Source organism: Aegilops tauschii, chromosome 3 (assembly GCF_002575655.3).
Source record: "Aegilops tauschii subsp. strangulata cultivar AL8/78 chromosome 3, Aet v6.0, whole genome shotgun sequence".
NCBI lineage: Eukaryota > Viridiplantae > Streptophyta > Magnoliopsida > Poales > Poaceae > Aegilops > Aegilops tauschii.
Window position 1 is genome coordinate 106,173,612 of NC_053037.3, and position 72,089 is coordinate 106,245,700.

Below are 72,089 nucleotides of genomic sequence, written 5' to 3' on the forward strand. Positions count from 1 at the left end.
AGAATTTAGTACAGCTTTTCACCCACAGACAGATGGACAGACCGAGAGAGTCAACCAGATTTTGGAGGACATGTTGAGAGCTTGTGCACTAGATTATGGCTCCAGTTGGGACGACAATTTGCCATATACGGAAGATGGCCCCTTTCGAAGCCTTGTACGGAAGGAGGTTTAGAACACCGTTGTTATGGGACGAAGTTGGAGACCGTCAGCTGTTTGGACCAATTTGATTAAGGAGTCTGAACAGAAAGTGAGGTTGATTCGCGATAGGCTCAAGGTAGCCCAGTCCAGGCAGAAGAGTTATGCTGATTCTAAACGAAAAGAGACAGTTCACGAAGTCGGAGACAGAGTGTATCTTCGAGTATCACCACTTCGAGGAGTGAAGCGCTTTGGAGTTAAGGGAAAGTTAGCGCCCCGTTTTATCGGACCATACAGAGTGTTGGAACGTATGGGAGAGGTTGCTTACAAGCTGGAATTGCCCGAAGGATTGTCTGGAGTACATGATGTATTTCATGTTTCTCAGTTGAAGAAGTGCCACGCAGAGATGGCTGAGATACCGCTGAGAGATACTGTGCCACTGGAAGCGATTCAGCTGGAAAGTGATTTGACCTATGAGGAGAAACCAGTTAAGATTCTTGAGTATGCCAGCCGAGTTACCCGCAGCATGGTTATCAAGTTTTGCAAAGTCCAGTGGAGTCACCACACGGAAGATGAAGCCACCTGGGAGCGAGAGGAAGATCTACGGAAGGACCACTCCCACCTGTTTTCTAGCCAACCCGAATCTCGAGGGCGAGATTCATCTTAAGGGGGGTAGGTTTGTAACATCCCAAATTTTCAATTTGGTATGTTATACATAGATCATCATTGCATATCATGTTTTATTGCATTTTGACAAATCCTCGATAAATCCTAAGCAACTCAAGGACCCTCGAAGAGAGTTGGGGATTTTCTCAAATTTTCATATTTGATTTTCATCAAATTATAAAACGAGGATTTTGGTTTAATTATTTTCTCTCCGGAAAAATATTTCATTTTAAAAATAAACGAGAGGAGAAAATATGACTTCTCCAAAACAATTGAAATACTGGAGGAAAAATATTAAAATCATTTATTGGAATTTATTTGGATTTTATTTGCAATTTTTATTGCATTAAAAATATTGCATGTTTTCAAAAATTTATTTTGTGTTAAAAAAATGTTCACCCTATTCTAGATTTCCTAACTAGACGGGGAAAATTTATTTTATATTTTTCTGACTTTCATTTATTTTTCTGTGAATTATTTTCCGCGAAACGTATTTAAAAAAAAACTGCGCGACGCCCGACCGGGCCGAAGCCCAGCCGAGCGCCGGCCCACCCCGTCGCCCTCTCCTTCCCCAGCACGGGAGCGCCGCCGCGCCGAGTCCCGCCGCCGCACGCCTCCCCGGCCGCCCCCTCCTCCAAGCCGAGCTCTCCCCCCCTTTATATACCCCGCACCCCCCCTCTCCTCTCACCTCGCCCGCCGCCGCCCGCACCCGCCTCGTCCGCCGCCGCCGGAGCCGAGCCCGCCGCCGCCGCCGTTCGTCGCCGGAGCCGCCCCCTCCCCGAGCCTCGCACCCCCCGAGCCCCGCACCCCCGCCGCACCCCGCGCCCCGCCGGAGCCCCGCCGGATCTCTGCCCCGACGAGGTACTGCCTCGCCTCGTTCGTCGCCGGTTTTGTTTTAAAAAAACCGTTAGTTTAAAAAAAAAACCTAGATCGATTTTTCTACGGTTTTGTTATTTTACGAGCGTTCACCGAACCGTTCGTTTCAACGAACGCGTTCGTCGGTTTTTCTCTGTTAACGAACGTCCGTTCTTTAACCGTTCGTCCGTTTTTCTTTTTCGTCGGATTTTTCTGCGATTATCTCAGATTCGATTTCTGATCAAATTTTCGTTTCTGTTTAACTTCTCGCTCGTTTATCGGAATCAGGCGATTCAAGCGCCTAGAGTTTCGTCTCGAAATTCTCTTTCCGTTTAACCTACTCAAACAAGTTTTTGCTACAGTAAAATTTGACCTAGATCCAGATTAGTCAACGAAGCTTGTTTCTTCCGCCGTTTGACTTTCGTTGCTTCTTTCGAGTTGATTCTTTTTGCAAACCGGAGTTCTTAAGTTGAACTTTCTGGTTGGATCTTTCATTCGAGTTTTACCTGTGCATTAGATGAGTACTGATTGTATGCTTGTTTGTTTGCGATAGAGTACCCGGAGTGTGCCGCTTGTTACTTCGAATCGCTAGGTTTTGCGGATCATCAGTAAGGCAAGTAACACTTTGATCATACTTTCCATACCCAGTTTTATTGCATTAGATCTATTCCTCAACCAATTGCATGATTAGGATCTGATTAAATTGTGGGAACTGGGAAGTAGTTGAGGTAGTACCTATTACCTGTTTTCTATTCAAACCCTTGGGAGTTACTTCTACGTTGCTATTATTATTGCCATGCTATGCTCGTAGACGTGGTTTTGGGTTTGAGAGATATTCATGACAGATGTGAGATGTTTATTAATGGTTCAACTTAAGGTGGCAACTAAAACTCACATCTGGGTGGATTGAGGCACCTGGAGAACCCAGTGTTGTCTGATTTTATAAGGTCCGCCACCCAGGCTCAAAGGGATCATAAGATTGTTCATGCTAGAAACTTCCGTGTGCAGCCACAAGCTATTATGGGCTCTAGCATAGTTGAGTAGGTTACAAGATCTCTTGAAGAGGTGGGCTAGCAGATGTAGGGGAAAGTAGGTGTACCGGTCCATCCAGAGTAAAGAGTGATTGTTTCTGAAAGACTGTGTCTCGGTCATCCGTTTCTCAAACACCATGCAGTGCGAGAAATAAAACGGAGGCGATCAAGTCTTGTGGGGAAAAGTGCGCAAACCTCTGCAGAGTGTACAAACTAATCATGGTTAGCCGTGTTCCCGGTTATGGACAACTTGAGTATCTAGTACCTGGATTATCATTTGAATCTCATCACCATGTTACTTTTAATTAATTTTGTTGGGTTAATGATGACACTTAATTGGGATTGAGTTGGAGGTACCTTCTCAATGTTTAACAACCACCATGATAGTTAAATAAAATTTATTCCTTTGTAGTAGGGAAAAATTGGCTTTTCGCATAAACTTTAACCATAGAGCTTTCCACCAGCCATATATGCATGTAGTATAGCATTATTGCTCATTACTCTCTATGTGTTACATTGCTAGCATATTCTATGTGCTGACCCGTTTTCGGGCTGCAACGTTTCATGTTGCAGACTTTTCAGACGACGAGTAAGGTGCCTTAGGTCGTGGTCTTATACTAAGTGATGCCGCTGGAGTTGATGGACTCACTTATCTTCCAAGTCTTCCGCTGTTATCGTAATAGATGGCCTTAAGCCATATTTATCATACTTAAACTCTTTGGAGATATTCGATGTAATAAGTGTGTGATTGCTACTCTGTTATAAATCCTCCATTTGTACTGTGCGTGTCAGCATTACTGATCCAGGGATGACACTGGTGCACAGCAGCACAGACCATTTGAGGTCTGGTCGCTACAAGGTGTTTGTTGGGTTGGCATAGATCGAGATTAGGATTTGCCACTCCGAGTATCAGAGAGGTATCTCTGGGCCCTCTCGGTAATGCACATCATGATAAGCCTTGCAAGCAATGTGACTAATGAGTTAGTTACGGGATGATGCATTACGGAACGTGTAAAGAGACTTGCCGGTGACGAGATTGAACTATGTATGAGGATACCAACGATCGAATCTTGGGCAAGTAACATACCGATGACAAAGGGAATAATGTATGTTGTCATTGCAGTTTGACCGATAAAGATCTTCGTAGAATTTGTAGGAACCAATATGAGCATCCAGGTTCCGCTATTGGTTATTGATCGGAGATATGTCTCGGTCATGTCTACATAGTTCTCGAACCGTTAGGGTCCGCACGCTTAATGTTCGATGACGATTTGTATTATGAGTTATGTGTTTTGGTGACCGAAGATTGTTCGGAGTCCCGGATGAGATCACGGACATGATGAGGAGTCTCGAAATAGTCGACAGGTAAAGATTGATATACTGGACGATGGTATTCGGACACCGGAATGGTTTTGGAGTGGTTCGGGTATTCTTCGGAGTACCGAGGGGTTACCGGAACCCCTCGGGGAAGTAATGGCCTACATGGGCCATACGGGAGAGAGAGGAGAGCCCGCAAGGGGTGCCCCCTGGGTTGTCTGAATTGGACAAGGGGAAGGTGGCGTGGACCCCCTTTCCTTCTCCCTCTCCCTCTCCTTCCCTTTTCCCTCTCCGAAAGAAAGGAAGGGGGCCGAATAGGACTTGGAGTCCTAGTCGGTTCCCCCCCCCCATGGCGCGCCCCTTGTGGCCGGCCTCTTCCCCTCCTCCTTTATATACGGGGGCAGGGGCACCCCATAGCACATCAATTGTTCTCTTAGCCGTGTGCGGTGCCCCCCTCCACAATTTGCTCCTCCGGTCATAGCGTCATAGTGCTTAGGCGAAGCCCTGCGCGGATCACATCACCATCACCGTCACCACGCCGTCGTGATGATGAAACTCTCCCTCGACACTTTGCTGGGTCAAGAGTTCGAGGGACATCATCGAGCTGAACGTGTGCTAAGCTCGGAGGTGCCGTACGTTTGGTACTTGATCGGTTGGATCGCGAAGACGTTTGACTACATCAACCACGTTAAACTAACGCTTCCGCTTTCGGTCTACGAGGGTACGTGGACACACTCTTCCCCTCTCGTTGCTATGCATCTCCTAGATAGATCTTGCGTGATCGTAGGAAAATTTTGAAATTGCATGCTACGTTCTCCAACAACTTCTACACTGACATTGTCTGTGTATTCAACTTTTTGGTAAGATTAAATATAGATATGATATTTTTTTAGTAAATGGTGGGCGAGCAAGATAAGATGCAGAGTAATGCTACACAATGAACCAATCCCTCCTTCCCATAATATAAGAGTGTTTTGTACACTAGTGTACTGTACAAAACGCCCTTATATTAGGGGACGAGGGAGTAACTGTTAATGTAAGTACAGTGATAGAAGACGTTTAGTCCTTACAAGAGGGATGCTGAGCTAAACCTCTTCAATAGCATTGGGCTGATTCTAAATTTATGTAAGAGTCAGTATGGATCTTATAATGACCACCAAATGGAGGATAAGGAGGCTAACATGTATAGTGATGCTACATAATCAACTAGCTATGAAAGTAAGTATGGTCATACAAGGCAAGAGGTACTCACAAGAGCAATGGAGTGTGCAGTATGCTTGCGAGATTTTATGGTCCCTTGAGAATGAATATTCTTCTGCAAACAGTTTTCGTACAAGTGAGACGGTAAGGCACATGCAAAAATGTAGTTCAAATTGTGATGTGATATCATAGACAGTACCTTACGCTGCAGACGAGACCAATGTGTAACAAGATTATTCCAGTCACTGTCTAATAAATGTAGCACCAGAGACTTTACAGAAATTTCATTTAGAGGCTTGCCGTCGAAGTGCGCTTGCCTTAGGTAGGAACGATACTTCATTAATGAGTGCTTGAAAAGGGCAACCAACCCTGGCTCGTCTTGAGTATCCAGTTTGGTCCTCGCCTATTTAAAATAATGAAATCTTGTGTCTTCTGTCAGCAGAAACATATGCACTACTTACCCTGAATAATATTAGTACATTACTTACACGTAACTTGCGGAGGAAGATTGGAAATTGTTCTTTGTCTGTGGTATAATCTTTCCATAAAGGAAAGATGCGCATAAAGTTCCTGACAACAATATAAGCTTCGTATTCTAAACTAGAAAGAAGTGGAACAGGGGTCCTGTTTGCTGTAATTGGGGCTCTCTCTCATTCGAAAAGGGATTTGGCAACTGGATTTGGTGTACTCTTTGCTGGAATGGGGGTTTTGCGTCTGTCGGCATTCTGGGAACCAGGGTACCTAGACTTGCTTGCCTGCGGCCCACGGCGTGGCTCCTTCGAGGGCCTGGTACGACCCACCTTCAAGACCATTGAGACCAGACCCCCGCGAGGGGCCAAGCCTCACGAGGCGGACGACACCAAGACCTCCCTTGGGAGCAGCCTCCTCAGGTGGCCTCCCGAGGAGCGGGGATTTCTATGCAGGTGCCCAGCCTCATGAGGCCTCGATGACGCAAGCCATGATGACCAAGGCAGGCGGGCACCAGCGGGCACAGAAGATGCAGTTTCCTCTTTGGTGCTAAGGAGGCAAGGACAAACGTGGGTTCCCGAGGAATCTGGCAAAGGTTTCCATTCCAGTGCAACGAGACCAAGACCGTCAACACGGCAGGACGGATGTCATCGTCGAGCCCACCGCTGTGTCATGGCTAGAAGCTTTGCAGGCGAAGACCACCTTTCGTCAGGATAAGATATACTACTTGTCCCCTTTCAAATTGGCCACTGTGGGATCCCTTCCCGCCTACAATTCGGGGGAAGAGGACCGAGGCCACTATAAGTATAGGTTAGCCACCACCATAGAAGGGATCGGCTGATTGCCACCCTGATCGACTAACTCTCTCCCTCGAGCCCTCGCGAGGCATCTCAAACATTGTACTAGTTCATCTTCCAACCTCCTCGTGAGGCCAATCCACCACAAAGCAGGAGTAGGGTATTACACCGCAAGGTGGCCCGAACCTAGGTAAACTACGGTGTTCCTTATTCCTTGCTCACGCGAATCAGGCTAGGCTATGGGGCGATGGGCTGGTAGGCTCCATAGGTTGAGTTCTTCGCACACGCCCCAGAGTTCGAACCTTCTTGGGTCTGCGGAGCCCTAAATCCAACATTTGGCGCACCAGGTAGGGGCATGTCGAAGCCCCGCCTCATCATCAACCATGCTCCATCCTCACCCTGCCATGACAAGAGCTAGCCGAGCCACGTCGCGCGGTGGGCCGTGCGCTCCGATCGGGAGGCGCCCCTGCTGCGACATTCCCGTCGTGCCCCGCCACCTTCGGCGCACCACCGCCGGAAGCAGAGCTTATCGCCGCCACCTCCCATGCTGCGCGGTGGGCAGGCCATAGCGCGCGCGGCCAGCACTGCCATAGCGCCGTCCCTCCATGCCAGTCGGGGGCTGACGGGCGCGCGAGTTGCTGCGCTACCGGCCGGCCAGTGACGATTATGACGCTTGGTTTGGTTGGATGGCCGAGCTCCTCGACGCCGCCTGCGGGGGCGTGGAGCCTCTCCGCGCCCCACAGGTGTCGTGGCGCTTACACAAGGCTTGCTTGTGCGCATGCCGCATCTGCTTGTCCTTCCAGAGGAGCCCTAGCCGCCGGCCCTCTAGGGAAGGAAAGGGGGCGCCTAAGGCAGGGAGCCCCCCCTCCTGGCATCTCCTCCACCCTCCTAGGAAGGAAAGGGGGCGCCTAGGGAAGGCGCCCTAGGGCTGGCCGCTGGCCCCCTTGGGGCGCCCTAGGCTGCCTCCCCTCCCCCTCCTCCTATATATATATGTGAGGAGGGAGAGAGGCAACACACACCATGATCCCCAAGCCGTGTGCGGCGCCCCCTCTCCCTCTAGTTCTAGTTCTTCCTCCATCCACGTCCGTTGTTCTTGGTGAAGCCCTGCGGATAGTTTCACCACCACCATCACCACACTGTCGTGCTGCAGGAACTCATTTACTACTTCGGCTCTCTTGCTGGATCGAGAAGGCAACAACGTCATCGAGCTGAATGTGTGCTGAACGCGGAGGTGCCGTGCAATCGGTGCTTGATCAGAACGGGTCGTGAAGGTGTACGACTACATCAACCGCATTGATAAACGCTTCCGCTTAGCGATCTACAAGGGTATGTAGATGATATCCCCCTCTCATAGCTATGCATCTCCATGGATAGATCTTGTGTGTCCGTAGAATTCTTTTGTTTTCCATGCAACATTCCCCAACAGGGCACAGCAACTCGGTGAGACCGATCGCAATCTCGGTGAGACCGAAATTCTAGGGTTTGGCTCTAGCAGTGTATATGATCAACTCGGTGGGTCCGGGATAGATGTTTTCGGTGGGACCGAGATAAAAGTTTAAGGTTTGGACATATATGAAGTGGAGAAGATGTTTGAGGATTTTTGGAGCAACATCACTAAGCACTTGAGCAATTGAGTCATGATCAAAACCTCATCCCCTTTTAATAGTATTGGATTTCCCACGGACTCAATGTGATCCTGGATCACTTAACCAAAAATGTAGAGTCTTGAAGCTTTGCCAATCCATGTCCTTTGCATATTGAGGGGTCCACATTCTCATGTCCTTGCCATGCCAATCATTGATCTTTTCCTAAATCTATTTTCAAAAAGCATTAGATCAATGATATATATGTTATGATTTACCAAAACCATCAGAGAATTAGTTGCACTTTCATCGGTGAACCTAGGTGTTTGCGGCCGATTTGAGGCGCCCGTATGGGTTGGATTTTCTTTACCGGTTGGCCCGCCCAAGCCTATAAGACTTATTTGATGCGCCTGGCTATAGATGCTCTAAAGCCTCACATGCACCCCAGTGTAGGCCACATCATGGCACCGAGAAGGGGATAGAGTCGTAGTCGTAGTACGACTTCTTTTAATACAGTACAGATGCAAGTGCTCATATATACACGCATACACTCACCCATATGAACACACATACGCACACTCCACCTCTATGAGCACCTTCGAGATACTGAGGCGGCATATCATCTTGAGATTTTATGAAGTCACGTAGGTGCCTCGTAGTCGACGGGAACGTCTGAGGGGGTCCTCGACTAAGGGGTCCTCGGGCGTCCGGCCTGTTAGCCATGGGCCGGACTGATGGGTTGTGAAGATACGAAGACCGAAGACTGCACCCGTGTCCGGATAGGACTCTCCTTGGCGTGGAAGGCAAGCTTGGCGACCGAATATGTAGATTCCTTTCTTTGTAACCGACCTTGTGTAACCCTAGATCTCCACGGTGTCTATATAAACCGGAGGACTTAGTCCGGAAAGGAGAGACTCATTACAATAGTCATACAGGCTAGACTTCTAGGGTTTAGCCATTACAATCTAGTGGTAGATCAACTATTGTAATACTCATATTCATCAAGATCAATCAAGCAGGAAGTAGGGTATTACCTCCATAGAGAGGGCCCGAACCTGGGTAAACATCGTGTCCCCTGTCTCCTGTTACCATCGACCTTAGACGCACAGTTCGGGACCCCCTACCCGAGATCCGCCGGTTTTGACACCGACATTGGTGCTTTCATTGAGAGTTCCATTGTGCCGTCCCCAAAAGGTTCGTTGGCCCCTTCAATCGTCGATAATGACATTGTCCAAGGAGAAACCTTCCTCCCCGGACAGATCTTCGTGTTCGGCGACTTCGCGCTGCGGGCCAACTCGTTTGGCCACCTGGAGCAGATCAATAGCTATGCCCCTGGCCATCAGGTCAGATTTGGGAGCTTGAATTACGTTGCGGACATCCTTGGAGATTTGATCTTCGGCGGATTCAAGACCGCGGTGACCGCTCCTAGTCACCTTGATGAACATGACCTAAATCTGTCGTCAGACTGCATCCAGGAGATAGCTCCTCTGACCACTCTGGCCTTAGATCCAGAGCACACTGCGGCATCCAAGGATTGGAGGCTCAACCCCACCACGGAGGCCACAGATTCCCCGGCGTTGGAGCCACACATGGACTTAACCTCACACAATGCTCGTGTCACCGGAACCCCGGACTCTTCTCCGGGTATAAGTTCCGAACCATGTGAGTCCGGGGATGCCGAACTTGATCGCTTATCGATCTTCGAGTTCAGCACCGCCGACATCTTTCAGCACCTGCCCTTGGGCGATGTGCTGAACTCATTAAAGAACTTGTCCTTGGCGGGGGACTCATAGCCGAACTATGTTCGGTACAAACTAGAGGCTGACAATGGAGAATTTTGCTTCCCACCCGCCACCCACTTCATAGCCACGGTTTAGGATTTAACCGACACGCTCGATTATGGCTCCGAAGACATCGACGGTATGGACGACGATGCTGATGAAGAGCAAGACCAAAATCCGCCATATACTGGACGTTGGATGGCCACTTCTTCGCACGAGGTGTACATGGTGGATACACCCAAAACAACCAACAACGATGACAAAGAAAATCCAGTCGAGAATAAACCTCCTGAGACATAGCAAAAATGCGGGCGTCCTCGGCGCCGCTCTAAGTCACGTCGTTCAAAAGACAGCAATGCTGGCACAGGTGAAAATAATACTCCGGATGATGCCGAAATCAATGAAGACCCTACTGAGGTAACATCCGAACAGGAGGAGCAAGAAAACGGGCAAGCTAGCCCCGATGAACAGGCCAGGCCCAATGACTCGGAGGACGGTAGTTACCGTCCGCTCTCCGAGGATGAGGAAAGCCTTGGCAACAAAGATTTCATCGTGCCCGAGGAACCTCTCGAGCAGGAGCGCTTCAAGCGCCAGCAAATAGCCACTGCAAGGAGCCAGAAAAAAGAAACACCAGCAGTTTCAAGTTGACCAAGATCTGCTCGTCGACAGATGGACTGATGTCCTGGCAGCCGAAGAATACGGCCTCAGACGCCCAGCCAAGAGTTACCCAAAGCGAAGGCTGCTACCCTAGTTCGATGAAGAGGCGCCGGAGCCCATACCTCCCTCGCGTAATGCGGCCGATCGACCACTACGTGGTCGGGACAGTGCGGCGGACCGACCACCACGTGGTCGGGGTAGAGCGGCAACTCAGGCCGAACAGCAGCCTGCCCCACCGCCTCGTAAAAATTGAGACGAAATAGCTCGGGGTCATACATAGGACCTCCGGCAGACCCTGGATAGTAGAGCAGGACGTACCCGATCGATTTATGGATCGCGAGGACGTCCCTCGACACGTGATGATGGCTACCTATTCGGACGTGACAAACCTAGTCACACCCGAGCCGATAACCGCAGACGAACTCCATCGGAGCTACGGCACAATGCAGCCAGATACAGAGGCGCCGCACACCCTCTTTGCTTCATTGATGAAGTAATGGATCATGAATTCCCCGAAGGGTTCAAACCCGTGAATATCAAATCATACGACGGGACAACTGACCCCGCGGTATGGATCGAGGATTTTATCCTCCACATCCACATGGCCCGGGGAGATGACCTCGACGCTATCAAGTACCTCCTGCTAAAGCTTAAAGGACCAGCTCGGCACTGGTTAAACAGCCTGCCTGAAAATTCTATTGGCAGCTGGGAGGACTTGGAAGAGGCCTTCCTCGACAACTTCCAAGGTACATATGTCCGGCCACCAGACGCCGACGACTTAAGCCACATAGTTCAACAACCCGGGGAGTCAGCCAGGAAATTCTGGACTAGGTTCCTAACTAAAAAGAACCAGATCGTCGACTGTCCGGATGTAGAAGCCCTAGCGGCCTTTAAACATAGCATCCACGACGAATGGCTCGCCCGCCACCTCGGCCAAGAAAAGCCGAAATCTATGGCAGCCCTCACGGCACTCATGACCCGCTTTTGTGCGGGTGAGGACAGCTGGCTGGCTCGTAGTAAAAATACGGCCAGCAATGCAGGCCCCTCCGAGGCCAAAAACAGCAACAGCAAGCTCCGACGCAGCAGACACAAATGCCGAAGCAATGGCGATAACACTGATGACATTGCTGTAAACGCCGGATTCAGCGGCTCCAAGTCCGGTCAGCGGAAAAAGCCGTATCAAAGAAACAATCAGGGACCATCTAGCATGGACCGCATACTTGACTGTCCAAGCCAAATCCATGGCACCCCACACAAAGCAGCCAATCATACCAACAGAGATTGCTGGGTTTTTAAGCAAGCCGGCAAGTTAAACGCCGAGAATAAGGAAAAGGGATCGCAGAGCAAGGACGATGATGAGGAGCCCCTGCAGCCAACTACAGGGGGACAGAAGAATTTTCTCCCCACGTCACAATGGTGAACATGATATATGCTACACACATCCCCAGGAGGGAGCGCAAGCGCGCACTCAGGGAAGTCTATGCGATAGAGCCAGTCACCCCAAAATTCAATCCATGGACATCGTGCCCGATCACTTTTGACCGTCGGGATCATCCGACCAGTATCCGGCATGGCGGATCAGCCGCACTAGTACTAGACCCAATCATTGATGGATTCCACCTGACGCGAGTCCTCATGGACGGTGGTAGTAGCCTCAATCTGCTCTATCAGGACACAATACGCAAAATGGGCATTAACCCATCACGGATCAAACCCACAAGGACTACTGATAACCCACAAGTATATTGCATCGCAACAGTTTTCGAGGGTAGAGTTTTCAACCCAAATTTATTGATTCGACACAAGGGGAGCCCAAGAATATTCTCAAGTATTAGCAGTTGAGTTGTCAATTCAACCACACCTGGATAACTTAATATCTGCAGCAAAGTTTTTAGTAGAAAAGTAGTGTGGAAGTAACGGTAACGGTAGCAAAAGTAATATTTTTGGGTTTTGTAGTAATTGTAACAGTAGCAATGGAAAAGTAAATAAGCGAAGAACAATATGTGAAAAGCTCGTAGGCATTGGATCGGTGATGGAGAATTATGCCGGATGCGGTTCATCATGTAACAGTCATAACATAGGGTGACAAAGAACTAGCTCCAATTCATCAATGTAATGTAGGCATGTATTCCGAATATAGTCATACGTGCTTATGGAAAAGAACTTGCATGACATCTTTTGTCCTACCCCCCCCCCCCCCCCCCGTGGCAGCGGGGTCCTAGCGGAAACTAACGGATATTAAGGCCTCCTTTTAATAGAGTACCAGACCAAAGCATTAACACATAGTGAATACATGAACTCCTCAAACTACGGTCATCACCGGGAGTGGTCCCGATTATTGTCACTTCGGGGTTGCCGAATCATAACACATAGTAGGTGACTATAGACTTGCAAGATAGGATCAAGAACTCACATATATTCATGAAAACATAATAGGTTCATATCTGAAATCATGGCACTCGGGCCGACAAGCATTAAGCATAGCAAAGTCATAGCAACATCAATCTCAGAACATAGTGGATACTAGGGATCAAACCCTAACAAAACTAACTCGATTACATGATAAATCTCATCCAACCCATCACCGTCCAGCAAGCCTACGATGGAATTACTCACGCACGGCGGTGAGCATCATGAAATTGGTGATGGAGGGTGGTTGATGATGACGATGGCGATGGATTCCCCTCTCCGGAGCCCCGAACGGACTCCAGATCAGCCCTCCCGAGCGAGATTAGGGCTTGGCGGCGGCTCCGTATCGTAAAACGCGATCAATCCTTCTCTCTGGTTTTTTCTCCCCGAACACGAATATATAGAGTTGGAGTTGAGGTCGCTGGAGCACCAGGGGGCCCACGAGGCAGGGGGCGCGCCCTGGGGGGCAGGCGCGCCTCCCACCCTCGTGGACAGGGTGTGGACCCCCTGACCTTGATTCTTTCGCCAATATTTTTTATTATTTCCAAAAATAATCTCCGTGAATTTTCAGGTCATTCCGAGAACTTTTGTTTCTGCACAAAAATAACACCATGGCAATTCTGCTGAAAACAGCGTCAGTCCGGGTTAGTTCCATTCAAATCATGCAAGTTAGAGTCCAAAACAAGGGCAAAAGTGTTTCGAAAAGTAGATAAGACGGAGACGTATCAACTCCCCCAAGCTTAAACCTTTGCTTGTCCTCAAGCAATTCAATTGATAAACTGAAAGTGATAAAGAAAAACTTTTACAAACTCTGCTTGCTCTTGTTGTTGTAAATATGTAAAGCCAACATTCAAGTTTTCAGCAAAGATTATGAACTAACCATATTCACAATAACACTTAGGTCTCATGTTTACTCATATAAATGGCATAATCAACTAGCGAGCAATAATAATAAATCTCGGATGACAACACTTTCTCAAAACAATCATGATATGATATAACAAGATGGTATCTCACTAGCCCTTTCTGAGGCCGCAAAACATAAATGTAGAGCACCTTTAAAGATCAAGGACTGACTAAACATTGTAATTCATGGTAAAAGAGATCTAGTCATACTCAATATAAATTAATAGTAATGGATGCAAATGACAGCGGTGCTCCCTAGCTGGTGCTTTTTAATAAGAGGGTGATGACTCAACATAAAAGTAAATAGATAGGCCCTTCGCAGAGGGAAGCAGGGATTTGTAGAGGTGCCAGAGCTCGGTTTTTGAAATAGAGATAAATAACATTTTGAGCGGCATACTTTCATTGTCAACATAACAACCAAGAGATGGCGATATCTTCCATGCTACACACATTATAGTCGGTTCCCAAACAGAATGGTAAAGTTTATACTCCCCCTCCACCAACAAGCATCAATCCATGGCTTGCTTGAAACAATGAGTGCCTCCAACTAACAAGAGTCCCGGGGGAGTTTTGTTTGCAATTATTTTGATTTGATTTGCATGAAGCATGGGACTGGGCATCCCGGTGACCAGCCATTTTCTCGTGAGTGAGGAGCGGAGTCCACTCCTCTTGAGAATAACCCGCCTAGCATGGAAGATACAGACAGCCCTAGTTGATACATGAGCTATTCGAGCATGCAAAACAGAATTTCATTTGAAGGTTTAGAGTTTGGCACATACAAATTTACTTGGAACGGCAGGTAGATACCGCATATAGGAAGGTATAGTGGACTCATATGGAATAACTTTGGGGTTTAAGGAATTGGATGCACAAGCAGTATTCCCGCTTAGTACAAGTGAAGGCTAGCAAAAGACTGGGAAGCGACCAACTAGAGAGCGACAACAGTCATGAACATGCATTAAAATTAATAAACATTGAGTGCAAGCATGAGTAGGATATATCCACCATGAACATAAATATCGTGAAGGCTATGTTGATTTGTTTCAACTACATGTGTGAACATGTGCCAAGTCAAGTCACTCAAATCATTCAAAGGAGGATACCACCCTATCATAGCACATCACAACCATTTTAATAGCATGTCGGCACGCAAGATAAACCATTATAAACTCCTAGCTAATTAAGCATGGCATAAGCAACTATAATCTCTAATTGTCATTGCAAACATGTTTATTCATAATAGGCTGAATGAGGAACGATGAACTAATCATATTTACAAAAAACAAGAGAGGTCGAGTTCATACCAGCTTCTCTCATCTCAGTCAGTCCATCATATATCGTCATAATTGCCTTTCACTTGCATGACCGAACGATGTGAATAATAATAACAGTGCACGTGCATTGGACTAAGCTGGAATCTGCAAGCATATGATAAACAGGAGAAGACAAGGCAATATGGGCTCTTGGTTAAATCAACAATAATGCATATAAGAGCCACTTCAACATTTTCATTATGGTCTTGTCCTATCGATCCCCAAAGAAAAGAAAAGAAATAAAACTATTTACACGGGAAAGCTCCCAACAAGCAAAAGAAGAACAAGAAATCTTTTTGGGTTTTCTTTTAATTATTATTACTACAATATGAAAAGTAAACTAGCTAATAGCTATAAAAAAATTGGTTTTTTCTTAAGGTTTATCTAACACACAAGAAGAAAGCGAGAAAAATAAAATAAACTAGCATGGATAGTACAATGAAAAAGTATGAGCACCGACAACTAGCAGGAGTGTGTGAACATAAATGTAATGTCGGTGAGAAATACGTACTCCCTCAAGCTTAGGCTTTTGGCCTAAGTTGATCTATTGCCATGGCTGGGCCTGGCGGATATCCGAAGTTGTAACTCGAGTCGTACTGAGATGCAGCGGCTATTGCATCGTGGGCTACAACTTGAAGGCGAGCTGTCTCAGCCCTCCTCTCGTACTCGTCCGCCTCCTCCCTGGTTATAACATGTCTCCCTTTTGCCTGAAAGTCAAAGAAAGTAGGAGCAGGGAGAGCGACGTGATAGGTGCGTCGTCTGTCAAAGATTAGTCGGTACTGGAGGAACTGATCGTTCCTCTCAATAAACTGATGACGCACCATAGCCTCATAATCTAAATAAACAGGAGGCAACTCAATATCATACTCACGTATGGGTATACCAAGAAAATTAGCTAGACGGGTTGCATAAATTCCACCAAAGAAATCTCCATTAATTCTATTATTATGCAACCTACGTGCAACAATGGCTCCCAAATTATAATGTTTATCTCCTAATACAGCACTCCTGAGAACACTAAGGTCAGGGACACACATGTGACATGCTTCATCCTTACCATTGATGCACCTACCAATGAAGAGAGCAAAATAATGTATAGAAGGAAAATGAATGCTCCCCATGGTAGCTTGTGTTATATCTCTAGACTCCCCCACAGTTATACTGGCAAGAAAATGTCTAAATTCAGATTTGCGAGGTTCACTAGGACTACCCCATTGTGGAAGTTTGCAAGCAGTATTAAAATCCTCTAAGTCCATGGTATAAGAATTTTCATAAAGATCGAACAGGACAGTTTGAGAATTGCGTGATGATGAAAATTCAAACCTTCTCACAAAGGAATCAGTAAGATAGTGGTACTGGCGGCACTTATTTGCCTCGAAGCTCTCAAGATCAGCATTATGCACATATGCGTCAAATTCGTCCTTGATTCTTGCCCGATCCATAAAGTCCTCTGAAGGCCATTCACAAGCCCACACTTGAGCTTCCCGCGGTGGTTCATCATCCGCATCGCGTATTGTGGGCCTGGGCCCTTGCTTCCTTGAAGGACCACCTTGGTACATTTTCCTAAACATATTTCTTCCTCTGAAAAATTTCTGAAAATTTTAGTAACTTCAAATAAAAGTGAACCAAACTCAACAAAATTGATAGCAACTACTCCCACAAGTGCCTAGAGACTATATCATGCATTAGAACTACTTGGGACCAAATAAATTTGACATGCAAGCTCAAGAACATGGTCACCTAGGCAGCAAAAATTTGCAATGAATAAAGCACTAGAACAAAAACTGATTGGACCATTGGAGGAGTCACATACCGAAGAAAAATCCCCCAAAGAAGTTTTGTGAGTGGAGCTTTGAGCAAGGAGATCGAAAATCGCAGCAAAATGAGCTAGAACTCATGCTTGAGCTAGTTGGTGAATTTTTGGGGAGGAAGAAGGAGTGTGTGGTGGCTGGAATAAGTGGAGGGGAGCCACCATAGGCCCACGAGGAAGGGGGCGCGCCCTGGACCCTCGTGGCCAGGTGCTTGCTCCCCCTGCTGTGTTCTCGGTGCCAGATATTCTCAAATATTCCAGAAAAAATCATATTTCAATTTCGGGGCATTTGGAGAACTTTTATTTTCGGGGTATTTTTTATTGCACGGATAATTCAGAAAACAGACAGAAAATACTATTTTTGCTTTATTTAATCTAAATAACAGAAAGTAAAAGGAGGGTACAGAAGGTTGTGCTTTCTAACTTCATCCATCTCATGCTCATCAAAAGGAATCCACTAACAAGGTTGATCAAGCCTTGTTAATAAACTCATTCCAAGTCACATGAAACCGGAGAATTTTCGAATAGCACTAGGTTACCTCAACGGGGATATGCACATGCCCAACAATAAGAATATCATTTTTTTTCTTGACAGTAGGTAGAGGAAATTCAAAACCTCCAAAAATAATTGATGGAATTTTTCCAATAGAATTGATACTGTGGACTTGAGGTTGCTTCCTCGGAAAGTGTATCGTATGCTCATTACCATTAACATGAAAAGTGACATTGCCTTTGTTGCAATCAATAACAGCCCCTACAGTGTTCAAAAAGGGTCTTCGAAGAATAATAGACATACTATTGTCCTTGGGAATATCAAGAATAACAAAGTCCGTTAAGATAGTAACATTTGCAACCACAACAGGCACATCCTCACAAATACCGACAGGTATAGCAGTTGATTTATCAGCCATTTGCAAAGATATTTCAGTAGGTGTCAACTTATTCAAATCAAGTCTACGGTATAAAGAGAGAGGCATAACACTAACACCGGCTCCAAGATCACATAAAGCAGTTCTAACATAGTTTATTTTAATGGAGCATGGTATAGTGGGTACTCCTGGATCTCCTAACTTCTTTGGTATTCCACCCTTAAAATTATAATTAGCAAGCATGGTGGAAATTTCAGCTTCCGGTATCTTTCTCTTATTAGTAACAATATCTTTCATATACTTAGCATAAGAATTCATTTTGAGCATATCAGTCAAACGCATACGCAAAAAGATAGGTCTAATCATTTCAGCAAAGCGCTCAAAATCCTCATCGTCCTTTTTCTTGGATGGTTTGGGAGGAAAAGGCATGGGTTTCTAAACCCATGGTTCTCTTTCTTTACCGTGCTTCCTAGCAACAAAGTCTCTCTTATCATAACGTTGATTCTTTGATTGTGGGTTATCAAGATCAACAGCAGGTTCAATCTCTACATCATCATTATTGCTAGGTTGAGCATCAACATGAACATCTTCATTAACATTATCACTAGGTTCATGTTCATTACCAGATTGTGTTTCAGCATCAGAAATAGAAATATCATTGGGATTCTCAGGTGTGTCAACAACAGGTTCACTAGAAGCATGCAAAGTCCTATCATTTTTCTTTTTCTTCTTTTTAGAAGGACTAGGTGTATCAACATTATTTCTTTGAGAATCCTGCTCAATTCTCGTAGGGTGGCCCTGAGGATACAAAGGTTCCTGAGTCACCTTACCCCCTCTAGTTGCAACTCTAACAACAAAGTCATTATTCTTACTATTCAATTCATTGAGCAAATCATTCTAAGCTTTAAGTACTTGTTCTACTTGAGTGGTAACCATAGAAGCATGTTTACTAATGAGTTTAAGTTCACCTTTAACTCTAGACATATAATCACTCAAGTGTTCAATCATATAAGCATTGCATTTTAATTCCCTACCATTTACTAATGAGTTGAAGTTTTCTTGCTTAACCATAAAGTTATCAAACTCATCCAAACATTGGCTAGCAAACTTAGTAGGAGGGATTTCAGCTTTATCAAATCTATAGAGAGAATTTACCTTTACTACCTGTGTCGGGTTATCAAGACCATGTGTTTCTTCAATAGGTGATGAATTAAATCCATGTATTTCTTCAACAGGAGGTAAATTCTTAACATCTTCAGCTTTTATACCTTTTTCTTTCATAGATTTCTTTGCCTCTTGCATATCTTCAGGACTGAGAAATAGAACACCCCTTTTCTTCGGAGTTGGCTTAGGAATTGGTTTAGGAAGTGTCCAATTGTTTTCATTAGTCAACATATTATTCAATAGAATTTCAGCTTTATCTGGTGTTCTTTCCCTGAAAACACAACCAGCACAACTATCCAGGTGGTCTCTGGAAGCATCGGTTAGTCCATTATAAAAGATATCAAGTATTTCATTTTTCTTGAGAGGATGATCAGGCAAAGCATTAAGTAATTGGAGAAGCCTCCCCCAAGCTTGTGGGAGACTCTCTTCTTCAATTTGCACAAAATTATATATATCCCTTAAAGCAGCTTGTTTCTTATGAGCAGGGAAATATTTAGCAAAGAAGTAATAAATCATATCCTGGGGACTACGCACACAACCAGGATCAAGCGAATTAAACTATATCTTAGCATCACCCTTTAATGAGAACGGAAATAATTTAAGGATATAATAGTATCGAGTTTTCTCATCATTAGTGAACAGGGTGGCTATATCATTTAATTTAGTAAGATGTGCCACAATAGTTTCAGATTCATAGCCATAAAAAGGATTAGATTCAACCAAAGTAATTATCTCAGGATCACCAGAGAATTCATAATCCTTATTAGTAACAAAGATAGGTGAAGTAGCATAAGCAGGATCATATTTCATTCTAGCATTCAGAGATTTTTGTTTCAGCTTAGCTAATAATTTCTTAAGATCACTCCTATCATTGCAAGCAAGAAAGTCTCTAGCAGTTTCTTCATCCATAACATAACCCTCAGGCACAACAGACAATTCATATCTAGGGGGAGAATCTTCATCATCACTTTCATCAATATTATCAGTTTCAATAATTTCATTCTCTCTAGCCCTAGCAAGTTGTTCATCAAGAAATTCACCAAGTGGCACAGTAGTATCAAGCATAGAAGTAGTTTCATCATAAGTATCATGCATAGCAGAAGTGGCATCATCAATAACATGCGACATATCAGAATTAATAGCAGAAGCAGGTTTAGGTGTCGCAAGCTTACTCAAAATAGAAGGTGAATCAAGTGCAGAGCTAGATGGCAGTTCCTTACCTCCCCTCGTAGTTGAGGGATAAATTTTGGTTTTCTCGTCTTTCAAGTTCTTCATAGTGACCAGCAGATATAAATCCCAAGTTACTCAAAGAATAGAGCTATGGTCCCCGGCAACGGCGCCAGAAAATAGTCTTGATAACCCACAAGTATAGGGGATCGCAACAGTTTTCGAGGGTAGAGTATTCAACCCAAATTTATTGATTCGACACAAGGGGAGCCAAAGAATATTCTCAAGTATTAGCAGTTGAGTTGTCAATTCAACCACACCTAGATAACTTAATATCTGCAACAAAGTATTTAGTAGCAAAGTAGTATGGAAGTAACGGTAACGGTAGCAAAAGTAATATTTTTGGGTTTTGTAGTAATTGTAACAGTAGCAACGGAAAAGTAAATAAGCGAAGAACAATATGTGAAAAGCTCGTAGGCATTGGATCGGTGATGGAGAATTATGCCGGATGCGGTTCATCATGTAACAGTCATAACATAGGGTGACACAGAACTAGCTCCAATTCATCAATGTAATGTAGGCATGTATTCCGAATATAGTCATACGTGCTTATGGAAAAGAACTTGCATGACATCTTTTGTCCAACCCCCCCCCCCCCCCCCCCGTGGCAGCGGGGTCCTAGCGGAAACTAAGGGATATCAAGGCCTCCTTTTAATAGAGTACCGGACCAAAGCCTTAACACATAGTGAATACATGAACTCCTCAAACTACGGCCATCACCGGGAGTGGTCCCGATTATTGTCACTTCGAGGTTGCCGGATCATAACACATAGTAGGTGAATATAGACTTGCAAGATAGGATCAAGAACTCACATATATTCATGAAAACATAATAGGTTCAGATCTGAAATCATGGCACTCGGGCTCTAGTGACAAGCATTAAGCATAGCAAAGTCATAGCAACATCAATCTCAGAACATAGTGGATACTAGGGATCAAACCCTAACAAAACTAACTCGATTACATGATAAATCTCATCCAACCCATCACAGTCCAGCAAGCCTACGATGGAATTACTCACGCACGGCGGTGAGCATCATGAAATTGGTGATGGAGGATGATTGATGATGACGATGGCGACGGATTCCCCTCTCCGGAGCCCCGAACGGACTCCAGATCAGCCCTCCCGAGAGAGATTAGGGCTTGGCGGCGGCTCCGTATCGTAAAACGCGATCAATCCTTCTCTCTGGTTTTTTCTCCCCGAACACGAATATATAGAGTTGGAGTTGAGGTCGGTGGAGCACCAGGGGGCCCACGAGGCAGGGGTGGTGCGCCCTGGGGGGCAGGCGCGCCTCCCACCCTCGTGGACAGGGTGTGGGCCCCTGGCCTTGATTCTTTCGCCAATATTTTTTATTATTTCCAAAAATAATCTCCGTGAAGTTTCAGGTCATTCCGAGAACTTTTGTTTCTGCATTAAAATAACACCATGGCAATTCTGCTGAGACGTATCAACTACCTTTAAAGGAGTCATAACAGGCGTAGAGGCCCGCTGTACGGGCTCAATCACACTGGAGGTCGTCTTCGGATCTCCGGACAACTTCCGAAGCGAGGAGTTAATCTTCGATATCGTCCCCTTTCGCAGCGGCTATCACGCACTGCTCGGACAAACCGCATTCGCTCGATGTGATGCGGTACCTCACTACGCTTATCTCAAGCTCAAGATGACCATGCCCCGTGGCGTCATAACAATCAATGGAAATACGGAATGCTCCCTCCGTACCGAGGAGCATACCACGGCCTTAGCAGCAGAAATACAGCGCGTCCTTTTCCAGCAGAACCTTAGTTCAGCGGCCAAGCTCCCGGACACCATTAAAAGAGTCTGGACTATTCTGCGGCAAGACAGCACGGCTCGTCAAGAGCTTAATTAGCAATTTGGCCTCCGTCCCAGTCCCGATCAAACAGCGGCATTCGTACCGCGCGTACATAACTACGCACTCAAAATCCCATGGGCATCGACGGAGGCATAGCTAGCTCGTGATCCACAGTGCGGCTCGACCGACCCTGGATTCACACACCTTCACTTTTCCTTTTCATTTCGGGTTTTTCTCTTTTCGAGGCTTCTTCTGATAACCCGATCATCGAACCGATCACGGCACAGACACACCAAGGAGGCAAGGAGCTTTGACGTACAAGGGAATCCCAGGTGGTCTCTACTAACGATTGCTATACCTATTTTACATACCCGCACGCAGCTCGCTCTTGGTCATGGCATGTTAAATAGCCTTATTTGCTTATTGCATTACTTGTACAAGTACGCCTCGACGTATTAATCACATTACAATGGAAAACAAATGGTAGCGTCAGCTTATTACTTGATTTTTCTTTTCCTTACCTTTGTATTTATTACTCATTGCACCCGTACACTCTGGTACATTTTACTTCACCAGGGGCTTTCGCGCCCCGCAGTACGGCAATAAAGTCCGAACACCTTTTTCAGTGCAGTTCGGCACCCCGAACTTATAGCATTATATGCATCGGCTCCGAATCATGTCTTTGGTCAATAGTTGGGTTGCCCGGTTCCTGTGCTTACTACCTTACGTTCCGCTATATCGGCTAGGGTAGTAAAGGGAGAACTACTGCGATTGTGTCCTGGTTCTTCCGGACGAGCGCCTCAGTAGAGAAAGTCAAAAACTGACTGTCATGATGCAGCGAGAGCTGGTCAGCTGTTCGAGAGGTTTCAAATCCTTAGAGATTTTTTCCGCTTTATGTGAGGAATGGGTTTTTATCCGATCAGGTGCGTATAACGCCCCAAGTTCGGCCTTCCGAATACCAGGGGCTTCGCCAAAATTCTCATTGTCAAACTCCTATGGCTAAGTGAGGGCGATAAAGGTTGTATAGTCTGATTGCCTCGTTCGTTGCACTAAACACCTTCTTTAAGGACCAGAATATGGAGTAAAGAGTGTTTAGATTTATCCCGAACACCCCCGTACTATCTACGTGGGGGCAGAAGCCGACGACTGGCCAACCCTCAGATTTCATAAACGGCCGCACAAAAGGTAAAATTTTAAAGTCACAAGCATTATATTACATAACATCATTGTTCCATATTACAGGACATGATAATACGAATGTTTTCATGGGAATATAACATCCTTCGTACATTGCTCCGCCACAAGGCGGGATCCCTCCAGGACACCCAAAATATAACTCGGGTCGGCGGTGCTCCTTGCCCTCAGGTGGCCCCTCGGTCATCAGCTTCTTGGCATCCATCTTCGCCTAGTGCGTCTTGACACGGGCAAAGGCCATCCGTGCACCTTCAATACAGACCGACCGCTTTATGACCTCAAGCCATGGGCAGGCACTAACAAGCCGCTTCACAAGTCCGAAGTAGCTGCTGGGTATCGGCGCGGCAGGCCATATTCGGACTATCAGGTCCTTCATGGCTAGCTCGGCCGCCTTGTGCAGCTCGACCAGCTGTTTCAGCTGGTCGCTGAAGGGCACCGGATGTTTTGGTCCAAGATATTGAGACCAGAACAGCTTCTTCGTAAAACTCCCTTCCTCGGCTCGATAGAACTCGGCAGCATCTGATACGCTGCGCGGCAAATCCGTGAACGCCCCTAGAGAGCTCCAAATTCGGGTAAGTAAAAGGAACGTTTCCTTCACAGACTTGCTTTGCATAATGGAAGCCTTACCCGCCGCGATCTTCTTGGCCGCCTGGATTTCCTGAAGGGCGCTCTATGCCTCGGCTCGAGCCTCTTGTGCGCTCTGGCGGGCCTTCACAAGTTCGGACGCTTGCGTCTTCGAATCGTGCTCCAAGGACTAGTACTTCTTGACGGCGTCCTAGAGCTCTTGCTGGACCTCGCTGACCCGGGCCTCGTGCTTCTCGCGCGCGGCGCGCTCCTTGGCCGCTTTCTCCTCGGCCTCGGCTAACGCCTTCTTGAGGGCCGCCACCTCGGTCGTGGCCCCTAATAAAGTTCATGACACTTTAGTCAGCACGAAACATTCATCCTTCCTAAATATATGGGCAGGTTACTGCATACCTTGGCTGTCCTCCAGCTGCTTCTTCATGAGGCCGAGCTCTTCTTCGGCCCGCTCCAGGCTCTGCTTCAGGACGGAGACTTCCGCAGTATGAGCGGCAGCAGCCAGCAGCGACGCCTGCTTATTCACACAGACATCTTATGTTAGACTCCTGGGAAAATTATTTTGATCCTCTGTTCGGCTTTTTCTTTCCGAACACCGAACAGAGCATCAGGGGCTACTGTCTACACTGTAATATTCTTTCTACAATTACATTACTTACCTCAAAGCCTGTTAAAAGGCTAGCGTAGGCTTCAGTCAGTCCGCTTTTGGCGGACTGAACCTTCTCGATCACCGTACCCATAAGGACACGGTGTTCATCCACAATGGAAGCGCCTCGCAGCGCTTCCAGTAGATTATCCGGTGCCTCTGGTTGGACAGAGGTCACCGGCGGAACGGGCACACCTCCTCCTTGCGGGGAAGGCCGTTCGCTGGACTCCGGAGCCGTGTAGGTCTCCAGAATGGTATCCGGCTGGGGGCCGAATGGAACTTGGCCCCCATCACCAGTCCCGATGGGGTTTTTTCCCCATGTGTCCGGCGGCCGAGGAGTCATCCTTGGGCGCCACCCTGACGATCTCCAGAACCTCCCCCCGGTCTGGGAAGGTCCTTTGGGACACCACCTCGTCATCACCCTTGGCCGAGACAGAGTGAGCGGGCGGCGGTGACATGCTAGCCATCTCCTTTGAATCTAGCGAACCCTCTGTCGAGGATCGCGGGGAGCTGTCGCGGGCCGGACTGCAATGGAATAATTTAAACATATTAATATCACAAAGTGGAAAGTCCAGGCATTTGAATGTGCATAAGGTTTTTGGTACTTATGAGGCGGCCCGAGGCTTGGTCCGGGGCATTTACTCCGGACTGCTATCGACATCCCACGCGGAGTTATCCGCAAGGGAGCCCTTCCCCCTCTTGGGCGCCTTCGCCTCCAGATTTGTGGAGGCCCTCCTTTTCTTCCTTCCCCCCTCAGGGGGGGAGTCGTTTTCTTCCTCCTCGTCGTCGTCGTCTTCGGCGGCCGAAGAGTCAGTCTCGTCTTCGGATGACCTGTCCGAAGCACCCTTTCGGCGAAGGCCACTCCTGGTCCCTTTGGCCGTTTTCTTGGCCTTCTTCTCCGGCACATCATAAGGCGCGGGAAACATCATCTTCGTCAGGAGTGGGGTTTCTTCGTCTTCGGGTAGAGGAGCCGGACAATTAATCCGCCCCGCTATGTCGGTCCAGGCCTAAAAAATTGATAGGAAGGCTTAGAATCCTTCCTCAAAATATGCCAGTAAAGGCTATACCTTGAAAACATGAAAGAACTTACCGAATTAGCCTGGCGCTTTAAGCTAAGCCCACGATCCTCGATCGTAGGCGGTAGTGTCTCACCGGCCTTGAAGAGCACTTTCCAGATGTCTTCGTGCGTCATGCCGAAGAGCTCTAGCAGCGTCTGGTGCTTGGCCGGATCGAACTCCCACAAATAGCAAGTCCGGCGTTGGCACGGAAGGATCCGGCGGATGAGCATAACCTGGATCACGTTGACAAGTTTGATCCTCTTGGTTATCATGTTCTGGACGCACGTCTGGAGCCCAGTCAGCTCGTTCGAAGAACCCCTAGTTAGACCCTTCTCTTGCCAGGAGGTGAGCCGCATCGGAACTCCGGATCGGAATTCGGGGGCCGCCGCCCAGTTGGTGTCGCGCGGCTCGGTGATGTAGAACCACCCCGATTGCCACCCCTTCACCGTCTCCACGAAGGAGCCTTCAAGCCAGGTGACATTGGGCATCTTGCCCACCATGGCACCTCCGCACTCTGCTTGTTGGCCGCTCACCACCTTCGGCTTCACATTGAAGGTCTTCAGCAATAGGCCGAAGTGAGGTGGGATGCGGAGAAAGGCCTCGCACACGACTATAAATGCCGAGATGTTGAGGATAAAGTTGGGGGCTAGATCATGGAAGTCCAGCTCGTAGTAAAACATCAGTCCGCGGACAAACAGGTGGAGAGGGAATCCCAGTCCGCGGACGAAATGCGCGAGGAACACAACCCTCTCATGGGGCTCGGGGGTAGGGACGATCTGTCCCTTGGCCGGAAGTCGGTGAACGATCTCCTTGGCCAGGTATCCGGCCTCTCGGAGCTCCTTGATATCTTTCTTCTTAACGGAGGAGGCCATCCACTTGCCTCCAGCTCCGGATCCGGACATGGTTGGAGTGCTTTCTCGGGCGGGGAAAGCTAGAGCTTGGGCGCTGGAGCTCAGGAATGGATGGGCAGAGGAAGGAGAATGCGCGGGTGAATGAGGACGAATCCGTATCCCCTTATAAAGGCCGCGAATGTCAAACGCCTCCCCACTCGCCTTAAAACTCGCCTATTCCCAAGGGCTGTATAAACGGCACGGTTGGGTTACCCACGCCCGTATTGATAAGAATACCGTAATAAGGGGACACGATCTCTGCTTTGACAAGACGTGTCAATGGCAACTGCGTCTCGAAACATGGAGCGGCAGACGAAAAATGGTTCAAAATTATGACCGGACAGATGTGATGTCATGTTACAGAAAGTTATCAACAGATTGGACTCGTGTAAAATTATATTCTCTCTGCGGTTGCATGTGGTGTGTGTTACAGGTCCGGACACGATACGTCCGAAGACTATTTTGGAGTTCGGAAGGAGGAAACCGCCTTGCAATGCTGAAGACGGACCTAGGCGCCGGATACCTTGTCATTGAAGCCAGGTTCAGGGGCTACTGAGGGAGTCCTGGACTAAGGGGTCCTCGGGCGTCCGGCCTGTTAGCCATGGGCCGGACTGATGGGCTGTGAAGATACGAAGACCGAAGACTGCACCTGTGTCCGGATGGGACTCTCCTTGGCGTGGAAGGCAAGCTTGGTGACCGAATATGTAGATTCCTTTCTTTGTAACCGACCTTGTGTAACCCTAGATCTCCCCGGTGTCTATATAAACCGGAGGACTTAGTCCGGAAAGGAGAGACTCATTACAATACTCATACAGGCTAGACTTCTAAGGTTTAGCCATTACGATCTCGTGGTAGATCAACTCTTGTAATACTCATATTCATCAAGATCAATCAAGCAGGAAGTAGGGTATTACCTCCATAGAGAGGGCCCGAACCTGGGTAAACATCGTGTCCCCTGTCTCCTGTTACCATCGACCTTAGACGCACAGTTCGGGACCCCCTACCCGAGATCCGCCGGTTTTGACACCGACAACGTCTCCTACCAATGAACGCGCATCGTCAGAAATAGGACTTTTATTCTATACGGCATCATCTTTTTCTTGCCTACATTATAAAACTACACTCCAATGTAGATCGGTGGTTTTCCTTACCTTGTGACGCACAAGAAACCAGTAGGTGTGAGGGAAACCAACAAGCAAAGTGAGGAATGGAGGGTTTCCCCTATGGTGGCTCCACTTTTGTCCTAGCAAACTATCATACTCAATAAATTATTAAGCAAAGTATATTATATTAAACAAAATGAAATAAAAGAACAAAGATCCGTGACGAAACTAAAGGTTGCATTAAAATACTTTATAATTATCACCCCTAGCTTCATTCATTATATAAATATGCTCTTGCGGGACATGAAACCTCGACTTTCTTTTTCAGGTGCGTTTATGTGTCGCCTATAACGAGTCAGAGTGTTTGCTTGTCCCCTCCGGCCCCCCTCCTTGGTGGGTCGGCGCACTACACCGTGTAACGATGGTTTCCTTAGCATTTGTAGTGTTGGTTCTGCGTTTTTCTTTTCTATCTACAGAACAGTGCCTGAGCGTTGCAACGAGATATACATATTTTAGTATATTAGCATGTGATTACATGTCCATATTAACGTGATTGTGTAAATAATTTTTTATCAAATTCTACACTTGATTTACCTTATAGTTTGATGAGAAGTTTAGTAAGTAATTTACAGTGGAACTGATAAGATGGTAAGTAAATTAAGGTGACTGATTATCATATACAGGAAAGGTTGGACGAAGGGTGGTGAGAAAAAAAGTGAAACATGAAACCTTACATTCTTTTTAAGTAGTATAGAGGTTATTTTTTGGCCAGTTTTCAACATTGGTTTTTGTAGCGGTAGTTTACGGTTTAGTTTCAAAAATAATAATTCATATACAATAGTTCCTTCGGCAAGATATGAAGTTCTTGAAGAATGAAAAAAAACCGATCTACTTCTTTTTGGTACTTTAGACTAAATTCTTTTCTAGACATAGAAACATTTAAAAATATCCATGTATTTTTTTAAAAGTGTTCAACAATTATAAAGAATGTTCAGATATTTCTTACGAAATGTCCATGCAGTTTAAAAAAATGTTGTTGTAATACTAAACTGCATTTAATCAAAATTTCAAGATACTTTAAAAAGGTGTTAATTTTGTTAAAGAACTTTATGTAATTAAAAAAGCTTAGAGCATTTTAAAATGTTAAATAGTTAAAAAGGTGTTCATGTAGTTCTAAAACATTTTTAAATATTCGATAAAGATATTCACCATGTATTAAAAATATTCATGGTGAATGGAAAAGGGTTCATCGTGTATTTACAAAATGTCCATGGTGTATTAAAAAAAGTTCATCATGCATTTACAATTTTCCACATCATGCATTGTAGTAATGTTTTCACGTATTTAAAGATAGTTCTTTGGATATTTAAAAGATGTTTATGTAGAAAACTGAAAGAAGGGAAAACACCAACAGAAACCCGAGAAAGAAAACATGAAAAAAATGAAAAACAGAAAGAAAAAGAATAAATTAAAATCAAAGGAAAGCTGGACACAAAGCTACAACCAGAAACGGACGAAACAAACCAAGGAGAAAACGACAGAATGGGAGGGGAAATACTAACACTCACTGCGTAGAATACTGGCAGAATTATTATTTTACTCAGAGGGTGAACAGTAATTGTCTCGGCCCATTATCTCTAATTTTCATTTCGTACTTCACTAACTGGCGTACATGTTTCTCTCTACCAGTTTTACGCCTCTTTTTTTCTAGTCATTTACCTTCCGATTTCCTAGCTCAGATGGTTAGGTTTTTTATGGTGGAACCAACCCATCAAGATTCAAATACTATACACACTGTTGATCATATTTTTCTGAATTTATTTCAGACTTTCGACGATGTTCATTTTGTGGGAGGAGACGTTTCTGTTGACTACAGAGGCGGCTGTGATGACTTCGTCAATCTTAAGATGACTTGCCGGCTCAGTCTCTCGAAGGTACTCATATGGGTAGGGTGTGCGTGTGTGCACTCATAGGGGAGAATGGCATGCGCGTTTGTATGAGTGTTTGCATCTTTATTGTGTTCCAAAAAAAATTATCTTTTGATTCTCAGCGTTTACTTTTTCTATTTTGTTTTTTTCTTATTATTTACTGTTTCTTCTTATTGTTTTCTCTGTTTAGTTCTTGTTTTCCTTAGTTTCCTGTTTCCTTTTCTGTTTTTCTTTTCCATAATTTGTGAATATTGTTTAAATCCATGAATATCTTATTACTTTTTGTGATATTTTAATTCACGGATATATTAGCAATATTCTTGAAAAGTTTTTAAACTGGAAAATATTTCTTAATCTATGATTTTTTTCGCAATTCATAAAAGTTTTTGTCAACAATTGCGAAAATCATTTTTCAAAAACAAGAACATTTTTTCAAAAAATGTGAATATCTTTTCATTTCTATTTTTTATTTTTAACAATCGATAGCCTTTTTTATGAGCCCTCGTCTACCACTTGTTTGAACACATAGACAACCAAACGACCAATACGAGCTGGGGCGATTTGATTATTGGCCACCGTTTACTTTGGGCTTTGGTATTTTGCCACAGATTTACATTGTAATTGATCAGATGTCACCCCTTAGTTCGCACTTTGTTCTTTTGCCACTTGTGTGCACAAAAATAATCTTTGCAAAGAAGAAACGACTTAGAGCATGGTTAATAGTATAGCCAGCTGCTGGCTGTAAGCCAGTGCCATGTCATCTACAACCCATCTTATAGCCAACATGTATAATAGTAGATCAAAAGAGTGTACTACTTTTTTATTATGTGGCCCACTTTTCATTCTTACAAAGTGCCTAGGAGCACGTGCTAGAGCTGGCTCTTCACGAAGAGCCCGCTTACCTTCTCTCTCCTCTTCTCTTTGCTCCAACTAAGCATAAATATACTAGTTTATTCCTTATAGCCCGCTGACTCAGCTCTACTATACTTGCTCTTAAGTGCACAAAACAGCGGATACTTTTGCCCTTTTACCTGTTTGACTAAAACACACAGTCTGCTCCCTCAATCGGGGTGAACCCTAGCTCGTGCTCACTCCTGACACAGCCGCCACCGCTGCCGCCGCCCTGCTGCTCCCCGGAGGCCCCTGCTGCCCCGCCACCACCTCTCCCTCTTGCTCCTCTTGCATCTCCTCGCCTCCCCCTGGTGCTCACGGCCTCTCCACGAGCTGCTCTTGCCGGCCGCCGCTGCTCCCCGTCTCAACGTGCTGCTGCTCGAAGGACTAGTGGTGTTAAGCTTGTGAAATAGTAGTTGTTAGTGTTGTTGCAAGAGATGCAATCAGATTGTAAGAATTATGTAGTAATGCTTTTTCTTGGACAATACTGTATGTACACCATGATGCCAAACTTTGTCATTTGAGAGTGTTTTATCATATTGAAGTTGCTCTCCAACCATTGATCCAAATGAGCTGCAAATTTCCCAGAATATTTATTATTAGATTGTTAAATTTCTGTAATTTTTAGAATTTATTCTGATAACTTTCAAAATTTGGTCAAACTAGTTGACCTGAAACTTGAAATGCATGGAAACGTTGAACCTTTGATCGAAAAAAGTTGAAAATTTCCCAGCATAGCTAGAATTTCATTGTTGAAATTCTGTAATTTTTGGAATTTTTTTAAGAACTTTCAAAATTTGGTCAAAATTTACAACTGAAAAATTGAATTTGAATTTCCTCCAAAATGGCTCATCCAAATGAGCTCAAATTATACCAGAATAGTCACACGTATATGGTTGTTTTTATGGAATTATTTCAATTTTTCTGGGTTATTAAAAAATGTTCAAAATTTGGGCATCATTTTGGTTGTTTTTCTGACTTTCCACAAAAAATTATACACATATGATCCAAAATATAACATATCTTTTGAGATGGACATATTCATGTACCATCACACAATTTGAACACAATATAGCATAAAACAGATATTTCACGTGTCCACACATCATCCATTTTCATACATCATCTAACATAAGGCTGTGATGTTGCACAAATTAGTAGGGGCTGCCAAGTCTGACATATTACATCCAAAAGCATAGAGAACATAGAAGATGATGCACAACACTAGATCTTCCTTCTCTTCGGGGTCAACTTCCTAGCATTCGAGGTTGAGGCCATGTCATATGCCATCGTGGTGTCCTTCACAGTTGGGGTAGGTTGCTGCGATGACTCATCAGCCAATGCCATAGCCAACATCCTGCATGTGTTGAGAAATATAAGATTTGGAAGGAAAAATTAACATTACAAAGAACAGTTGATGTGTTTACCTTCTAGTCACGGGATTGGGACTGCCTTGAAGATTAGGTCACTGAAGTTAACCCATGACATACCAGAAATGTTGAAATCAAACACAACATCATGCTTGTCAACAACTTGCTCGCTTCCATCATCAAGCTTGTAGACATAACGAGCTACTCTAATAGTTAATGTGAACACGAGCGGCGGCGGAGGCGGCCTAACCGACAATGACCAATAACGAACAACATACTATTGAGTTAGTGTCTACTCAATGTGGTACTGGACAATGAGCACCAAAAGAATCTACTTTGCTTTCTCACCTCTGCTCGGGAACAAACAAAGGAGGAAAATCGAAGCTGTCTGCAACGACGTGGTCACCCGTCTCCGTTTCAGCCATCTCCAACACCTAGCTCATCTGAATTGTTGTCTGCAACAACAAGCAATCATGAAATTAGCTCATCTGAATTGTGGTCTGCAATAGCAAACAATGAAGCAAGCATATCCTCAACAGCAAGCAAGCACAAGCAGTAGCGGCAGCTGCACACGGTAGAGGCAGCGGCTAAAGGCCACAAGCAGCGGCGGCCGCATAAGCAGCAGCTGCTCATAGCGGCAACAGCAGGAACGCATAAGCAGCAGGAACAATTCAGGGAAATACTATGCATACACTGTTGTTTTGCCTTGATTTGTGTTAGTTTTGTTAACTGAGGACATAAACAGCGGCTACACTAATCCCAATCTTGGCTTCTTGCTGTGGGGCGCTCCACTCTATCCTCGGCCCTTGGTCATTCCCAAGCAGCGGCGGCGGCTGCACACAGCAGAGGCAGCGGCTAAAGACTGGAGGAGCGGCGGAGGCATAAGCAGCAGCACATAGCGCGGCATCAGCAACAGCAGCACCGAGAATCACGGGCAACCCAGTCGGCCACCGCCGCTCTGCGTGCTGGTCACCCTAACCCTAGGTCGCCGGGGAAAGGAGCGGGAGAGAGGGAGGGAGCGGGAGAGAGGGACTCACCTCCTGGCCGGGATGTAGCCGCCGCCGTCGAGTACCACCAGGGTTGCCGCCGTTGACGACCAATGGTGCCGAGTCACGTCCAGTAGCCGTCGCCGTCTCCTGTGCGCGAGAAGGGGATGAGAACGAGAACGACGACGGAAGCTCTCGAGCGATTCCTGGTCAATCGATTGGCAAGGGTATTTTGGTATTTTTTTACGGGACCCACTTGCCAGAGGGAAAATTACCAAAGTGCCAAGTAAAGGGTGTCATCGGATCAATTACAAAGTAAGGGATGTCAAATTATCAAAGTACTCCCTCTGTAAACTTTTATAAGAGCGTTTAGAATTTTAGGACACAGCCGACAGATGGCGAATTAGACTATTTTACCCCCAATTTGAATTTCGCGTCGTCTTCCTCCTCCAGAGCTCAAGCCATCTTCCTCCTCCGGGAGCTCGCGCCATCCCCATCCTCCAGGAGCTCACGCCGTCCCCATCCCCAAGGAGCTCACGCCGTCCCCATCCTCCAGGAGCTCGCGCCATCCCCATCCTCTAAGAGCCCGTGTCTTCGTCTTCCTCCAAAAGCTTGGGCCACCCCCCTCCTCCAGGAGCTCGCACCGTCCCCTTCCTCTAGGAGCTCGCCTCCTCGTCTTCCGCCACGAGCTCGAGTCGTCCCCATTATCCAGGCGCTCGGCCCCGTCTCCAGGCGCTCAACCCCTTCGTCCAGTTTGGTCCCCGCCGCGCCCAGGCGCCCAGTTTGGTCGCCGCCGCCCCCAGCTTGGTCGCAGCCGGCACAGCCTCGTCGCCGCCGCGCGAAATTGGTCGCCAGCCCCTCAGCTTGGTCCTGGCCGCGCCCAACCCACCTGGCTCGTCGCTGCCGCACGCAGCACGTTGTCTCCAGGCAGGTTCTCCTCGCCTCGCCCCTTGCACAACAACAGAAATTACTCCATGAAAGAAATGACTCCATGAATTTACAGAAGAATTTGCTCCTTGTTCTCATGCTGTAATCACAATAAGATCATGAACTACATCATGGAGTACTTGTCTGCAGTAATGTGATCTTGCTAAAGTTAATCATGAACTACAGCTGGGAGTACCTAACTGCATTAATGTGATCTTGCTCCCTGGAGTAAATTTTACTGTAAATTCTTCAAACAGACTCAAGTATCAGTACAAGGATCATTTTGATTCAGCATAGATTCAGTTATGCATGTCACACATGAGATGCTGCACTTGTCTGTCTATGCATTATTTACAGAATTTACAGGAGAATTCACTATGGGATGCTGCACTTGTCTGTCAAAATACAGACTATTGTACTCCTACTGCACAATACTCCTTGTCTAAATGGATCAACTATGACTGTCACAACATGAATCTCTACAACAGTATGAGTACAACATTCACAAGTTTAATTTCTACAGTATGCAACATTTGTAAGAGCATTGTACTCCTACTGATTGTGGGTCAGGAACATCATATATAGCACTTGTATGTATTAAAATTATCAGTTAGCAGAATTTACAGAGAGCAGAATCTTTGTAGCAGCATCTAATGATACCCCATATAAATTTATTACAGAGAGTTCAAACATCTGCATATATGATGTTTTAGGTTATAAACTTAACCAGTTCTGAACCATATAAACTGAAGATTGTGTCATTTGATGGACTTGTTCATGCAGATATAAGCAAGAGAAGCAGCAATACAATGGCAGCAGCAGTCGCTCAATCAAGTACTCCATCAACAAATTAGCAGCAGTAGCTCAAGCAAGTACTCCAGCAACAAACACAGCAGCAACAGCAGTAGCTCAAGCAACAACAGTAGTAGCAAATTAGTAGCAGCATCAGGAGTAAATTAGCAGCACACATCAACAATATCAAGAGCAATAGCAACAACAACAACAACAACAACAACAACAACAACAACAACAACAACAACACGAAGATGTTGAACCTTGACCTGAATTGTTCTCCACCAGAAGAGGATGAACCTGGACCTCAAGCAAGTACTCAACCTGCACGAGAAGAAGTTGATATGGAACTCCAAGAAGAAGTTGACGTGGAAATCCAAGAAGAAGTTGACATGGAACTCCAAGAAGAAGAAAAAGCAGTGCATGGTCAAGCAACAGGTACTCTTGCTAGCCACTCTAGCTATCTACCTGCAACATGTGGTCTATCTTGTGATCATCAAGGCCTCCATCATTTCCCTAAGTTTCTTTTTCTTTTGCTACTGTAGGTGGTTAGCAATTGCATAGGCAAAGAAAGTCAATGACAGATGAGCAGAGATATGCTGCCTACATGGCACTACATACCTTGCATCTGGCTAGGGGTGGCAAGTTCAAAAGAAATGACAGGAAGGATGTTGCTCAAATTTTTCAAGTTGGTGTTCAACATATTCGAAAAATCTGGACGATAGCAGAGCGACAAAAAGGGCTTGGTCAAGAGGTGGATGTATCCAGCGGAAGGAAACGAAGATGCGGGAGGAAAGGAAAGGATGATACTCTATCCCAAATCCCCACAGTTCCTTTGAATAGTAGGTCGACTCTCAGGTCACTTGCTCGCCAATTGGGTGTCAGTCATACTACACTCTACAAGAAACTCAAGCTTCGCAAGATTAGAAGGCACTCCAATCGTTTGAAGCCATCCTTGAAAGAAAAGAATAAAAGAGAAAGGATCAAGTTTTGTTTGTCAATGCTTGACGAGACCACCTTAGCAGCTCCAAGACCTAAATTCATCAGTATGCACAACATTGTGCATATTGACGAAAAGTGGTTCTATATGACAAAAATGAACAGATGCTACTACCTCCTCCCCGAGGAAGATGACCCGGTCAGAACTGTTCAGAACAAAAACTGTATTGGGGAAGTGATGTTTCTGACCGCTGTTGCTCGACCTAGATATGACGCTGAAGGCAATATGACATTCTCAGGTAAAATTGGTGTCTGGCCCTTTGTGCAAGAGATTCCTGCTGCTAGAAGAAGTGAGTATAGAGCAAGAGGGACCATTGAAATCAAGTCCGTCAACGTGAACCGACGAGTAATGAGGAGGTATATGATAGAAAAAGTGGTTCCTGGAATAAAGGAAGTCTGGCCCGCAGATGATACTAATCCAATATTGATCCAGCACGATAATGCAAGAACGCACATTCTTCCCAGTGATGCAGAGTTTGCAGAAGTTGTGGCTACAACTGGTCTGGACATTAAAATAATAAACCAGCCTCCAAATTCTCCTGATCTAAACACACTTGATCTTGGATATTTCAGATCCCTTGAGTCTTTGACCGACTGTAGAGCACCCACAACTATCAAAGAACTGATTCAAGGTGTGCAGGAAGAATTTGATGAGTGTGATGCCGGAAAAATCAACAGAATATTTCTAACACTTTAGACCGTCATGGTAGAAGTGATGAACCATGGAGGGGAAAATTCATACAAAATTTCACATTTGCGCAAGGATAGATTGGAAAGGCAAGGAATCCTACCACCTAGGATTCACTTTCCTCGTGAAGTTTATGAACATGCCATGGATATTCTAGAACAAGATGTCCAGTGAGCTTGGATTGGAAAGGGGGAGATACCGTACTCCATGTTTGGCTTGTAGTGAAAGGCTTGTACTCCATGTTTGTAGTGGAAAGGCATTGACTAGTGTGGAAAGGAGAGGAGAGGATAGGAGAGGAGAGGCAAGGAGAGGAGATGCTTGTACTCGATGTTTGTAATGGAAAGTCTTGTACTCGATGTTTGTAATGGAAAGTCTTGTACTCGATGTCTGTAGTGGAAAGGAGAGGAGAGGATATGAATTTCTGAATTTTAGGAATTTTATATGAATTTAGGAAGTTCCAGAATTTATCCCAGAATTTTATATGAAATTTCTGAATTTGTGGAAAGGCTTTCTATGATTACATTACCTGAATTTTATATGAAGTTGTGAAAGGCTATGTATGATTTTAGAAAAAAATTATATGAAGTTTTTGAATTTGTTGGAGAGGAGACAGAGGAGAAGAAAGGGCTTTGTATGATTACATTTTCTGAAATATTCTGAATTGTATGCAAATTTCTGAATTTTATGTTGTTTGTTGGAGAGGAGAGTTTCTAAATTTCCTTTTGTTTGTTGGAGTAGGAGAGGAGATAATTACTCCTGGTCCTTTCTACATCAATTCAACATGAACGAGGAGCTCCTAATATTATGCTAATAATTCACCAACTAATAGGACTCGGCTGATAATTCACCAAATAATCTTGTGCTAATAAGATGCTACTCTGCCGTCAGACTTCTTTTATGCTTGCACCTCTTAGAAAAAAATAACACAAACATGCCTCTAGTGGAAGTAGATAAATAGGCTAATGAAAGAGTACTCGTTCTAGTGGTAGATTAATTGGACAAAATTAAAAGATCATGGTCAGGCTGCTCATGGTCATTTTCTTATAAACTAAACGCCCACATTTCATCATTTGTACTCGAACAAAAGATTCACGGAAGCAGTAGATAAGACTGCATTTGTTATAGCAGTAGCAAATGACATGTGATTGGTTGGATACCTGCTCCACTGCATTTGCTATAGCACATGTGTTCTTGCAAAAATTGGCGATACAAACTGAGTATGAAAAGAAGCCTAGTATGAAAAGAAGCAGCACAGCATCATTGGCATTTTACTCCTAGATGTAGTATGATTATTTCTAGGGTAAAAGCAGCAAGCCTACCACTCGCATCCGTGAGTTCCATACATCCATACATCATACAGAAGCAAGAAGCATCCGTGAGCAATTCTTCTATGCACTTATCTAGACAATAGTACTCCTCCAATCATCCATACATCCATACAGAAGCAGGAAGAGTACCTGCACACACAGACTTCGCCGCAATCCACCATCGACGCAGCAGAGGAAGATGGCGGCGCGCATGGAGGACCTGCCGCAGCCTGAACGAGGACCCACCGCTGCTCTGCTCGACGACGCCGTGGACGACCCCGGCGTCCGACTCGCTCCCCCGCCCCTGCTTCTGCCACTGTAGGGGCTTCTTCACGCACTCCTTTCTCCAGCAGATCTCCGGCCCAACATGGGGTAGGCGCTCCTCCTTGCAGGTCGAGGGCGACAAGGAGCGCCGGCGTTCGTCGCCGGCGTCGTTGAGCAGAAAGAAACCGTCACCGTCGTTGAGCAGGACAAGGTTGTCCTCCCGCTCCTCCTCGACCTTGGTAAAAAAGGCAACTTTGCCTCGAGCGGGAGAAGGTGGCGCAGGAGACGCCGGCGAGAGGGAGAAGGCGGCGCAGGCGAAAGGGAGAAGGGGCGACACCGACGCGGGCGAGCTAGGGAGCGGCGCCGGCGTGAGGGAGAGCGGCGCTGGCGAGAGGGAGCTAGGGATTTGGGGAGAGAGTGCGGTGAGAGGGAGGGGAATCAGCAGAGCGAGTGAGCAATGAGTGAGTGAACGCGGGGGCAAAACGGGAAACGACACAATTTGCGTAGCGTTACGAAATTTGAACAGCACTTAACGCTCTTATAAAAGTTGACAGAGGGAGTACAAAATAAGTAGTGGCAAAAAATCAAATTCCCCTACGAGCTGGCGAGCGTGCTAGTGCGATTGGGTGGTGGCTTGCACACTGTTATAGCAACAAACGTCGCTTAAGGCACTTAATAGGACCACCAAGCGGGAGCTCCTAACGGCGGTTCCTCGTCGTGGCGCCCGAAGGCAAGGTGACTGGGCCGGCCCATGAACACGCAGCACTGCAACGAATTTATATAGCACGAGGAAAAACCAGGAAATCGTCTTGGTGTGGAATCTAACTCGTCCCTCTTACGTCCAGTCCATGTTTACCTAACCACTAGAGCAAGTTGGCACTTGTGAAATATTCTAGCGCAACATGATATAAGAGCAGAAAACTGTAGCCACGCTATTTATTTCGCGTGCATTGTCACGTAATTTTTTTATTTATTTGAAAACATTATAGAAAAACGTTATTTCTTTTGAAAAAAATATGAACAAATTTGGAAAGTCCACAGATTTGAAAACACATCACGAAGTAGAAAAAAGTTCACGAATTCAAAAAATTCATGAAAATTGAAAAAAATCATTTATTTTCAAAAAAGTTCACAAATCTAGAAAAAAGTTCATCTATTTTAAAAAAAAGTTCACAAAATCTGCAAAAAAGTTCATTGATTATGAAAGAAAGTCCATCAATTCTCAAAAAGACAGTTCACCAGTTTTTAAAAAAGTTCCCAAAATTCGGAAAGTGTTCATCGATTCTCAAAAAAGTTCATCGTTTTTCAGAAAGTTCAAAAAATTAGGAAAACTTCATTGATTTCGAAAAAAATTCATTGATTTTGAAAAAAGTTAGTTAAATTTGGAAAAAATTCATAGATTTTGAAAAAAGTTCTTTCAATTTAGAAAACAGAAAAAACGAAAAACATCGTTCCAACAAAAAACGAAACACAAAAAAAAAGAAAAAAGAACATAGAAGAAAAACACTAAAAGGAAGGGCTAATGCGCTTGGCCTTCACTGTTGTTTTTTCCTTCCGGTTTTCCGATAGTGGGAATGTTTCGAAAAGTTCTGGCCTTTTTTCATGTGTTTTCCTCAACTGATTATAATTCTTCTTTCCATTTTCCTTTTGTATTTTTAAATTTGTGAATTTTTAATATAGAAGCTTAATTAATATTCCTGAATGTTTTAAAATTGTGGCCATTTTTAACTTCAATAAAACCTTTTGAAATTAGGAAATTCTTAAAATTCAATAATATGTGATCATTTTGAAATTTTAAACATTATAATACATTGGTGGTAAAAATATTCATTGACAATAATTTCTGAAATTTGTGAACATTTTTAAAATTCATGAATTATTTTGAAGTTCCTAGACATTTTTAAAATTCATGTAATATTTCAAACTATTTATCATTCTTTAAAATCTAATCATGTTTCTTAAAATTACCAAGTATTTCGAAAATTTTGTTAAAACTTAAGAATTTTGTAACAGTTTTATAAATTCTTGTAATAATTTTTGTCTGATTTTTATTTGTATTCGAATGATTTCTTCTTGAAAAATAGAGCATATCTTATTAAAAAAACTGGCCTAAATAAAACAATTTGACTGAAACATTGTTGTCGAAATAACATCACATGGGGAATATCCCGCACTTGGCCGACCTAGTTAGCATTGGCCGGCGCGAGACAGGGTGCGCTTCGTCGCCTCTCCCAGATGTAGTCTTTGTTCAGTGCCATTAACACTGCTAGTTCGTCAACTCGCGCTCATGTTGTTAGCTTAGTGGGCCTCGTCCCACTATTGACATCACACCCTTTTTTGCACTAGCTACTGATGATTGAAAAAACCTAGCTCTTGTTTGGTAGATTTGGAGAAAGTTCATGGATTCGAAAAGAGTCTTAGAAATTCAAAAAAAATTATCACTGAAATTGAAAAGGTTCACAAATTAAAAAATGTTCACAAGATGAATTCAAAAAGTGAATCATGAATCCAGAAAGGTACGTAAATTCAAAAACAAAATCATGGATGTGAAAAATTATAAAAAAATTACCAATTTGAAAAATGTTCATGAATTTAAAAATAGTTCATAATTATTTGAAATGTAAACTTGTTTTTAGAAAATGTTCCTGAAAAAATATAAAAAGGGAAGAAACATGGAAAATTGAAAATAAAATATAGAAAGATGAAACAAAAAAAAGAATGTAAAACATTTTTTGAGTCTAAACACACTTTATTTAATGATCATAGTCCAAATACATTGAGATACAATTTAGGTCCGGAGTATCGAGGAGCCAGAAATGGCGTCCTAAAGAAAGGACTAAAGCGTGTTTAGTGAGACTATATGCGTGGATATTAGAATCGCGTCCCTCAAAGATGAAGGAGCAAGCTGCAAACTGTGTAGATGTCGCATGGATCTCTCTGACAATGCTTGCATATAAACCTCCCATGCCCTTTTGATGTCCGTAACCACTTCTTGACAGTCCAAGGCTATTATCACATGTGGCAAATTTAAGTCTAGAGCCAGAGACAAAGCTTCTCGACAAGCTAGTGTCTCGAGAGATGTCGGGTCAGCTATCCCTCCACACTTAATAGTAGATGAGCCTAGGTGTTTGCCCATAACATCTCCTCGTTCAGGCTCCGCGAAGTGTCGCCATCAACTCATATCTTTGCATAATCGACAGGCGGCGACACTCGCCATGCTTGTGTTGTCCTAGTAGCCGGTGCTAGTAGTGACTTCCTTGTCTTGCACTCGCCCAGCTCCCTCAAATAACTGGCCACAAAATGATGGGTTTGAGTGAGGTGACTCAAAGATCTATTCATGTAGCGCCTTCCTACGTGCATGCCAGACAGCCCAAAGGGTGATAATAATCTTTACAAATTCATCATGCGACTGACTGTCAATGAGTGCAAAACTGATCGCAAGCTTCTAGATGCTGCCCAAAACCATTTTTGAACCTCTTGGTGTTAATTAATAGATGGCTCATGGCATTTACAGAAATAATAAGGTGGTGTCGCCTCCTAGGTGCACATCCTATATGATGCTTAGTGCGTTTCATAGTCAACCAATCGCACAGGCAACAACAACCAACTATATCAACGACCGGCCCAACCTACTATAGCCCATCCGGTTTTGGGAGAAGGTTCATGGCTGGCTTAAGCGTGTTTATTTTTTGTTTTTACTTATTCTGTTGTTTCTTTTTACCGGTGTTTGTTGTTTTATATTTTCTTTTACTTTTATTTGAAAAGTTCCCTTTCTAAAAAAATCAAAGTATCTCAATTGTTCCAAAATTCCAAAAAAATGTTTGTGATTTCAGAAAATGTTCTTCTATTAAAAAAATTCAAATATTCAAAAACAGTTTGGGAACTTCGGAAAATGTTTAACATTTCTTCACAAATTAAAAATGTTTGTGTTATCAAAATTTCTTCACACATGTTAAAATTATTCAGGAATTTGAATAAATATTCCTGTTTTCAGAAAATTGCTTCGAATTTTAAATATTTATTTTTCAATTTGTCTTCCCTTTTTCCCTTATTTTTGAAATTTCCAAAAAATCACAATTTTCAGAAAAATATATTCATTTTTTTAAAATGTTCCAAACTAGAAAAAGAATAAAAACCAGGTGCTTGTCCACTATTGGCTACTATACTGACTGCTACTGTCAATTGATGATACAGTGCTTCACTCCAAAACAGGCAATACCAATAGAAGCGCCCATGTGTCTTACTGTGATGTTTGACCGATTGAGCGTCCAATAGGAGCTCGCTGAGAGCTTGCCAATTAGGATAACTGGTGATCACGCACGGAGTATATGGGCTGGCCCAGTTGACTTGAAAATAATTGGTTAACTTGTTGACCATGGAGCTTGACCATTCAGTTTTTCAAAGAAGATAAAAAGTTCGCAAAATTTTCAAAAGTTCAGTATTTTATTTTAAAAATTTCAAGTTTTTTGAAAGAGTTCATGAATTTTGTAAAAAAAACTTTGCACATTTGTGAAAATTCTGTAATTTCAAAAATGTTCACAAAATGAAAAAAGGTCATCAATTTGAAAGACGTTCATAGTTGATAGATAGTGCATAATGTTTTTAAAAATCACAAAATTCGGGAAAGATCACAAATTTGAGAAGAATTTCACTCACAATTTAAAAAAAATCAAATTTGAAAAATGTTTGCGAAGTTGTAAAGTTTCATGAATTTGATAAAAGAAAAAATAAATATTAAAAGAAAGACTAAAAAGGAAAAAGGGAAAGAACAAAAAAGAAAACAGAAAATGAAAACAAAATGTGAAACCATTGAAAAAAGCCCTAGATGGGCCGGACAATTTAAAAACAAGTGTTGTGGATGGTGTGCGCCCGTTTCTGGAATGCACCTTAAGGCACGGAATATGATTGGGGGACCTCCTTGGCAGTTCCTATTTGGTTCTTTAAGCGTCCGTTATTATGCATTTTGCAAACGGGCATACACCACCCTACGTGCTGGGTTCTCTCATTTACCTTTTTTCTGTTTGTTTTAAATGTAAAATAGCGCGCGCGTGGTGTGGAGTCGAACTAGCGACTTCGTAGGTCATTGCACGCTGCAGTAACTACCCCGTCACCACACATGTTGTTGTGCATACTTACTCCTTTTCGGTATTTTCTTTTGTCCTTTTCCCCATTTTCTCTATTCTTCCTTATTTCATTTTTTCAAAACCGATGAACTTTTTCAAATTCTTGAACATTTTCTTTGAAATTGAAGAACATTTAAATTTTTTTTAAACTCGATGAACTTTTTTTCAAAATTGATGAACTTTTTTCAATATGTGAACTTTCTTTTTCAAGTTTTATGAATTTTTTTCAAAATTGATGAACTTTAAAAATTTTCATGAACTTTTATTCACTTTGATGAACCTTTTATTCAAAATTGATGATTTTTTTCAAATTTGGTGAACCTTTTTCGAAATTTCATAATTTTCCTTAAGTTGTGAACTATTTTAAAATTCGTGAAGTTTTCTTAAATTCATGAACTTTTCCAATTTGTACGAACCTTTTAAAATTTATGAACTTTCTTAACTGTGCATTCATTTTTCATTTTTTACCATAAAATAATATGCATAATAGATTATAGGTATATAATACTCCTACATGTTTATGTCGTACTAAAAGAAGGGTTATTTTTCTCAATACGGACAACAAAGGGAGTTTGGCCTACTGGGTATTTTCTAAGGTTTGGCTACTGGTGGGCAGAGATCGAACCCTTGCTGGCGTGCGAGCGCCAGTAGCGGTAGGCTGTCGTCTTAGGCGCCGAACATGATCTCTCTCCTCTGCAATGTTTTTTCTTTCTTAGAGGTTAGCTCCGGGGCCTCCTATATGCCGCTCTTTGCGGCAAGTAGTCAGCCAATCGCACAGAGTGGCATTACACTTGGGTCGGCTCATCGCGGTGCGGGGGAGCGAGAGTGAAAAATCGCAATAATGGTTTGCGGGCCTTGGGAATCGAACCCGTGACGGCGTGTTGTTGTGCGCTCGAGGTAAACCAACACGTCTGAAGTGCTATTGCGACAAATATATAGTGCCATGTTTAAAGAAGGGAAATGTTTAAAGCCGGCGCACCGGCTGAAAATTCCGCCGGTCTCCCCGTCACGCTCGCTCTCTCGCGTCTACCTCCAGCCTTCACGGACGCAGATCCTCCTCTCCCCTCCTCTCGGGCTGCGACTGGGCCACCACGACCTCCATCGTCGGCGGCCAGGCTCCCCTCACTGGCCGGCATGGCTGCCTGCCGCCATGGCTAGATCCATCCCCTACCTCCAGCCTTCACGCGGGCGCATCCCCCTCCCCCCCGGGTTGCGACTGGCCGACCACGACCTCCATCGCCGCCGTCCAGGCACTCCCTCGCCGACCACCATGGCGGGATGCACCCGCCTATACTAGTGTATACTACTGTTGCAACCGTCACTTAGAACAGCTTCAACAGCTGTTGAAAAAAGCTTCAAGCATAGACAGAAAAGCTTCAATGGAACTGCATAGCAAAGAGAAGCTGCAACCGTAGTTGAATTTTGTTACTACTAGCGAAGTTTTTGCTAGATCCGTCAGGCGGAGCTGCGACCTCGCGATGATGACAACGACGATTTTAGCTGCAACCGTAGTAGAATTTTGCTACTACCGCTGAAGATTTTTGCTACATCCATGTAAGACGGAGTTGCAACCTCGCGAAGACGGCGACGATGTTTGATTTTTGCTGCATCCGTAGTTTATTTTAGCTATTACCGATGAATTTTTTTGCTACATCCATTCAATGGCGTTGACTGACTCGTGGTCGTCGCCGACGCAATTCCGTGCAGCGAGCGGTGAGGGGCGGCGATGGAGGTACAACCGGAGGGGAGCTATAACCGTCGCCCGTGGAGCTGCAATCGCAGGCGCAGCTGTTGCATGGATTGGTAGTTTTGACTACAACCATTCAATGGCGAGAATGGCCGGCGAGGGTGGGGACCCACCAGGAGGACGGCCGGCGAGGGTGGGGACCGACCACGAGGACGGCCGGCGACGAGAACGGCCATCGGAGGGGACTGCAGGCGCGGCGACGAGGATCCTGAGCGGGAGTTGCAGATCCAACCCGAGGAAGAAGAAGACGTGGGCGAACGTTTTTCTTTTTTTGCCCAGATCCATTGGCCAAGCGGCTCGCATCAAACGGCTAGGGCGGGACCGGCCGAAACTTTCGGCCGGTGCGCCGGCGCCTAGCGTTCGCCTTTAAAGAACTATGAAAGAATCAAACCTAAGACTTTTTGATGAAATTACGAAGAATTTTCCCAAAATTGAGATTTTTTTTAGATTTTCTGAAATCATGAACTCATTTTGAAAGTCCCGAACATTTCCCAAAAATGCGAACATTTTTTAATTTGTGAACAAAATTTGGAAATGGAACCAAATATTTGACAATATTTTTTTTGAAAGCTCGAACATTTTTGTGATTTTTTGTGAAACATGTTCTGAAAATTCACAGGTGCAACCAGACGAAACGGCGAATGGCTCGGATGGGCCACAGTGTTGAGGCCTTTCTCTCTCTGACACACTCGCACTAAAGGCATAGTTCGGCCGAGCAAGAAAATGAAGCCTCTGCGTGACAGTTTGGTCTTGGCAGGTCACATTGGGTCATTATTAGTAGGTTTCTACAGTTCTCAACCTAAAAAAACACGAAAAAGGGTTTCTATAGTTCTCATTTATTTTTAATAGGTTTCTGTAATCGCCAGTCCAATGTGTGGTCGCCGCACGGCAGTATGGCATGCATTGACCGAGCCGCGTGCCCGCCCGCAGGATGACAACGTTTCTCCAGAGCATTACTAGGCAGGAAGTAAAGATTTTGGTAACGGCCGCGGCTGGCACAGCTAATTCCTGCATCGTCCATTAATTACTTCCCAACAACGGCAACATTTTACGCCACCATATATACTCGCTGCAGGTTGCGTTGCATACCGCATACACATCCACACACAAGCACATACTCTTAGCTGCTAAGGCAGCGCCGTTGGTGAGTTTGCACATGACTGGCATGGCGGCGGCGCGGCTCGCCGTGGCCCTCCTACTGCTGGCGACGGGCTGTGCGGGGCGCGACATCGTCGTCGGCGGCCGCGGCGGGTGGACGGCGAACCCCGCCGAGCCGTTCAACCACTGGGCCGAGCGCAATCGCTTCCAGGTCAACGACCGCCTCGGTACGTGTATATAGTACGTCGTGAACTCGTGATCCATGCATGCATGGAGTGATTTGGTTCGTGCTTGGCTTCTGATCTGAGTGGCTTTGGATCGGCGCAGTGTTTAGGTACAAAGGGCAAGAGGACTCGGTGCTGGTGGTGAGCCAGAGCCACTACGATGCATGCAACACCAGCGACCCCTTCATGCGCCTCGGCGGTGGCGAATCCGGCTTCGTCCTCTCCCACTCCGGCCCTTACTTCTTCATTAGCGGCGACGCCGCACGCTGCCAGGCCGGTGAGCGCCTCATCGTCGTCGTCCTCGCCGTGCGTACCCCTTCGCCTGCTCCTTCAACACCGCCGCCACCACCCAAGTCACCCCCCTCGTCGCCGCCTCCCGCTCCGGCAGCTGCGGGGAATTCTTCTACGTCGCCACCACCGGCGCTAGCTCCGCCGGCTGCGGGAAATTCTTCCACGTCGCCACCACCAGCGCTTGCGCCGCCGGCTGCGGGAAATTCTTCCACTTCGCCGCCTCCGGCGCTAGCGCCGCCGGCTGCGGGGAATTCTTCCACGTCGCCACCTCCAGCAATAGCGCCGCCGCCGGTAACGAATGGTACGGTGTCGCCACCGCCGAGTTCGCCATCGTGCGCGTCAGCCTTGCGGGGCGGTTTCTTGGCGTGCCTCGTGATAGCCGGAACCATAGTGCTAGCTTGATTTGGTCGATCGGTCCCTCCTGCTGCATTGGATTGTGTTTGATTTGTTTCCATTGGTATATCTCCAAATTTTAGGATTCTGTCGGATCAAATAACATTGTTTCCTTATTTCATCGTTATAGCGCGAGTAAGGGTATGTAATCTTTCATACTGTAGTATGTAATTCAGCCATTACGCCAGATAATTAAGATGGGTGATTTTGCTTGTTGAACAATTTTGCTTTTGCTCGATCGTTATATATATAGTTTTGCTAAAGCACATCTAGATGTGCTCTAAGTATTGCACATCGAAGTATTGCGTGGGGTTCCCGGAGGCCCGTTCTAGAAGGAGGCGAACCGTCGACCTCTCCCGGGAGCTCCTGTCTTCATTGTTTCATCTCCTTTTCTCCAAGACACTCTCTTGGGCCCTGTGGTCGTTCGACCCTGGGCACCCCATAATCCACTGGCCCGACAGTAGCCCTTGGGCCCATTCTCCGAGCGCGCCCCCGGGTATTCAGAGGAGGAGCAATAGGGCCATGGACCAGAGGGGGCCCAATATGTGTCGAGGATATTTAATATGAAGACACCGTCACCAAAGGAGAACAGATCCTTGATTAGCGAGCGGTTTCAGCCCTCGTACCCGTCGAACTTACGTTTCGGGGGAGGGGGGCATAGGCGGCGACAACCCAAACCCGTTCTTCTTCCCCAAGCGCACGCCAACTCGCTGCTCCATGGCGCCGAGGAGAAAAAAAATGTGCCGACGAAGAGAGGGCGAAGCGAAGAAACGCGCCGCTCGGAACCACCTCAGCCGGCCATACCCCACTCGAGGATTATGAATGCCGAGGGGCTAGACAAAGTCCGCCATCTCGTCGGCGAGCGAAGCAATGAGTGGGGGGAGACTCGACTCAAGGTGGCCGGCACGAGGGATTCAGATGTCATCCAGGCTCCAATCTTCGTCATCTTCCTCGCCGCGGGCTTTGCTCCCCGTTTTCAGCCTTCCACCGCGCCGTTCTGGAGCAGTACCAGATTCATTTGCTCCATCTCCGCCCAAATGCAGTCTTGACCTTGGCATTGTTCGCTCATTTATGTGAAGCATTTGTGGGGGTGATGCCGTCACTGCAGCTTTTCCGCCATTTCTTTTTGATGCACATGTCCCATGGGGATCAGACCTCCGGATGCGTGTCTTTCGTCCTAGCGGATGGAGAAGACGACCCAGATTCCCAGATCTTGGACTACACTCTGTCTCAGCAGACTGACGCCAAATATGGGTGCTTGCTGACTTTCGTGAGACCAGGGTGTTTTCTCAAGTGCCAACGGCTCGCGTCGTCGAGCATAAGGGATGGCGGAGGGCCCCGGTGGCAGACAGAGCCTGGCTCCCAGTGCTGGGTCGTATTCGACGTCTGACTAAGCATGGGCTTCATTGCCATATGGTTGCACTCAATTTCGTGCGCCACCGCCTGGCCCCTTTGCAGGCGAGGGGCCTGTCGGTGTGCTGGTTTAGCGGTCCTGCAGATCCACGACATGACCACCGCTCCAGGTTGGACCATGACACCATTGCTTCCATCCTCTGGGAGCTTTTTGATTTTGAAGGCACGATTGCCCTCCCGGAGTCCGTTCATCCCCTTTATGACGACAATGACTGTGAGTCAATCTTGGCCAAGCTTCTGGCATGCGACCAATGGGGCGTCATCCCAGAGGGCCAACTCGATGTTGAACGCCCGAATCCGTCCCCATGGCCGGGGGATGTTTTTGACACCACATCAGGCGACTGCAGAGTTAGTGGTTGATACGTTTCCAACATATCTATAATTTTTGATTGTTTCATGCTATTATATTATCAATCTTGGATGTTCTATATGCATTTATATGCTATTTTATATAATTTTTGGGACTAACCTATTAACCTAGAGCCCAGTGCCAGTTTATGTTTTTTTTTCTTATTTTTGAGTTTTACAGAAAAGGAATACCAAACGGAGTCCAATTGACGTGCCAATTTTTGATGATTTTTTATGGACCAAAAGAAGCCCCCGGAGTAAAAGAGTTGGGCCAGAAGAGTCCCGGGCTGCCCACGAGGGTGGAGGGCGCGCCCTACCCCCTGGGCGCGCCCCCTATCTCTTGGATGACTCGAAGACCCCCCTGACGTAAGACCTACGCCAAAAATTCCTATAAATACAAAAACCTCCAGAAAATAACCTAGATCGGGAGTTCCGCCGCCGCAAGCCTCTGTAGCCACCAAAAACCAATCGGGACCCTGTTCCGGCACCCTGCCGGAGGGGGGATCCCTCACCGGTGTCCATCTTCATCATCCCGGCGCTCTCCATGACGAGGAGAGAGTAGTTCACCCTCGGGGCTGAGGGTATGTACCAGTAGCTATGTGTTTGATCTCTCTCTTGTGTTCTTGATTTGGCACGATCTTGATGTACCGCGAGCTTTGCTACTGTAGTTGGATCTTATGATGTTTCTCCCCATCTACTCTCATGTAATGGATTGAGTTTTCCCTTTGAAGTTATCTTAAAGGATTGAGTCTTTAAGGATTTGAGAACACTTGATGTATGTCTTGCATGTGTTTATCTGTGGTGACAATGGGATATTCACGTGATCCACTTGATGTATGTTTTGGTGATCAACTTGCGAGTTCCGTGACCTCGTGAACTTATGCATAGGGGTTGGCACACGTTTTCGTCTTGACTCTCCGGTACAAACTTTGGGGCACTCTTTGAAGTACTTTGTGTTGGTTTGAATAGATGAATCTGAGATTGTGTGATTCATATCGTATAATCATACCCACGGATACTTGGGGTGACATTGGAGTATAGGTGACATTAGAGTTTTGGTTGATTTGTGTCTTAAGGTGTTATTCTAGTACAAACTCTATGATAGATCGAACGGAAAGAATAGCTTCGTGTTATTTTACTACGGACTCTTGACTAGATCAATCAGAAAGGATAACTTTGAGGTGGTTTCGTACCCTACAATAATCTCTTCGTTTGTTCTCCGCTATTAGTGACTTTGGAGTGACTCTTTGTTGCATGTTGAGGGATAGTTATATGATCCAATTATGTTATTATTGTTGAGAGAACTTGCACTAGTGAAAGTATGAACCCTAGGCCTTGTTTCCTATCATTGCAATACCGTTTACGCTCACTTTTATCGCTTGTTACCTTGCTGTTTTTACATTTTCAGATTACAAAAACCTATATCTACCATCCATATTGCACTTGTATCACCTTCTCTTCGCCGAACTAGTGCACCTATACAATTTACCATTGTATTGGGTGTGTTGGGGATACAAGAGACTCTTTGTTATTTGGTTGCAGGGTTGCTTGAGAGAGACCATCTTCATCCTACGCCTCCCACGGATTGATAAACCTTAGGTCTTCCACTTGAGGGAAATTTGCTCCTGTCCTACAAACCTCTGCACTTGGAGGCCCAACAACGTCTACAAGAAGAAGGTTGTGTAGTAGACATCAGCGGTGATCCGACAATACTGCACCCTGCAGGGGTCCGCTCCCCTTTTGCATGGTCGGAATCTGCTGCCACTTCCTCTGGTGCGAGACAGTGAGACTCCAACGAAGAGGACGGTCCTGCTTCCAAGGGTCCCCAGAGGCAACGCCTTTAGACTCACATCACTGGCCTTGACGGATTAGTTTAGCTTCTGCCTTCTACCTCCTTTGGTCTGCCCGCTCAATTTCCGATTGTCGCTTGTTTCCCTATTTTCAGTGGACCGGATGAGGGTTCGAAGATGGAGGCAACACCAAGACTTCTAGAGGGAGATGAAGGCTCCCGCGAACCAAAACCCGTTGTGGGTGGCTTGCCACCTTCCCATCCCTCGCTCCAGGGGAACCGGAGATCGGGTTGCCAGTTCTCTGAAAATCATCTTTACGGTAGGATGGTTGAAGAAAACATGGCGCCCCTCCAACAAGTAAGCACTTGTGATGTTCTCCTGTTGCTCTTCATTGGACGGAAGAGTGATTCCTGCAATTTTAGAGACTCGTGACTTCATGTTATAGGTCTCCCATCATGAGGCCGCATTTGGTGAAGAGACCCACCCGGGAGGCCGACTTGAGGGTCCGTGAAGCCGTTATCCCCCGGACAGACGCGGGGGTAATTCATCCGACTGCCACAGCATCCCGCCCGCATCGCCGTTCTTGGAGAAGCTGGTGTGGGTGGGGCGGCTTTCGTCTTCGCACCTTCTGGTTCCAGCGTTATCCCGGTGGTCCTGCCATCCGTTGCTAGTATTCCTTTAGTTTCCGTGGAGGCCATTCCATCCCATGGTGCGGACGTGCTTGGCACGCCTTCGCCTGAAGACACTGCAATGGTCCGGTCGAATTGAGCATTGCTGTGGGTACTTCAGATATGCAGGACGACCCCATTGGAGGCCAGCCTCCAGATGACACCCCTCTCCCGGGGCTCTTGACGTGGTTGCCCCCGAGAAGGTTGTATGTGATGTGGCGGGACATGTGTCCACGCGACGCCTTCTTACTTCCTTCGGGAATATGGGCTCCCCCTTCGGGGCGAGACCTCTTGACGGAAGCCGCACGGGAACCGGCCAGGGGAGTCCTGACGACGACTCCGTATTGCCGACCAGTGAAACTCTCATCCGGGGTGCCCATCAAGCCATAGATCGGTTGGTGGATATCCTCAGGCGCCGCGAGCAGGCTCTCAGGTACCGCGAAGAGGCGGTCACTGACCGAGAGCTTGACGTCCGGATTCGAGAAGGGGAGTTGGGCAAAATACCGGCAGATCTTTGCGATGAAGTTTTGGGGCTTGATTTTTTGCGAGAAGTGTTGGACGCTCGGGAGGCCATGCATGAAGCCATGACGACCAACAATTTGAGCTGGAGAAAATATGTTGTGACAAAGTTTTGGGGCTTGAGTTTTTGCGAGAAGTGTTAGACGCTCGGGAGGCCGCGCTTGACCGCCGTGACGACCAACAATCTGAGCTGGAGAAATTATGTCATCAACAAAAGGATGAGTTACATCGCCTTGACGAACAACGCAGGATGCAAAGTACCATGCTTCATGATGTCAGCCAACGTGCCTTTGATGTGGCCAGCAGCTTAGGTCTTTGCGTGAGCGCGCTCGTCTTCCGTCGATCAGACGACATAGGCGGCTATGTGCAATTATTTTAGGGACTTGCCGCCGCGAGGAGGGCGAGTGGGCAATGCACGCCTCCGCCGAGAAGAAAGTTCGTGAAGCGCCGGAGCAAGCAGGGGATCTCATCTTCACCAATTTCTTCATGCGTGATGCCCATTTTCCTTTTGTCGAGTTGTTGAAGCCCCCGGAGCCTGAAGCCGAAGCGTGAGCCGCTCAGGGCGCCATTGCCAGTAATACTGCCGAGCTCATCAGTTTGTACAAGCGCAGTGTTGGCGGAGGTGCAGAATCCTCCCAGCTTTTGTCCCCTGCCCTGAGCCTGGTGTAAGATGTAGATGCTTCATGAGGCTGTACCATGACTGTGACCTTTGTAATGGCAGTCTTAGGTTTGTTTGTTCTTCATGAGGCGCCGCCTGCCACCGGTACGACCTTATCTTTTTATTCTTCATGAGGGCCACCTACCACCGTCTTGGTTTCGCCTGGGGCGTCGTCAGCCCATTGTTGAAATAGGTCGATGATGTGGTTGTACCTCCCTAGCCCGTGCAGGCCGCGCGACTGCTTCAGAAAGTGTCGGCGGGGGGGGGGGGGGGCACGAGAGTTTCCGGAGGCCCTAGGCCTTACTTTCGAAGGCTTCGCGGGAGTCATGTAAGGTGATGGTGGCTACGCCTATCATGTTCGGAGAAAAACAGACGCTCTGCATCCAACGGAAAGAGGTTCGTACAGGTGATGCCTGAGAATGTTTCCATGTTGGCAGGAGGAACGTGGCATCATAACTCTTCTTGTCGCGAGGATAAAAGCGGTTTGTCCAGCACGCTGCAGGAAGAGGTTCATACGGGGCGTGCCCGAGAACATTTCCATGGGGCAGGAGAGACGCAGCAGTACTCTGACTCCTATTATGCGGGGAGAAAGAAAATAGTCCTCGAAGCCCTAACGAAAAGCGGTCCGTACGAGAGAGGTCCCGGAAACATTTTCTTTGTGGTAAGGGGTATCACATCATGGTGACTCGTCTCGCAACAAAGAGAGAAATGGGACCCAACACCCTGTGAAAAGAGGTTCGTATGGGGCACCTCCCCAAGAACGTTCTCATAATAGAAGGGGGGGGGTGTTGTCGTAACTCCTCTGGCCTTGGGGGAGAAACGAGTGTTCAGCAGTCACGCGGAAAGACACCCAAGAGAATGGTTCCATAATGGGGAAGGAACATGTCATTGTATAGCCACCCCGGCGTTACACATGGTAGTGAAAAATGCAGGGCACACATCATACTCGTCTTAGTTCTTGTTGGGGGGGAAGCCCCGATGCATATTTACAAAAGGTTCCCCACCTAGGGGTAGAACTTACGAAGATGGTCGATGTTCCATGCGTTTTGGATGGGATCTCCTTTTGCCGTTTCCAGTCGGACCGACCTTGGCTGGGACACATGGACCACCTTGAACGGGCCTTCCCAGACGGGCGACATCTTGTTGAGGCCCTCGCGGGACTGTATCCGACAAAGGACGAGGTCCCCAGCCTCCAGTGCCCTAGAGTGGATGTGCCGACTGTTGTAGCGGTGGAGTCCCTGCTGGTACCGAGCAGCACAGACGGCAGCATGGCATCGTGCTTCCTCAAGGAGGGCGATCTCATCGTTTTTTAGATGAGCTTGTCTTGACTCGTCGTGGGCCAGGACCCAAGGTGACCCATGAGAGAGCTTAGTTGGGAGGACGGCCTCCGCCCCATAGACGAGGAAAAAAGGAGTTTCACCAGTGGACTTTGTTGGCATTGTGCGAATGGACCACAACATGGTGGGCAACTCTTCATCCAATTTCGGTTGCTTTTCTTCAACCTGTCAAACGTCCAGGTCTTGTCTATTGATGCGAGGGTGTGCGACAGAGGAAAAACAAATCTTGGTGCCGATGCTGCCGCAGTAATCCCGGAAAGCGCCGCTGGTGAACTGGGAGCCATTGTCGGTGATTATCTGATTGGGGAGCCCGAAACAGGACACCAATCCCTTGATGAACTTGATAACCGACTGAGCCGGTGATTATCCGATTGGGGAGCCCGAAACAGGACACAAATCCCATCTTGGGGCCTTTTCCGGCGCTCCGCCGAAGGGGGAATCGATCACGGAGGGCTTCTACATCAACACCATAGCCTCTCCGATGATGTGTGGGTAGTTTACCACAGACCTTCGGGTCCATAGTTATTAGCTAGATGTCTTCTTCTCTCTCTTTGGATCTCAATACAAAGTTCTCCTCGATCTTCTTGGGGATCTATTCGATGTAATTCTTTTTGCGGTGTGTTTGTCGAGATCCGATGAATTGTGGGTTTATGATCAAGATTATCTATGAACAATATTTGAATGTTCTCTGAATTCTTTTATGTATGATTTGTTATCTTTGCAAGTCTCTTCGAATTATCAGTTTGGTTTGGCCTACTAGATTGATCTTTCTTGCAATGGGAGAAGTGCTTAGCTTTGGGTTCAATCTTGCGGTGTCCTTTCCTAGTGACAGCAGGGGCAGCAAGGCACACATTGTATTGTTGCCATCATGGATAAAAAGATGGGGTTTATATCATATTGCTTGAGTTTATCCCTCTACATCATGTCATCTTTCCTAATGCATTACTCTGTTCTTACGAACTTAATACTCTAGATGCATGCTGGATAGCGGTCGATGTGTGGAGTAATAGTAGTAGATGCAGAATCGTTTCGGTCTACTTGTTGCGGACGTGATGCCTATATACATGATCATGCCTAGATATTCTCATAATTATGCACTTTTCTATCAATTTCTCGACAGTAATTTGTTCACCCACCGTAATACTTATGCTATCTTGAGAGAAGCCACTAGTGAAACCTAAGGCCCCGGGGTCTATTTTCCATCATATAAGTTTCCAATCTATTTTACTTTGCAATCTTTACTTTCAATCTATATCATAAAAAATACCAAAAGTATTTATCTTATTATCTCTATCAGATCTCACTTTTGCAAGTGGTCGTGAAGGGATTGACAACCCCTTTATCGCGTTGGTTGCAAGGTTCTTATTTGTTTGTGTAGGTACGAGGCGACTTGCGTGTAGTCTCCTAGTGGATTGATACCTTGGTTATCAAAAACTGAGGGAAATACTTATGCTACTTTGCCGCATCACCCTTTCCTCTTCAAGGGAAAAACCAACGCAGTGCTCAAGAGGTAGCAAGAAGGATTTCTGGCGCCGTTGCCAGGGAGATCTACAAGTCAAGTCAAGTCAAGACATACCAAGTACCCATCACAAACTCTTATCCCTCGCATTACATTATTTGCCATTTGCCTCTCGTTTTCTTCTCCCCCACTTCACCCTTGTCGTTTTATTCGCCCTCTTTTTACGTTCGCCTCTTTTTCGCTTGCTTCTTGTGTGCTTGTGTGTTGGATTGTTTGTCACGATGGCTCAAGATAATACTAAATTGTGTGATTTTTTCAATACCAACAACAATGATTTTCTTAACACTCCGATTGCTCCTATTACCGATGCTAAATCTTGTGAAATTAATGCTGCCTTGTTGAATCTTGTCATGAAAGATCAATTCTCTGGCCTTCCTAGTGACGATGCCACCACACATCTAAACAACTTTGTTGATTTGTGTGATATGCAAAAGAAGAAAGACATGGATAATGATATTGTTAAATTGAAGCTATTTCCGTTTTCGCTTAGAGATCGTGCTAAAACTTGGTTTTCGTCTTTGCCTAAAAATAGTATTGATTCATGGAATAAGTGCAAAGATGCTTTTATCTCTAAGTATTTTCCTCCCGCTAAGATCATCTCTCTTAAAAACGATATTATGAATTTGAAGAAACTTGATCATGAGCATCTTGCATAAGCTTGCGAGAGGATGAAATTAATGATACGTAATTGGCCTACACATGGTTTGAATTTATGGATGATTATACAAAAAAATTATGCCGGATTGAATTTTGCTTCTAGCAATCTTTTAGATTCGGCCACGGGAGGCACTTTTATGGAAATCACTTTAGGAGAAGCTACTAAACTCCTAGATAATATTATGGTTAATTATTCTCAATGGCACACCGAAAGATCTACTAGTAAAAAGGTTCATGCGATAGAAGAGATTAATGTTTTGAGTGGAAAGATGGATGAACTTATGAAGTTGTTTGCTAATAAGAGTGTTTCTTCTGACCCTAATGATATGCCTTTGTCTACTTTGATTGAGAATAATAATGAATCTATGGATGTGAATTTTGTTGGTAGGAACAATTTTGGTGACATCGCGTATAGAGGAAACTTTAATCCTAGGCCGTATCCTAGTAATTCCTCTAATAATTATGGTACTCTTATGGAAATTTTAATAAGATGCCCTCTGATTTTGAGACTAGTGTTAAAGAATTTATGATTTCTCAAAAGAATTTTAATGCTTTGCTTGAAGAAAAATTGCCTAAGATTGATGAGTTGGCTAGGAACGTGGATAGAATTTCTTTTGATGTTGATTCTTTGAAACTTAGATCTATTCCACCTAAGCATGGTATCAATGAGTCTCTCAAAGCTATGAGAATTTCCATTGATGAGTGCAAAGAAAGAACCGCTAGGATGCGTGCTAAAAAAGATTGGTTTATGAAAGCGTGTTCTTCTAGTTTTCATGATAATAGGGATGAAGATCTAAAAGTGATTGATGTGTCTCCTATTAAATATTTGTTTTGCAATATGAATCTTGATAATGATGGGACTGGAGATGAGTCAACATTAGTTAAAAGGCGTCCCAATGATTCAGAGTTTTTAGATCTTGATGAAAAAATTGGTAAAAGTGGGATTGAAGAGGTCAAAACTTTACATAGCAATGAACCCACTATTTTGGATTTCAAGGAATTTAATTATGATAATTGTTCTTTAATAGATTGTATTTCCTTGTTGCAATCCGTGTTAAATTCTCCTCATGCTTATAGTCAAAATAAAGCTTTTACCAAACATATCGTTGATGCTTTAATGCAATCTTATGAAGAAAAGCTTGAATTAGAAGTTTCTATACCTAGAAAACTTTATGATGAGTGGGAACCTACTATTAAAATTAAGATTAAAGATCATGAATGCTATGCTTTATGTGATTTGGGTGCTAGTGTTTCCACGATTCCAAAAACTTTGTGTGATGTGTTAGGTTTCCGTGAATTTGATGATTGTTCCTTAAACTTGCATCTTGCGGATTCCACCATTGAGAAACCTATGTGAAGTATTAATGATGTTCTTATTGTTGCAAATAGGATTATGTGCCCGTAGATTTCATTGTTCTTGATATAGATTGCAATCCTACATGTCCTATTATTCTTGGTAGACCTTTCCTTAGAACGATTGGTGCAATTATTGATATGAAAGAAGGAAATATTAGATTCCAATTTCCGTTAAGGAAAGGAATGGAACACTTTCCTAGAAAGAAAATAAAATTACCTTATGAATCTATTATGAGAGACACTTACGGATTGCATACCAAAGATGATAATACCTAGATCTATCCTTGGCTTTATGCCTAGCTAGGGGCGTTAAACGATAGCGCTTGTTGGGAGGCAACCCAATTTTCTTTTTGTTTCTTGCTTTTTGGTTCTGTTTAGTAATAAATAATTCATATAGCCTCTGTTTAGATGTGCTTTTATGTTTTAAATTAGTGTTTGTGCCAAGTAGAACCTTTGGGAAGACTTGGGTGAAGTCTTTATGATCTTGCTGTAAAGAACAGAAACTTTAGTGCTCACGAGATTAGCTGGAATGTTTTACTGGAGAGTGCTTTTAGGTTGATTCTTTTTGCAGATGATTAATAAATAAATTCCTCACATCCACCAATTTATTTCAGAATTTTTGGAGTTCCAGAAGTATACGTTTGATATAGATTACTACAGACTATTCTGTTTTTGACAGATTCTGTTTTTCGTGTGTTGTTTGCTTATTTTGATGAATCTATGGCTAGTATCGGGGGGTATGAACCATAGAGAAGTTGGAATAAAGTAGGTTTAACACTAATCTCTACTCCTAATGGAGCAGTTGGTAGTTTCGCTTCCAGGTTTTTTTCGTCCCACCTCCCATGGTTTTTTTGGTACCTCCTCCCACCTTCGCTGGTTTTTTTTTGTAGATTTTTTTCGTCCCCTCCCCCCACTTCATCGGTTTATTTTCGCGTCACCCTCTCGCACAACGAAAGAAATCTGAACAGATCAGAACTTTCCATACTGGTGCAAGTTATTTAGTAATGTAGAATCAATCACGAACAATCTCTAAAGATCAAATCTAAATTAATTAACCTTACCTTAAATCACTCAATCACATTAATTAGAAAACAAATAATTGATTTTCAGAAAAATCGCTCAATCACATTAACCTTACCTTAACTCACGGATGGTAATCAATCTCCAAACAAAGGAAACAATACATCGAGGGAGCAGTAAATAAACTCCCTTTCTTATGACATGTATACGATCTTCCCTTCCCTCTCCGTTGTCGAGCGTTTTTGATTCTCGAGGCCGATGCTTGGGCTGCGTCACTGGGTCACAACGGTGCCGGAGGACGAGGACGGTGAGGACGGGTCCCGCGGCACCGCGTTGGCCACGGCCGGTGAAGGGGGCGAAGAAGGGAGGCTTCCCTGGCCCTGGCCGTGGCCCTGGGAGTTGGTGCGGTGGAAGCGGCACTTGAAGGACCCGGCATGGGTGACCGGCGTGCAGACGCACTTGGAAGCGGGCCCGTGGCCCGCGCCGGACGGCGCCGACGCCGACCCAGGCCACCTCCTCCGCGTATTCTTGGAGCTGTGGCTGGCCGATTTACATGAAATTAATTCCCTCAGTTGTGGTGGCAAATATAATACACATAACCCATATTGTTATGCACTAGCGTGTGTGTGTGTGTGAAATAGATGGATTATGGTCCCGTACCTGATAATCCCCAAGTGCAGGGAATCATCATAGCAATTCCCAATGGTGGAAATGATAAGTATGGAGTGTCGAACCCACAAGGAGCTAAAGGTAAGATCAATATTCTCTCAAGTCCTATCTGCCACTGATACGACTCTACGTACACCGAGCGTTTGCTTCCAACTAGAAATGAGAAATAAAACTACGTTGTGGGTATGAAGAGGATAACTTTGCATGATATCGGAGAGCTAAAACATAAAAGTAGGTGCTGTTATCATAAAGTTAGAATATATTACTAAATATTATAAATAGCGAGTGTGGAATAATGATGGGTCGGTGTGCGGAATTGTCCTAGGCAATTGTTAACAAGATCGGTATTCACTATTGCAATTTCATATGAGGGAGAGGCGTAAGCTAACATAATTTCTCGTCTTGGATCATATGCACTTATGATTGGAAGTCTAGCAAGCATCCGCAACTACTAAAGATCATTAAGGTAAAACCCAACCATAGCATTAAAGCATCAAGTCCCCTTTATCCCATATGCCGTGACCCACTTATCCGTGTTTATGCTTCTGTCACTCAAGCAACACAGACAATAAGTAAACCATGGACATATTGCAACACCCTACAACGGGAATCCCTCATGCTTGCGCGACACGGAGGGCGCTATAGGACAACACCAAAATAAAACATACAACTCATACCAATCTAGATCATCAATCAACCCAAAGACAAAGGATATCTACTCAAAACATCATAGGATGGCAACACATCATTGGATCATAATATGTGGCATAAAGCACCATGTTCAAGTAGGGATTACAGCAGGGTGCAGGAGAGTGGACCGCGTAAAATAGATGAGGATGGTGATGTTGATGAAGACGATCACCGTGGCAATGATTCCCCTCCCGATGGCACTCCTGTGCCACCGAGAGAGAGGAGGAGAGGTTCTCCCCCTTGTGCTTCCTCCTCCATGGCCTCCCCCCTAGATGGGGAGAGGTTCTCCCTCTGGTCCTTGGCCTTCATGGCGACGATGGCCCCTCCGGGATCCTCCTCCATGGCCTCCGGTGATGATGGCCCCCTCCGACAGGGTGCCAGAGAGGGCCTAGATTGATTTCTCGTGGCTACAGAGGCTTGCGGCAGCGGAACTTCCGATACAGGTTTTGTTCTGGGGTTTTCTTGATTTATAGGAGGAGTTCGCGTTGATTTCACGTCAGGGGGCCCTCGAGGAGTCCACGAGGCAGGGGGGTGCGCCCCAGGGGGGTGGGCGCGCCCCCCACCCTCGTGGGGCCCATGGGACTCCCCTTCGTTAGATTTTTGTTCCAGTATTTTTCATATTTTCCAGAAAAATTCTCCGTCGATTTTCATCGCATTCTGAGAACTTTTATTTCTGCACAAAAACAACACCACGGTAGTTCTGCTAAAAACAACGTCAATCCGGGTTAGTTCTAATCAAATCATACCAAAATCATATAAAACTATTGTAAACATGGCATGAATACTTCATAAATTATAGATACGTTGGAGATGTATCAGCATCCCCAAACTTAGTTCCTGCTCGTCCTCGAGTAGGTAAATGATAAAAGAAATAATTTATGAAGTGTGAATGCTAGCAAGTGCACAAGTTTGATCAATTATAGTTCCAATAACTTTTTCTAGCATCATTATATATCATAATAGTAGCTCAACTCATAAAACTTTTCATGATCAAGTAACAAGCTATTCACATGTTAAAGTATAGATCATAAACTTTCTTGAAACTAAACTATATTCTCAGTCACCAAACAATTGCAATTCATCTTATTTTCAGGAAGGGTCTATGTCAGAGCTTTGATTTAGCGAACTCCACATACTCAACTATCATTTAATCTTTCACAATTGCTAACACTCATGTGATATTTATGGGTTCAAGGTTTTAATCAGACACAGAGAAAGATAGGGGCTTATAGATTCGCCTTCCAACCTTTTACCTCGAGGGTAATGTCAACAATAATAGTTCATGATAACTTACATCCAATTGGATATATATCAGGATCTTTCCAACACAATGTGCTTGCCAAAGGATAAAATGTAAAAAGGAAAGGTGAAGATCACCATGACTCTTGCATAAGGTAGAAGATAAAAGTAAAAGAAAGGCCCTTCGCAGAGGGAAGCAGAGGTTGTCATGCGATTTTAAGGTTGGATGCACAAAATCTTAATGCAAAAGAACGTCACTTTATATTGCCACTTGTGATAGGGACCTTTATTATGCAGTCCGTCGCTTTTATTGCTTCCATATCACAAGATCATATAAAGCTTATTTTCTCCACACTAATAGATCATACATATTTAGAGAGCAATTTTTATTGCATGTACCGATGCCAACTTACTTGAAGGATCTTACTCAATCCATAGGTAGGTATGGTGGACTCTCATGGCAAAACTCGTTTTAAGGGATGTTTGGAAGCACAAGTAGTATTTCTACTTGGTGCAAAGAATTTGGATAGCATGAGAGGGAAAGGCAAGCTCAACATATTGGATGATCCAAGACAATATAACGTTTCAGATATAGGAAAACATAACCCATTAAGTTGTTTTCCTTGTCCAACATCAAATTTTTAGCATGTCATATTTTAATGAGTGCTCACAATTACAAAAGATGTCCAAGATAGTATATTTATATGTGAAATCTCTCTTCCTTCAATATTCTTTCATGAATTGTTCAAGTGACCAATTCTACGTTTGCTAACTTTCAATAAGTTTACTACCTATACTTATTATGTGCGAGGTCATTACTCCCCATGTTATCAGCATATGAAACATATATAAATTCAGATTTATTAAATTCAATTCATTCAACCATTTACTCATAGGATATACATGAAGCATGTGAGTAAATGACAAACTACTCCAAAAAGATATAAGTGAAGAACACTGAGTAGGCAAATAATTAACTAGCCATGGGAGGATTCTATTTCATTCAAGATTTCAGATCCAATAATTTTATTAACACAGCAAGTAAAATTGAAAATACGCCCCAAGCAAAACACATATCATGTGACGAATAAAAATATAGCTCTGAGTAAGGTATACCGATAGTTTTGAAGACGGAAGAGGTGATGCCTTCCGGGGCATCCCCAAGCTTAGACGCTTGAGTCTTCCTTGAATATTATCGTGGGGTGCCTTGGGCATCCCCAAGCTTAGGGTCTTTCCACTCCTTATTCTCCTCATATCGATATCTCACCCAAAGCTTGAAAACTTCAATCACACAAAACTTAACGGAACTTCGTGAGATAGGTTAGTATGATAAAGAGTAAACCATTCACTTTGGTACTGTCAAAGACAAGGTTCATAATTGTTATCACACAATGCCTACTGTACCATATCATTTCTACAATTTATATTGATAAATATAAGCCATATAAACTAGAAAACAAGCAAACTATGCGATGAAAACAGAATCTGTTAGAAACAGAACAGTCTGTAATGATCTGAACAGCAACCATACTTCTGCCACTCCAAAAATTATGAAATAAATTGGTGAACGTGAGTAATTTGTCTATTAATCTTCTGAAAAAAGAATCAATTCAAAATCACTCTTCTGTAAAAAATGGCAGCTAATCTCGTGAGTGCAAAGTTTCTGTTTTTTACAGGAAGATCACATTAACTTTCACCCAAGTCTTCCCAAAGGTCTTACTTGGCACTTGATTGAAACAAAAGCTATAAAACATGATTAATAAAGTAGCTTAATCATGTAAACACACAAAAAAAGTAAGGCTAAATATTGGGTTGTCTCCCAACAAGCGCTTTTCTTTAATGTCTTTTAGCTAGGCATGATGATTTCAATGATGCTCACATAAAAGAAAAGAATTGAAACATAAAGAGAGCATCATGAAGAATATGACTAGCACATTTGAATCTAACCCACTTCCTATGCCTAGGGATTTTGTGAGAACATAATTTATAGGAACAAGAATCAACTAGCATAGGAAGGCAAAACAAGTATAACTTCAAAACTTTAAGCGCACAGAGAGGAAACTTGATATTATTGCAACTCCTACAAGCGTATATCCCTCCCTCATAATAATTTTCAGTAGAATCATGAATGAATTCAACAATATAACCATCAGATAAAGCATTATTTTCATGATCTACAATCATAGAAAATTTTCTACTCTCCACATAAGCAAAATTCTTCTCATTCGGAATAGTGGGATCACTAATTCCTAAAGTTGACACTTTTCCAAACCTGCTTTAGATGACAGTATTATTCATACTCCAAAATATATAAGTGAAGTTCATGGAGCATTCTACAATTAATATAGACTAACCAATATCCAAGCTCAAAATATATAAGTGGAGCACACGAAGCATTCTATAAAACCATACTCAAATGATTTAAGTGAAGCACAAAGAGCAATTCTATAAGATCATACTTAAAAGATATAAGTGAAGCACATGAAGTATTCTATAAATAAATGAATGGATATCTCATACTAGCATGGTTCTTAAAGGAAAAACAAAAATACAAAGGACACAAATCATGTGAACAAAACAAAAACCGAGGTATACCGATAATTGTTGAAGAAGAAAGATGGGATGCCAACCGGGACATCCCCAAGCTTAGATGCTTGAGTATCCTTGGAATATTTAATTGGGGTGCCTTGGGCATCCCCAAGCTTGAACTATTGCCTCTCTTTATTCTTCTCACATCGGTAACCCCTCGTTCTTCGAACACTTCATCCACAAAAACTTAACAAAAACTTTGTGAGATCTGTTAGTATACTAAAGCAAATCACTACCTTTAAGTACTGTTGCAAACTCATTCCAATTCCATATTAGAACTTTATATACTGTATTACAACTTCACCATGGTTCATACCCCCCGATACTACCCATAGATTCATCAAAATAAGCGATCAACACATAGAAAACAGATTCTGTCAAAAACAGGACAGTCTGTAGTAATCTGGAAGTTTAGTAAACTTCTGTAATTCCAAAAATTATGAAATAAATATGACAATTTGAACAATTTGTATATAAGTAATGTGAAAAAAGTTTCAGACCCATTTGACCTTCTAGTAAAAAAATTTAAAATCACGCACTACAGCCAAAGTTTCTGTTTTTGTACTGGACACAATAAACAAGCAATCTAATCATCCTAAAACCAAAGCTTGGCACATTATTTTTATAATACAATGTATATATACAAGGGGATAATTATTTACAGAGAAACTTACATGAAAAATTATACATTGTTTCCATGAGCATGAACACAAGTGCTCAAGGTCGACCCTCACTTCTTCAATGCATAACTTTCCAATCACTTCTCTTTTTTGAAAAACTTTTTAGGCATGAAAGGCAAGTAATTTTTTTTGTATTTTCATTGTTTCAAATTTTTTTGTATGTTTCACCCACAACTAAACAGAAAAAAAAGGAAAAACAAAATCTACTTAGTGAAGAAAGCAAACAAGCACACACGAGAATATCAACCCCACGCTATTGCTCCCCGGCAGCGGCGCCAGAAAAGAGCTTGATAATCCCCAAGTGCAGGGAATTATCGTAGCAATTCCCAATGGTGGAAGTGATAAGTATGGAGTGTCAAACCCACAAGGAGATAAAGGTAAGATCAATATTCTCTCAAGTCCTATCTGCCACTGATACGACTCTACGTACACCGAGCGTTTGCTTCCAACTAGAAACGAGAAATAAAACTACATTGTGGGTATGAAGAGGATAACTTTGCATGATATCGGAGAGCTAAAACATAAAAGTAGGTGCTGTTATCATAAAGTTAGAATATATTACTAAATATTATAAATAGCGAGTGTGGAATAATGATGGGTCGGTGTGCGGAATTGTCCTAGGCAATTGTTAACAAGATCGGTAATCACTATTGCAATTTCATATGAGGGAGAGGCATAAGCTAACATACTTTCTCGTCTTGGATCATATGCACTTATGATTGGAACTCTAGGAAGCATCCGCAACTACTAAAGATCATTAAGGTAAAACCCAACCATAGCATTAAAGCATCAAGTCCCCTTTATCCCATACGCCGTGACCCACTTATCCGTGTTTATGCTTCTGTCACTCAAGCAACACAGACAATAGTAAACCATGGACATATTGCAACACCCTACAACGGGAATCCCTCACGCTTGCGCGACACGGAGGGCACTATAGGACAGCACCAAAATAAAACATACAACTCATACCAATCTAGATCATCAATCAACCCAAAGACAAAGGATATCTACTCAAAACATCATAGGATGGCAACACATCATTGGATCATAATATGTGGCATAAAGCACCATGTTCAAGTAGGGATTACAGCGGGGTGCGGGAGAGTGGACCGCGTAAAATAGATGAGGATGGTGATGTTGATGAAGACGATCACCGTGGCGATGATTCCCCTCCCGATGGCACTCCGGTGCCATCGAGAGAGAGGAGGAGAGGTTCTCCCCCTTGTGCTTCCTCCTCCATGGCCTCCCCACTAGATGGGGAGAGGTTCTCCCTCTGGTCCTTGGCCTTCATGGCGACGATGGCCCCTCCGGGATCGTCCTCCATGGCCTCCGGTGATGATGGCCCCCTTCGGCAGGGTGCCAGAGAGGGCCTAGATTGATTTCTCATGGCTACAGAGGCTTGCGGCGGCGGAACTTCCGATCCAGGTTCTGTTCTGGGGTTTTCTTGATTTATAGGAGGAGTTGGCGTTGATTTCACGCCAGGGGGCCCCTCGAGGAGTCCATGAGGCAGGGGGCGCACCCCAGGGGGGTGGGCGCGCCCCCTCCCTCATGGGGCCCATGGGACTCCCCTCCGGTAGATTTTTGTTCCAGTATTATTCATATTTTCCAGAAAAATTCTCCGTTGATTTTCATCGCATTCCGAGAACTTTTTATTTCTGCACAAAAACAACACCACGGTAGTTTTGCTGAAAACAGCGTCAGTCCGGGCTAGTTCTAATCAAATCATACCATAATCATATAAAACTATTGTAAACATGGCATGAATACTTCATAAATTATAGATACATTGGAGACGTATCAGTACCCAATAAGATGGATATGTGTGTTTGTTAGAGAGAGAGAGAGAGAGGGACAGGGGAAGAGAGAGTGAGGAGGGAGGGAGAGAGTGTGTGTGTGAGGATTTGATGGTAAAAAAGGTTGCTAATGTCACTTGATATGTATGAGAATATTAATATTGAACTCTTAAAGTTAATGTGGCCCCGTTGCAACGCACGAGCGTTCTTCTAGTTTAAATAAAGAATGAGTTCATTACAGTACCTTGAAGTGGTGGTTTGTTTTCTTTCGCTAACGGAGCTCATGAGATTTTCTGTTGAGTTTTGTGTTGTGAAGTTTTCAAGTTTTGGGTAAAGATTTGATGGATTATGGAATAAGGAGTGGCAAGAGCCTAAGTTTGGGGATGCCCAAGGCACCCCAATGTAAAATTCAAGGACAACCAAAAGCCTAAGCTTGGGGATGCCCCGGAAGGCATCCCCTCTTTCATCTTCATCCATCGGTAACTTTACTTGATGCTATATTTTTATTCACCACATGATATGTGTTTTGCTTGGAGCGTCTTGTATGATTTGAGTCTTTGCTTTTTAGTTTACCACAATCATCCTTGTTGTACACACCTTTTGGGAGAGACACACATGAATCAGAATTTATTAGAATACTCTATGTGCTTCATTCATATCTTTTGAGCTAGATAATTTTGCTCTAGTGCTTCACTTATATCTTCTAGAGCACGGTGGTGGTTTTATTTTATAGAAATAATTGATCTCTCATGCTTCACTTATATTATTTTGAGAGTCCTTTAGAACAGCATGGTAATTTTCTTTGGCTATAAAATTAGTCCTAATATGATAGGCATCCAAGATTGGTATAATAAAAACTTTCATAAAAAGTGCATCGAATACTATGAGAAGTTTGATACTTGATGATTGTTTTGAGATATGAAGATGGTAATATTAGAGTCGTGCTACTTGAGTAGTTTTGAATTTGAAAAATACTTGTGTTGAAGTTTGCAAGTCCCGTAGCATGCACGTATGGTAACCGTTATGTAACAAATTTGAAACATGAGGTGTTCTTTGATTGTCATCCTTATGAGTGGCGTTCGGGGACGAGCGATGGTCTTTTCCTACCAATCTATCCCCCTTGGAGCATGCATGTAATGCTTGGTTTTTGATGACTTGTAGATTTTTGCAATAAGTATGTGAGTTCTTTATGACTAATGTTGAGTCCATGGATTATACGCACTCTCACCTTTCCATCATTGCTAGCCTCTTCGGTACCGTGCATTGCCCTTTCTCACCTTGAGAGTTGGTGCAAACTTCGCCGATGCATCCAAACCCCGTGATATGATACGCTCTATCACACATAAACCTCCTTATATCTTCCTCAAAACAGCCACCATACCTACCTATTATGGCATTTCCATAGCCATTCCGAGATATATTGCCATGCTCCACCGTTTCATTTATTATGACACGCTTCATCATTGTCATATTGCCTTGCATGATCATGTAGTTGACATCATATTTGTGATAAAGCCACCATGCATAATTTATCATACATGTCACCCTTGATTCATTGCCCATCCTGGTACACCGCCGGAGGCATTCATATAGAGTCATATTTTGTTCTAGTATCGAGTTGTAATCATTGAGTTGTAATAAATAGAAGTGTGATGATCATCATTAATAGAGCATTGTCCCAAACAAATAAAAAAAGAGAAGAAAGGCAAAAAAAGGCCCAAAAAAGAGAAAAGAAATAAAAAGGGACAATGCTACTAGTGGGAGTCTCTTGTGCTTCAAAGTAGCACCATGATCTTTATGATAGAGAGTCTCTTGTTTTGTCACTTTCATATACTAGTGGGAATTTTTCATTATATAACTTGGCTTGTATATTCCAACAATGGGCTTCCTCAAATGCCCTAGGTCTTTGTGAGCAAGCAAGTTGGATGCACACCCACTTAGTTTCTTTTGTTGAGCTTTCATACATTTATAGCTCTAGTGCATCCGTTGCGTGGCAATCCCTACTCCTTGCATCGACACCAATTGATGGGCATCTCCCTAGCCCATTGATTAGCCGCATCAATGTGAGACTTTATCCTTTTTTGTCTTCTCCACATAACCCCCATCATTATACTCTATTCCACCCATAGTGCTATTTCCATGGCTCACGCTCATGTATTGCGTGAAAGTTGACATAAGTTTGAGATTACTAAAGTATGAAACAATTGCTTGGCTTGTCATCGGGGTTGTGCAAGATGAGAGCATTCTTGTGTGACGAAAATGGAGCATGACCAAACTATATGATTTTGTAGGGATGAACTTTCTTTGGCCATGTTATTTTGAGAAGACATAATTGCTTAGTTAGTATGCTTGAAGTATTATTATTTTTATGTCAACTTTAAACTTTTATCTTGAATCTTTCGGATCTGAACATTCATGCCACAATAAAGAAAATTACATTGAAAAATATGCTAGGTAGCATTCCACATCAAAAATTCTGTTTTTATCATTTACCTACTCGAGGACGAGCAGGAATTAAGCTTGGGGATGCTTGATACGTCTCCAGCGTATCTATAATTTTTGATTATTCCATGCTATTATATTATCTGTTTTGGATGTTTAATGAGCTTTATTATACACTTTTATATTATTTTTGGGACTAACCTACTAACCAAAGGCCCAGTGCAAATTGCTGTTTTTTGCCTATTTCAGTGTTTCGCAGAAAAGGAATATCAAACGGAATCCAAACGGAATGAAACCTTCGGGAGAGTGATTTTCGGAACAAATGCAATCCAGGGGACTTGGAGTGGACGTCAAGAAAGAAACGAGGAGGCCACGAGGCAGGGAGGCGCGCCCAGGGGGGTAGGCGCGCCCCCCACCCTCGTGGGCCCCTCGTGTTTCCCCTGACCGACTTCTTTCGCCTATATATACTCATATACCCCGAAAACATCCGAGAGCACCACGAAACCCTATTCCCACCGCCGCAACCTTCTGTACCCGTGAGATCCCATCTTGGGGCCTTTTCCAGCGCTCTGCTGGAGGGGGAATCGATCATGGAGGGCTTCTACATCAACACCATAGCCTCTCCGATGATTTGTGAGTAGTTTACCACAGACCTTCGAGTCCATAGTTATTAGCTAGATGGCTTCTTATCTCTCTTTGGATCCCAATACAAAGTTCTCCTCGATCTTCGTGGAGATCTATTCGATGTAATTCTTTTTGCGGTGTGTTTGTCGAGATCCGATGAATTGTGGGTTTATGATCAAGATTATCTATGAACAATATTTGAATCTTCTCTGAATTCTTTTATGTATGATTTGTTATCTTTGCAAGTCTCTTCGAATTATCAATTTGGTTTGGCCTACTAGATTGATCTTTCTTGCAATGGGAGAAGTGCTTAGCTTTGGGTTCAATCTTGCCGTGTCCTTTCCCAGTGACAGCAGGGGCAGCAAGGCACGCATTGTATTGTTGCCATCGAGGATAAAAAGATGGGGTTTATATCATATTGCTTGAGTTTATCCCTCTACATCATGTCATCTTGCCTAATGCGTTACTCTATTCTTATGAACTTAATACTCTAGATGCATGCTGGATAGCGGTCGATGTGTTGAGTAATAGTAGTAGATGCAGAATCGTTTCGGTCTACCTGTCGCGGACGTGATGCCTATATACATGATCATGCCTAGATATTCTCATAATTATGCACTTTTCTATCAATTGCTCGACAGTAATTTGTTCACCCACCGTAATACTTATGCTATCTTGAGAGAAGCCACTAGTGAAACCTATGGCCCCCGGGTCTATTTTCCATCATATAAGTTTCCAATCTATTTTACTTTGCAATCTTTACTTTCAATCTATATCATAAAAAATACCAAAAATATTTATCTTATTATCTCTATCAGATCTCACTTTTGCAAGTGGTCGTGAAGGGATTGACAACCCCTTTATCGCGTTGGTTGCAAGGTTCTTATTTGTTTGTGTAGGTACGAGGCAACTTGCGTGTAGTCTCCTACTGGATTGATACCTTGGTTCTAAAAAACTGAGGGAAATACTTACGCTACTTTGCTGCATCACCCTTTCCTCTTCAAGGGAAAAACCAATGCAGTGCTCAAGAGGTACCGGCCGGGATGATGCAGACAGGTTCCACCTTCATCCATTTAGTGAACTTGTCGATGGCGACGTAGAGGTACCGATAACCACCCACGGTCAGCGAGAAAGGTCATAGGGTATCCAGCCCCAGACCACGAAGGGCCAGGAGAGCGGGATGGTTTGGAAGGCCTGAGCGGGCTGGTGGATATGTTTGACGTGGAACTGGCAGGCTTCGCAGCTTCAGACCATTTTGGCCACATCCTGGTGGGAGGTAGGCCAGAAAAATCCTTGCCGGAAGGCCTTGCCCACGAGGGTGCGTGACGAGGCGTGGCTGCCACATTCCCCCTGTGGATGTCCGTGAGGAGCTCACAACCCTCCTTGCAGGGTAAACACTCGAGGGAAACTCCATTTGGGCGAACCCGATATAGATATCCATCCTTTGTGGAGTATAGCTTAGATTGACGTACGATTATTTCCACATCATCCTCATCCTCTGGGAGGGTCTTCCGGGTTAAGATATTTTTTTCCTCCCTCCAATCTTGCTCCAGGCGGGCTAGGGATAACAGGGCACGATCATTAGGAGACGTGGTGGTGTCGGGGGGGGAGGGGGCTTGCGGCGGCCTTCCCTACTTCTAGCCTCTCACCATCCTGAGTAGGAATTTCCCCTTCTTCTCCTCGATTTTGACGGATGGCTCGGTAAGCCTCTCCTCAAAGACACCGGGCGGGAGCGGCTCCCTCGTGGCAGCCTTTTTGGCGATGTCATCGGTGTCGTGGTTGTCCAGGTGCACGATGTGCTTGAAGCTCATACCAAGGAAATGTTGCTCTATTCTTCTAACCGCCTCCAACTATGCGGCCATTCGGGGGCCCTTTGCCTTGTAGTCTTTACTGGATTGGTTAGTGCCCAGCTGGGAGTCTCCTTTTACGACCAAGTGTTTTATGTCGAGAGCTATGAACACCCGGAGTCCCGCCATCAACCCTTCGTATTCGGCAATGTTGTGGGTGACCTTGTCACGCTTGAAGTCCAGCTACACAAAGTAGGAAATCTGATCTCCCTTTGTCCATGTGAAACGACTCCAGCCCCTGCACCCAGCAGTGAGAAAGCGCCATCAAAATTCATTATCTAGTGTTCCGGGGCTTCTTGCCTTGGGAGAGTGGACTGTTCCTGGACGTATTCCAGGACAGAGGGCGTCCATTCTGCAACGGACTTCGCTAGAGCTTTACTCTTGATAATCTTAGTCGCCGCGAACTCCAGGGCGAAAGCTTACAGTTCGATTCCCTATTCCACGACACATCCTGTCATGTTGGGGCTGTGTAGGACTCCCTCTAGAGGAAATTCAGCGAGGACCTTGATCGGGTGTCCCTGGAAGTAGTGTCTCAGCTTCCAGGAAGAAATAAGGAGGGCGTACAACAACTTCCACAGCATGGGGTATCGTTCTCGGGCCTCTCGCAGCACCATGCTTACGAAGTACACCGGACACTGCACCAAAGGGGCCTTTGCTGCCTCCGGCTCCTGCTACCCTTGAGCATGCTCTGGTTCCAAAGGCTCCCGTTCCATTATGAGGACCGCACATGTCATCTGCAGGGTAGCCACAAGGTAGAGCAATAGCGGTTCGTTCAGACGGGGAGCCACCATGATCGGGGGCATAGGCAGGTATCTTTTTAGGTCTTGGAACGCCTGATCAGCCTCGGGGGTCCAGTCCAAAGGCCCCGTTCTCTTCATCATTTTGAAGAACGACAAGGCTCGTTCTCCCAGTTTGGAGATGAATCGTCCCAGTGCGGTGACACATCCTGCCAGGCGCTGCATGTCCTTAATGTGCTTCGGGGGTGGAATTTCCTCGAGGGCCCAGATCTTTTCAGGGTTGGCCTCGATGCCCGATGCGACACCAGGAAACTGAGATGTTTTCTAGAAGGGACGCCTAACATGCACTTGTCGGGGGTGAGCTTGATGTTGGCCTTCCGAAGGTTGGCGAAGGTTTCTTCCAAGTATGCGAACAATGTGTCCTGCTTGCGGGTTTTGACGACAATGTCATCAACGTAAGCCTCCACATTTCTGCCCATCTAGAGGCCAAGGGCCATACGCATGAGCCTCGGGAAGGTTGCCCCGGTGTTTTTTCAACCCGAATGGCATGCCGACGAAGCAGTACACCCCACAAGGCATGATGAAAGCCATTTTTTCTTCATCTTCTTTGGCCATCTTGATCTGATGGTAGCTGGGGAAGGTGTCGAGCAACCAAAGGAGATCACACCCCGCCGTCGAGTCGACGATTTGGTATATCCTTGGCAAAGGATATAGGTCCTTAGGACAGGCTTTGTTGATGTCCTTGAAGTCCACGCAAAGACAAAAATTCCCATTGGTCTTGGGTACCACCACCGGGTTAGCGACCCACTTTGGATGGGTCACCTCTTGGAGAACTTGGCCTTCTTCATATTCTCAATATGCTGGGCAATAAATTCTTTTTTTCTGGCGACTGTCACCGAATCTTCTGCTTAATGGGATGGTAGCCGGGGCATACCACCAAATGGTGCTTACTCACCTCCCTCGGAACTCCGGGCATATCTGACACTCTCTAGGAAAA

At 44.7% G+C, this 72,089-nt stretch overlaps 2 protein-coding genes and 1 long non-coding RNA gene across 3 annotated transcripts; 2 read left to right on the plus strand and 1 right to left on the minus strand.

Annotated features, from left to right (window-relative positions):
- Positions 1-31,423: 31,423 nt before the first annotated feature.
- Positions 31,424-32,833, minus strand: LOC109777113 (uncharacterized). The gene is made up of 4 exons (XR_002236221.3): positions 32,693-32,833; positions 32,004-32,110; positions 31,713-31,900; positions 31,424-31,642 (listed from the first exon to the last, which is right to left on the minus strand). It is a non-coding gene; the product is annotated as an uncharacterized lncRNA (long non-coding RNA).
- A 1,821-nt stretch (positions 32,834-34,654) lies between these two features.
- LOC120975606 (uncharacterized) lies at positions 34,655-36,056 on the plus strand. Its single transcript, XM_073511636.1, has 2 exons — positions 34,655-34,798; positions 35,439-36,056. The coding sequence occupies exons 1-2, from the start codon at positions 34,655-34,657 to the stop codon at positions 36,054-36,056; spliced, it is 762 nt and encodes a 253-aa protein (XP_073367737.1).
- Positions 36,057-45,598: 9,542 nt separating this feature from the next.
- Positions 45,599-46,716, plus strand: LOC109777114 (early nodulin-like protein 14). The gene is made up of 2 exons (XM_020335765.3): positions 45,599-45,813; positions 45,914-46,716. The coding sequence occupies exons 1-2, from the start codon at positions 45,645-45,647 to the stop codon at positions 46,501-46,503; spliced, it is 759 nt and encodes a 252-aa protein (XP_020191354.3). The 5' UTR covers positions 45,599-45,644; the 3' UTR covers positions 46,504-46,716.
- The last annotated feature ends 25,373 nt before the right edge of the window (positions 46,717-72,089 follow it).

Bases quoted from the DNA above. Each gene is read 5' to 3' on its own strand.
- LOC120975606 (XM_073511636.1), top strand. From the start codon at position 34,655: ATGAACCTGGACCTCAAGCAAGTACTCAACCTGCACGAGAAGAAGTTG. The intron at 34,799-35,438 runs GTACTCTTGCTA...ATTGACGAAAAG, and splicing joins AGTGCATGGTCAAGCAACAG to TGGTTCTATATGACAAAAAT.
- LOC109777114 (XM_020335765.3), top strand. From the start codon at position 45,645: ATGACTGGCATGGCGGCGGCGCGGCTCGCCGTGGCCCTCCTACTGCTG. The intron at 45,814-45,913 runs GTACGTGTATAT...GGATCGGCGCAG, and splicing joins CCAGGTCAACGACCGCCTCG to TGTTTAGGTACAAAGGGCAA.